The sequence below is a fragment of the Gordionus sp. m RMFG-2023 genome, chromosome 1, assembly GCF_954871325.1.
Source record: "Gordionus sp. m RMFG-2023 chromosome 1, tfGorSpeb1-WG-v2, whole genome shotgun sequence".
Taxonomy (NCBI): Eukaryota; Metazoa; Nematomorpha; class Gordioida; order Chordodea; family Parachordodidae; genus Gordionus; species Gordionus sp. m RMFG-2023.
In genome coordinates, this window is record NC_088775.1 from 37623602 (window position 1) to 37695690 (window position 72089).

At 28.8% G+C, this 72089-nt stretch overlaps 3 protein-coding genes across 3 annotated transcripts; 2 read left to right on the forward strand and 1 right to left on the reverse strand.

The window, feature by feature from the left end:
* Positions 1-22563: 22563 nt before the first annotated feature.
* Positions 22564-23471, reverse strand: LOC135925067 (uncharacterized). The gene is made up of 3 exons (XM_065460227.1): positions 23359-23471; positions 22956-23310; positions 22564-22913 (listed from the first exon to the last, which is right to left on the reverse strand). Exons 1-3 carry the CDS (start codon positions 23365-23367, stop codon positions 22564-22566), a joined length of 714 nt encoding a protein of 237 aa, XP_065316299.1. The 5' UTR covers positions 23368-23471.
* Positions 23472-33741: 10270 nt separating this feature from the next.
* LOC135922404 (uncharacterized) lies at positions 33742-34672 on the forward strand. Its single transcript, XM_065456784.1, has 4 exons — positions 33742-33906; positions 33950-34159; positions 34202-34429; positions 34470-34672. The coding sequence occupies exons 1-4, from the start codon at positions 33781-33783 to the stop codon at positions 34536-34538; spliced, it is 633 nt and encodes a 210-aa protein (XP_065312856.1). The 5' UTR covers positions 33742-33780; the 3' UTR covers positions 34539-34672.
* A 7083-nt stretch (positions 34673-41755) lies between these two features.
* LOC135925075 (uncharacterized) lies at positions 41756-42919 on the forward strand. The gene is made up of 3 exons (XM_065460238.1): positions 41756-42125; positions 42276-42416; positions 42465-42919. Exons 1-3 carry the CDS (start codon positions 41756-41758, stop codon positions 42917-42919), a joined length of 966 nt encoding a protein of 321 aa, XP_065316310.1.
* Positions 42920-72089: the final 29170 nt, after the last annotated feature.

Genomic DNA, 72089 nt, shown 5'->3' on the forward strand with positions numbered 1-72089 from the left:
TTTTATTTTCCTTATTATATTGAATATATTAACAGATAAATAATTTTTATAGAATTAATAAATTTGAAATAATTTGCAATGAATGTTTAAATAGGTCTTCTACAATGACTTCTAGTTTTCTTAATGATTCTTGGTCCTTCAAGTTAGCAGCATATGCATGCTGGATAAAGATATCATATCCATTTATAACTTTACTTTTGTTAGGTAAATAATCAGGTTTGGATATCTCTTTTATAAAAAAATTCAAGTAATCACTTTCTTCACTATGATAAATTTTTAGAAAATTAAATAAATCTTATTTATAAAAAAAAAGAAGCTTTCCAAGATAGGCGATTCATTGCATATTGTGTGAAATTAACATTTTGTCTTTTTTTAAAATCACTTGGTAGAACTATCTCATTAAATATTTTTGCTGTAAATTCTATCTTTTTCTAACAAGAGCTTTCAAGATTAAATTTGGGCTCCGTATCTGTAGCCAAAATTAATAATGCTGACTCTAATCGGAAAGCTAATTTTTTGTGAGATGACAAACTTACGCCAAATGGCCTATTAGCAGCGTCTACATGGCAGAAAATTTGATGGAGGCAAACCCCCGTACAAAATCTACCCTTACATTCTAAAAAAAATTCGCCAAACCACAATGCTATATTGATATTAATAAAAAGAATCTTATAATAAGCTACCATTTATAATCTCACAACAAAATTTTTATCATGCCTATTTAGGCTAGAAAAATCAATTAAATCTCTAAATCTTGCTCATAATCAATGAGCAAGATTTAGAGATTAAAAATCTGTCTGGGCCACTCCATTGGGATTGATCATTGAAATAAGAAAAATAAAATCTGGGAATTTTCAATAACTTTCGATGTTTATTTTAAAATATTAAATGATTTATTATATTCTTGCTAAATTAATCATATATGTTAACCTCTATACTTTTAGAAAATTAACAAATAAGAATAATAATAATATATTTTACGTGCGAAATTGTAAGATATTATGGTAAAAAAATAAGAAGAAAAAATTTCGTTTTTTATTATTTGTTAAGAGGCAGATCAATCGTATCAATTATTGAATTTAAAGTGTATAATTGAAAAAAAAACTACCACCCACCCCACCCAAAAAAAAATGCCAATATATTTTAGAGACTGTCTCCAACACACCCCGGCGATGTAGACACTGCCTAGAAATAAAAACTACATTTTTTTTATTTATACGCATTTTCCGAGTTGATAAAAAGTTTCTAAGTTAAATTACGAAGTTAAATGATTTCTCACTTGATTTGAACATTTGTTTTCCATTATAATTTACTTGTATAAAAGCAAAATTCAACTAAGCCTGGCAAATATAGTGCTATATTGGTAATATTTATTGAATTATATTTTAACAAAATAAATATGTAGACAAAAACCTGGAATAAATTAATATATTTAAAAATTTATGGGAGATTAATTATCAATTTCATATTTAGAATCTTAAATCCCCCCCCCCCCCCCAAAGCCAAAAAATGCAGATGCCTGGTATATTTTTCAAAAAATTATTGTTTGTATTAATTTATATTTGTTAATATTTATTCGTATCTCATATTAAATATATATTTTAATTTTATTACATTTATTATCACATTCATAAGTTATTTTATCAATTAATTTCGATTTCAAGTTTTCCGGAGTAATATTTACTTATTATTTTCAAATTTTTAGTGGCGTATTATTTATCTACCATTTTCAAATTTCTAATCAAATAATAATTATTTCTGAAACTTCTGGTCCAACAGGGAAAAAGAAATTGCAACCTTGTCCAACGAGATAGAGCCTCTTCCATCAAGCACTAACAGCTATTAAGGAGTTAGAAGAGCCAATTATTTGCTATTACTGAAATATCACAATGGCCTGAAAGAAATATTTCGTCAGAAGCAAGAAAATTATTGGATTCAATGCTTATTCCAAATTTTATTTCTCATTAGAATGTATTATTAAATTATACAATTATTTTAAGTATTACATTTCAAAAATATGACATTGACTTGATTAAGAAGATGAGAATGCGGAGAGCATTTTATCAGAACTCAAGGAAATTAGGGCTAATGTTGATGAAGAATTTCATATTTTATATTTTATTGTTGAGTCAAAAGCAGAGCTATACGTGTTTAATATTTGTCTCCCTCGACTTGTAGCAAGGCAAGCTCATCGTTAAAACATGAATATAGGATCAGTAAAAGAGTATATCTTAGATGCAGATACATTTATAACCCAAATAAATGAATTTTTAATTCATCATGCAGCACTTACTAATCTGAAAATATTACTTCCACAAAAGCCTTCCCAACCTTTTTCAGATGGTGATAGAAAAAAAAATACTTGTTAGATTTTTATTATGAAGATGTTAAAGTATCTTATGATGCCTTACTAGCTGAATAACTATGTTTATAAGATTGACTATAGTTGATATAGTCCCAAAAATGCTATGGATGCTCTGCATTATTTCAAACACATTTTAGATTAAATTCCCAATGTATTAAAAGAACTCTTCCCATTAGTAAACTAATAAGAGAACACTCTTTTTTAAGCAGAATAATAGAGGCCTGTAGAAGTATCATTTGCAGGGCACGGCCCGGATTTTTTTTAAAGATTTTTTACGGCTCGGCCTGGGTTTTTTTAAAAAATTTTCAGGCCCGGCCCGGTTTTTTTAAAAAAATTTTAGGCCCGGCTCGGCTTTTTTTTTAAAATTTTCAGGCTCGGCCCGGCTTTTTTTAAAATAAAATTTCCAGGCCCGGCCCGGTTTTTTTAAAATAAATTATATTTATTTTTGATTTTTATAGCTAGTAATAACGATTTTAAATATAGGCTGTTTTAAAAAATACAGCCCGGCCTGGGTGTTTTTTTTAAATAATTCAGGTCCGGCCTGGGGGTTTTTTTAAAAAAAATTCGGGCCGGCCCGGGTATATTTAAAAAATTAAAATACTGTCCGGCCCAGAGGCCGGGCCAGCAGGTCTCTGAAAAATATACCAAGAAGTACAACATGTGGAAGTAGATTGAAAGGTTTGGATTTTTTGAATATTCATAGGCATTTGACGACAAGCAAGGATGAGATAATTGAAAAATTAGCTCAATCCCAACGAAGATTGGATTTTACATTGTAAATATATAACATACAAAATACAATTATTCCTAAGAAACTTTTTGTGTAAAGGCTCAAAAAATTCAAATTTCTATTTTGGGTCATTTAAGTGATTCTTTACATATAAATTTTTTATAATTCACATTAATTTAAAATTGTGTATTAGGAATAGTTTAAATTTATGCTTGATATTTTTAAAAACAATAATATTTCTTAAAAAAATTTATTATCCCCCCCCCCCCCCAGACCAAATTCCTGCGTACGCGCCTGATCTTACTGCATGTCTTATATTTATACAATATCTTCATACTTTTGGATTGTAGAGATTAAATTGATTGAATAATATAGATAAATTAAAAACTACAATGAAATAATATATTTAACAAACTTAATCAAATATAATGAATAATAATGTTTTGGTAACTATATCCCCTTAACCATATCTTGTATATAAGTTATTATTCTTTTATATTAACATTATTATTTTAAGGTCTAAGGATATCTATTACCATCTTTTCAATAGATGTTAATCATTTTTTTAAATTTTGGTCACTCCAATAATAGTTGTTAATTTTTTAAAGATAATTTTTGTTATATAAAATAAAAATAAGATGGCAATAATTATGAAAATTAGAATGATTGAGAAAAAAATAAATATAAAGAATTACATTTTAAATTATAATGTGTCTTATTTTAAAGACTACTTGGATACTTTAAAGCTTTTAACTTGTGATAACTTATTCCATAAAATTGAAATACACAACAATCCGCAAGTTTCAAATTTACAAATAATTGCTCACTTTTTTTATATATTTATTTTTATTGAATTAAATATGTTAAAATTTATAAATTATCTTTTGATATTATTTTTTTTAATAAAATCAGGCCAGGCCAAAGCCCTCATAATTAGTTAGGATCACGGTCCGGTCTTTAATCCGGACTGGATCGATACCCTCGGACCGGACCGGACCGGATTACGGTCCTTAGGAAAAAGATCGATCCAGACCGTGGTCCTAAATAAAAACATATTTTTTTAGCCTAATTTAATTTGTTTTATCATTTTATTAAATATAAGAGTATTATATAAACAATAAAATTTATCCAATGATATTGGAGAAAGTGATTTTGTGCTTGTGGAGGGCATATTAAAATTAAGAGTAGATTATGTTTTTGAGATATTTTCATTTTCATCATTAGAAGTATGTTTTATCAGATGTCTGCTTAAGGTACCTATTTATTTTATTAAGAATAATGTTAAGTTATTTTGACAATGAATTATTCAGACAGTTTCTTAAGAAAAAACTATATAAATAATAACTAAAATATTTTATTAATAATACTGCTTATTTTGATCAATTTATTGCTTAAAAAAATATAAACAATTGTTATATAGAGATAACGGTGGTGAAAGATAACGGTGGTGTTTTTTTATTTATAATAAATTTATTCTAAAACTAAAAATGATACTCAAAATAAATATAAAATAAGGTATATATATATGTATTATAAAAAAACAATTTAAACGAAATACATGGTTAAAGGCTAACATGTTTAAAATAGAAGCAATTTAAGTTAAATAAATTTAAAAAGTCAATCTCGATTAACAACAATTATTTTGTTACTTGTTGCTGACGATACATTAATTTTAGTACTGCAGTGAACACATACTCTATTTTTTTATTGAGAATTTAAGTAAAATGTTTCTTGGACTAACTTATGGGTTTCATATTGTAAAATAAAAATTAACAAAATCTAAAAAAATATCATAAAATAAAATATACAAAAAAATTATATTAATTGAATATTAAAGCAAACTTAAATAATAATATAAGACCGGTCCGGACCGCTGTCTGGATCTTAAAAAATAAAAAGACCGGCCAGACAATCGGTCAGGTCCCGGTCTAAGACCGATAGAACTGGACCGTTGACCTTCACTACCCATAATGTTTAATTCATTTACCAAAATATATATAATTTTAAAAACTTATGAAGCATTTGGAGAATATTTATACCAATTCCTAACATACTTATTAAGATTTTCTTATTATTTTTCAGAGTTTCTAGTTAGGTGGTCCATTCCTTTGTTTGAATCAGACATAGTACTAGATTTGGCTACATTTCTAGATAAAAACTGACTTACACATGTCCCTAATTTTTTTTAAAATTACTACAAACTGGTCAAATTTATGTATTTTGGCAAATTTTTGTCTTTAAATGATATTCATGTTATATACTAAATTTTTAATATAGTCATTTTGGAGTGGATGATTTAAAAAAGGATTAATTCAGATTTCAAAAAAATTTCCAAATTTATTTTTAAAATGTCGGAAAATTTGTATAAGCAATAGAAATTCATCTAAATTAAACATAATAATTGGTATAATTATCTGGTGTTTTAATGAAATGTATATAAAAATGAGCATGATTAAAAAAGATATCTTTATATGTAATTGTTGAATATGTTGATAGATGTTATTATATTATTTATTTTGGCAATTGATTTATTTTTTTATATATCAATTTGTATTTAAATTTAATCGGTCAAAATTTTATATTAACATTTTTTTATATACATCAATTTTTAGTTATTTTTTTATTATTGTTTAAAAAAAAGATATAAAGGGATAAAAAAAAATGTAATTGAAAAGAATGATAAACATAGGATGGAAAATCCTATGAGGTTGGGAAATAGGGTCTCCCTCGACAAATATTGCAGATAGAAATCCTGAAATCATAGGAGCAAAAAGGACAAAATAGTTGGATATTGGATTTCATATAAATATTTCCCAAGAAGAAGAGAAAATGTTAATAAGATTAAATATAATAATTCTTCCCGCCCCTAAAATTATTAAAGGGATTGATAAGTTCCAGTTATAATGAGTGTCTATAAATTCTGAGAGGGGTCTACTTTCCTCAAAATTTATAGACTTTAAAATTCGAAAGGAGTATCCAACTGTTAAAAATACAGATAAAAAAATTATTGTTCATATAAAAAAATGACTACTATGATAGAATCTACTACTAGATTCTATTAACGAGTGTTCCTTAGAGAAAAATCCTATAGAGCAAGGAAAAGCTATTAATGATCAGGAAGATAAAAAGGAAGATTGTGAAGTTAATTTACTAGAATTAATAGGGTTCATTCGAGTTTCTTGAGAATTTATATTAGAATGAAATACTCTTCCTGCTCTTATAAATAAATTACTTTTAAAAATGGCATGAGACATTAAATGAGTTAAGCATAAATAAAAAAGTTTATTTACAGCAAGAATTAATAGAAGTCTTATTTGATTTATAGTTCTAAGAGCAATAATTTTTTTAATATCTTTTTCTTTTCAAGCTGAATTTTAATTAAAATTAATTTGAACTTAATTTATATAAGTTAAACCTAATTAATTTTAATTAAAATTAATTATATTTAATATATAACAAACTACAATACACATTAAAAGATTTTATCTCAATTTTATATTAACATTTTATTTATAATGGTTAACTTTACTTAAAAGAGCTCACCCCTATTAACTTCGGAGATTTACTCACCGCATTCTAAAAGAATTATTATCATTAAGCCAGCTATAAAAGAACAAAATGAATTTCACCTTAATAAAATTTAAGTAAAAATTTGAAACTTTTTACTTAAATTTTATTAACTATCTTCATTATCTGGGTAGTTAACAATAAACTTTTTTATTACCTTATCGTGTTGCAACAGGAAACCCTAATATATCTTTATATTTAATCCCTTTTCAGGACCATTAAAAATTTATTTTATCAAAAATACTATAATTAAAATTTTAAAATTTTTACATAATTCACCTTTTCAGGTAAATGAAACGCTCTATTATAGGATTATTTAAGCTATATGTAATAGGCCTTCTTTCAAGAGGGCCTACTTTGTTACGACTTGTCCCTCTAGGGAATGACGGGCGATATGTGTATAGTTTAGAGCCTTTTCATTAAAACACTCTTATTTTAATTACTTCTAAATCCTGAATTTTAGTGTTAACTATTTTTAAATAGTATTATATTATATAAAGTACCCCACTTAACTCTTAATATCCTAAACTTTGACTTGAAAAAATATTTTATAAAATATTTATTATTAATTTTTAAACAAAAAATATATTAAACAGCAATACATAAAGAAAAATTTAGATAAGGTCAAAAGCGTACTATCAACTCAATAAGCTAGATCCTCTAGTTGGGATAAACCACCGCCAAATTTTTTAAGTTTCAAATTTTATAATACTTAGGTATTTTTCTATTTTTTCTATAATAATAGGGTATCTAATCCTAGTCTTAAAACAAAGCTTATAAAAATCCTGGATTTTGGATTTAATATCTTTAGGGATTCCACCACCTAAAGATATAAAATCCAGACTAATTTTTACCAAATTCAAATTAAATCTGTTTGTATAACCGCTAATGCTGGCACAAACTTTTTAAGACTTATATTTACTAAACCTTAATTAAAAGTTGTTTAATTTATTTCACCTCCCTATTAAAATTTTAGTTTTTAATTCAGAGTATAAATATATAAATAATAATTTAAATTAACTTAAACTAAATTAAAACTATCTGCTGAAACTTATCAGCAATATAAGATTTGCAATCTAATTTTTAAATAGTTTAAAAATTTAAAAGGGGGCATATCATTAAAATTATTTTCTGGCATCCCCCTCCTTTAAGGCCTGGCGTAATTGCCTTCCAAAAATTAAAAATACATATTTTTAATTTTTGGAAGGCAATTAATAATTCCTCTATCTGCTGAGACTTATCAGCAATATAAGATTTGCAATCTAATTTTTAAATAGTTTAAAAATTTAAAAGGGGGTATATCATTAAAATTATTTTCTGGCATCCCCCTCCTTTAAGGCCTGGCGTAATTGCCTTCCAAAAATTAAAAATACGTATTTTTAATTTTTGGAAGGCAATTAATAATTCCTCTATCTGCTGAGACTTATCAGCAATATAAGATTTGCAATCTAATTTTTAAATAGTTTAAAAATTTAAAAGGGGGTATATCATTAAAATTATTTTCTGGCATCCCCCTCCTTTAAGGCCTGGCGTAATTGCCTTCCAAAAATTAAAAACCGGTACTAGTTACTAAATAACAAAAGCTTTCTATCAAAAAGCTTATTATAGTACCTTAACTATCAAACCATTAAAATTCACAATCTTATAATTATAATATAAGGTAGTAACTCCCCCCACGAAAACTTTATTAATTTATCATATCGAACTCGAGGATATGAAGCCCGAATAAACAAAAATATAAGTGAAAATAATCTAGAAAAGCCGATAATCACTATAAATCTTATCACAGCTGTTAGACTCTCACAAGTAGTGAAAATAACATAATTGAAATATACTCAGCTATAAAAATTAGAGCAAAAAATCCTGAATAAAACTCAACATTAGAACCCGACACCAACTCAGATTCACCTTCCATTAAATCAAAAGGAGTTCGATTTATCTCAGCTAATGAACAGATCAAAAAGGAAACTAATAGATAGTTATAAATTCTTCAAACTCATAACTTATTACCACTAATCCTGTTAGTAAAAAAATAAATCTTATAATTAACTCGTAAGAAACAGCTTGTCTTACCGCTCGCATACCCCCTAATATAGAAAATTTCGAATTTCTTAATCAACCCCCTATAATCAAAAAATAAACGCTCACCCCTATTAATATAATAAACACTAATAATGGGTAATCGTTTATTAGAGTGAAGGATCCTTGGGTCAGCACAAATTCGAAAAGGACCAAATAAAGTCCTAGTGATAGGACTGGTGCAGCCATTCATAGATGCCATCAAGTATAAGTATATACAAACATACCCTTAGAAAATAACTTGATGGCATCTATGAATGGCTGCACCAGTCCTATCACTAAGACTTTATTTGGTCCTTTTCGAATTTGTGCTGACCCAAGGATCCTTCGCTCTAATAACGTATAAAAGGACATTCCTACTAATAAGGATCCTTGGGTCAGCACAAATTCGAAAAGGACCAAATCTAAAGACCAAAATAGGTTTATCAAAATCTTAACTTTTGAGCATAATATCTGCCACAATAGATCCTTAAAGGAGGGGGATGCCAGCGTTGCCCTTCCCGCCCCCCGCCCCATTCTTCTCTTCTTCTCTTCTTCTCACCCCCCACCCACCCCTATATATGTTCACTTCGTTCATTTCATTCGTTTCACTTTATCTGGAATTAGGAGAATAGTTATTCTTTAATAATATGGATATTATATATGTTTAGGATCAAGTTATAATTTAACTTGATCCTAAACATATATAATATGCGATGAATTACATCTACCTCACATAAAGATATTGGTATTTTATATTTTATATTTGGATTCTGATCTGTATTTTTAGGGACCGCCTTAAGAATAATTATTCGAACTGAACTATCCCATTCATCTTCATTAATTAATTCTGGGTCTAGTTATAACATAATTGATACATCTCATGTTCCTATTTATAATTTTTTTCGCCATTATACCTATTTTAGTTGGAGGTTTTGGTAATTGATTAATTCCTTTAATACTTTCATCCCCTGATATAGCCTTCCCACGAATAAATAATATATCATTTTGATTACTCCCCCCTAGAATAATTCTATAACAAGAAGCATAACCGTATCCGGTTGCGCAACCGGATGAACTCTTTATCCACCGCTCTCCTCCCTAATTGGTCATCCTTCACCATCTAAAGATTTAGCAATCCTAAGACTGCATATCACAGGAATTAGATCATTACTAGGAGCTATAAATTTTATTACCACAATCATTACTCTTCGCCCAACTGGTATACCTATAGAAAAACTATCATTATTCTTATGATCTTCATTAATTACAGCCTTTTTACTTTTATTAAGTTTACCTGTATTGGCTGGAGCATTAACAATACTAATTTTAGATCGAAATATTAATACTTCTTTTTTTGATCCTGTTGGTGGTGGTGACCCTATTTTATTTCAGCATTTATTTTGATTTTTTGGACATCCAGAAGTCTATATTTTAATTTTACCTGGATTTAGACTTATTTCTCATATTTTGACAGATAACGCCAATAAAAAATTTACCTTTGGTCATCTTAGTATAATTTATGCTATAGCAGGAATTGGCGGATTAGGATTTATTGTATGAGCACACCACATATTTACAGTCGGACTAGATGTTGACACTCGGGCCTTTTTTACATCTGCCACAATAATTATTGCTATTCCCACAGGAATTAAAATTTTTAGTTGATTGGCAACTATATCAGGATCTCCTAATAATTTTTCTATTTCTCAAATTTGGGCATTAGGGTTTTTATTTTTATTTACCGTAGGTGGTTTAACAGGAATTATTTTAAGATCCTCCTCCCTTGATATCACCCTTCACGACACCTATTATGTAGTCGCCCATTTTCACTATGTTCTATCTATAGGAGCTGTATTTTCTATTTTTGCCGGAGTTATACATTTTATACCATTAGTATTAGGGGTTTCAACCCCTATAAAAATTAGTCTACCACAATTTTTCTTAACCTTTATTGGGGTAAATTTAACCTTTTTCCCACACCATTTTTTGGGGTTAGCAGGTATACCTCGACGGTATACAGATTACCCTGATAGATTTACATTTTGAAACAGTGTTTCATCTTTGGGGTCTATTATATCAACTATAGCCCTAATTATATTTATATGAATTTTATGGGACACTCTTTCTTCTGACCGAAAGGTCTCTATTACTTCAGCCTACTCAACTCGTTTAGAATACTCTATAGGATTTCCCCCTTCTACACATACTTTTAATGAAATATCATCAATCTCTCTTTAACAACATTTAACTTATAAATAATATTATAGTTAAAAATGAACCCATGACGTGCTTTATTCTTACAAGATATGCTCTCTTCATCCTCTGAACATTTAATTATTTTGCACCATTTTGCAATAAGATTTATTGTGGGGGTAACTATCATAGTATTTTTTATGTGTGTTGCTGTAACAATCTCAAAAACCTTTGTCATTAAAACTAAGCATATAAATATAACTGAATTTCTATGAACCACCACCCCTATAGTAGTTTTAATAGCTATAGCATTACCCACAGTAAAAGTACTTTACTCTAACGAAGATTCCCATTGACCTGATCTTACTATTAAAGTTATAGGGTCTCAATGATACTGAAATTATGAGTATTCAGACTTTATAAATTTAAATTTTGACTCCTACATAACACAAGAGTAACTCTTAACAGTCACCGACTTTTAGACTCTGACAACCATGTAATTATCCCTTATAAAATTATAACTCGAATAATAATCTCATCTAGAGACGTAATTCACTCATTCTCACTACCACAATTTTCAGTAAAAATAGATGCTGTACCCGGACGTATTAATCAAATTTTTATTATACCCAAAAAGCCTTTAATCACCTAACTTATACATCTAATTATTATTTTTAAAACATGATTGGTTTTTAGAAATAGTAACATATTTTAATTAAAAAAAGAATACTTTAATTAATATAGGGTATAATCATTAAAATTAAGGTAATGAAAGAAACAAAACCATATCCAATAAATATAAGTAAAAAACAATACAACCATAATTTATAAAATAAAATATCAACCATATAATTAGGCGAAATTTTTTATCTTTAAATTACCTGTAAAAACATTTCCCATCTGCTTCAATTTATTGTTTCCAACTGTGATGGAGTATTTAGCACCCTAACTTTTTTAGGGGGATTTTCTTTTATGCTGACACTAAATTTAAGCGAGAAGCATGATATTTCCTCCAAATATTGGTAGTTGGATTGTAAAAATGTTTAAATGTATCTTGAATGATTTTAATGAGTGGGTCATCGATGGGTTTATATATTTTAAAAATTAAATTAATCACGATTTTTAAGAATTAAAAACTGTAAATAATTACAAAATCTTACAATTTTTAAATTTCAAGTCTGAGTATATAAAGTCTATTAGGTCTACTTGAAGATCCTTCAAAAGGCATAAAGAAAGTTTTTTATCATTTAATTAAAAGGGTTTATAAATTTGTCTATATCAACAATTTACCTTTAGTAAGAAATATTTTTGGGTCAACAAAATTTTAAGAATTAAGATCTTGTTCCTGATAGCCAACATTATATGTTGTAGTGTAATCACTGTCTATAAAATATTAACTTTTTATTTATAGGATTTTCTTTGGAATTATATGCCTTTTCTATATATTTTACTATTAACAATAAATAAAGTCTTTTTTGTGAATTCAATACTGTAAGTCCTAATAGTCTACCACTTTTATTTAATTTTTGAGGTAATTGAATTTCTTTCACGATATTAACTATACATCCATTTTCTTGACCAAAAAATATTAGGCGGGAAATTAACTTCATTAATTTAATATATCTTCGTAACTTTTATCGACTCCTAAAATGAGTATATAAATAAGAATAAATATCTTGCTAATAGGCCATTTGGCGTAAGTTTATCATCTTCCAATTTTATTTGTTGCTAGTGGTTTATTTGCAGGCATTGTGATAATATCGATTTTATTCTATAAATTTCATTTTCTAATAGAGGGGGGTGCGGGCCGGTAAATTATGCGTGACATGTTGGGTCACTGCATGAGTCTGAATAAAATTTAAATTACTAGTTTGACTGGGCGTGACGGGCCTTTCGAAAATTTCTGTCATGCGTGATTGGGTATGAAGATTTCCCGCGAATCGTGGAAATTTTAATTTTTTAAATTCTTATTTCATGAAATAAATTTGCAATTTTATAATTATAATATATATTTTCTAATTTAATTTAGTTTTTTTAAAAAAAAAATTATTTTTGGAATTCTGCATTTTATAAACAATAATTTTTTTAGTCTTATGAAATTTCAATTGAATGAAAAAAATAATAGATGTTTCTTTCGTTCAGGCAATGCAAATTTGGTAATAAATAAATTTAATCTAAATGCCTTTTATTTTCATAAATCTTTACTAGAATTTTTTTCAATATTCAAATGCTCGGATAATCTGAGAGCAGATTCTCGTTTCAAAATAAATTAAGTTTATATGTAAACAAAAATTAGTAAAATTTTGTCAACCTTCTGAAGGTGATAATCAAAACCCTAAAAGCAGGAAATCTTTTAAAGTAATATGCAGCCACTACATAAGGTAGTTTATTATAGATCCTAATTTAAGTATTATGTTTTTTACTAGAAGAAGAAAAAGAAGATATATATAAACAATCTTAAAAATGAGAAATGATATAAAATTATAGTTGATATGCATAAGTCAATGCCAACATCGTTTATAACTTTTCTAATTTATCATGCACACATAAAAAACCGTCATAAAAGATTTGTCGCTCATAAAACAAATAACAATGACAATATTTTGAAATTTTGGAAGCAGGAAACATTTCCTGTTTTTTGAGAAAATTAGCTAGCAAAATTTAGTCTTCCCCGTCAAGGCTTCTAGTAAAAGGTTATTTTCTGTAGCCAGTCGCTTATTAGAGAAAAAGTGAACACAATTGAAATATGGACATTCTTCTTTTTTTTAATAAAAATTTTGATTTTAAAATTGTAATTATCTTGTGTTATTAATATGGAATATGAGAAATAAAAACTAAGATGATAAAATAAATTCAAAAAAGTGTAAAAGTATAGCAATAAAATTTTGAAAAATTTAAAAACACCATGAATTTTCAGGTGGGACGGGCGTGATCAAAATTTTATCTTTCTTGAGCAGGCGGGTCGAGCTAATTTTTTTTAATGGTAAGCGTGAATGGGCGTGAATATTTTTTATTGCCTCCGTGAGTTGGTAGGCTTGAATAAAAAATTAGGCCTGCGCCCACATCTATTTTCTAATAACAATTTAAGTAAATAATATCATAGTTCATAGATTTTATATTACACTCTATTTGGATATTATGATAAATATCATATGTTTTTATGATTGACAGATATAACAAATTTTTTGTAATGTGGAATACATGATTACAGTTTACTATACCCATCAAATTAATATCAAAAATTTAAGGGAATGATGCAAATCAAAATTTGTTTAAAATTATTATTGCTTCCAATTCAAAAATCACCGTTACCAATTATTCGATAAAAATAACGTTATTATCATATATATGGACTAAAAAATTTTCGAATTTAACCGATATTTCGTAATTAACCTATTTGCATTTAAAAATATCTTTTAACATTATGCCATTGTAGATTTTAACAAAATGACGGATATTTTTCGCATTTAAAAGTTTTTACACTTTAGCGTTATACAATTAAGCGGTTATGAGTGTATTATGTTTTGGATCTAATTTTTTCATATTTTATTTTACTTGAAAATAAATTGTACATTCTGATATAAAATAAATCTTTCATGATTTTACTCGAAAATAAATATAAAGTCTGTTAATAAAATATATACTTTCTTCATTTTACTTGAAGTTAAATTGTAAGTGATGTTTCGGACTATGACTGTAGATCGGCCCCATATCGTCCCCTAAAATAAATTTAAATGAAAGCTGCACTAATAATGCGATGCGGAGAAATCCGTTCCTTCTTTTTCAAATTTTTTCTGATTAAAATCGACACTAGTACTGCGGTTGGAGTAATCCATTCCTTCTTTTCAAATTTATTTAGAGATAAAATCCTAACTAATACTGCGTCACAGAGAAATATTTATTCTTTTTCAAATTAATTTAGGATTAAAATCCCCATTAATATTTCGGTGTGTATAAATCCGTTTCTTCATTTACAATTTAATCAAGAATGAAATCCGCACTCATACCGTGAAGCGGTGGTTGTTTTCACGGGTATAAAATATGGGACTTAGTAGTATAAGGAATTTAACTGAGAACTTATTTAACCAAGCCCCCGCTGTTACCGGGTTGCGACTATTGTCGTCTTGATTTACTCGTGTGTGGAGTTTCTATTTTTATGTTTAAGATTTTGGTTCGATGACCAAAATTCAAGCAAATCGGGTCCCCCAGCTCCATCCCCGAAATACCTGGACGATCGAACTCAGTCGATCCCTCCCACTCCATGACGTTAGATCCCACTACGGTTATGGTATAGTTTATAACAAATTATCAATTATATATAATCTTTTATGCTAAATATTTATATTCAGCTGGTGATTCATCATCTGCATGAATGGACAAATTTCGAAATAGAATAATTTAGACAAAGATTTAATTACATTATAAGTAATATTCGATATTGCTAAACATCGACCAAATTTATGTATTACATATGATCAGGGTCATAGGCGTATCCAGGATTTTCCTAATGGGGGGGGGAGGTGGGGAATTAAAAAATTACTGTGGGCTTCGCATTTTGGGTGGGTTTTTGACCCAAGAGTCTTGATAATAAATATTGCAATAATTTGCATTTATTATTATTTTAAATTAAAAATTAATCTTCATATTATTCATCCCACAATGTCTTTAAAAGATATTTTCTGATGTCCTTATCAATATTTTATAGTTTTCTGTAAAATATATAATTCGCTATATTGGTAAAAATTACTTGATTGTTATATGATAATTGATAAAATTAGATATAATGGAAATCTACGACATATAATATTCCACTGTTTGTATTGTGCTTTAATTATTTTATTTTATTTATGATTAAATTTTATCAATAGTTTTATAATTATATTTTTCTTTTATTAAGACAAATAAAAACCTGGGATGCTCCTCTGATCGCCCGTTCCGTTGAATACCTTATTTCTAACAGGCCCTTTGAGGACAATCCCAATAATTTATTATATGCAAGCTCAGGTTACGAATGGCTCGAAGCCATCCCCAGTTCCAATCTTGGCCTCCTCTTGACTGGAGAACAGCTACGCATTTCCATAGCCCTCCGCTTTGGCGGTAGTGGTTCCCTCCATTTGCATCGACTGTGGCCATCCTATCGAATCGAAAGCTTACCATCCGTTGCACTGCAAGTTCTCCCATGGACGACAACCTCGTCATAAATCTATTAACAACATCCTACTAGAAAAGTTAATATTCCATCCACCCTCGAACCAGTGGGCCTCTCATATGAAAACTCCATGCGCCCCGATGGCATATCTCTCATTCGCTGGAATAATGGTCTTAGCTTGCGACTATGCCTGTGTCAATTTTGCTGCCAAGTCCAATCTCTCATTTCTGCCATCGAAAAGGCCGAAATACTAAAAAAACAAATATGCTTGCCTCACTTATACCGTGTTTATCCGAATCGTTAGCAATACCCTAGGCATGTCTCAATTACATCAAAACTATAGGAAAAAAATGAGGCAGATCTCAGGGGACCCCAATGAAGGATTTTACCTTCGCCAGCAGATTTATCTGGAAATCTGCCGGTCCATTTTCTTAAGTATTCACTCTTCTCTAGGGTGATTTCTACCCTTTTTTTAAATTTTTTTTTTTAACTCATTTCTCTTTTATACATACATATTTTTTAATTCATTTTTAATATATTATTAGTTTTTTTATATATATTTTTTTAATCGTAAATGAAAAATTTGTGAAATTTGTTATTTAAATAAAAAACTAGTAGAAAGCCCGTCAAAAATGACGGGGAATGAGATTTTTATTCATTTTTTTACGATAGATGTCATGCCAGATCCCTCACAATATTAGGAATCATATAATTATAAAAGTTTCAGCCCAGCTCAACTCTTAATAATTTGTTAAAGATATTCCCATGTCAGGTGCAAGCTAATATAAATTTTGAGGTTCCAAGCTGTCGTATTCAATATAATTATGAAAATTTTTTCCCACCTAGGAGATAGTTAAATTTTTAATTGATTTATCATCACATGAAGGGGAATTATATGATTTACCAATAAGTTTAAGATGTAAAAAAAAAACATGTGAATTTATTAAGGGAAACTGGGAAGGCCTGGGCAAACCACTTATTAAAGAATCATGACAAATAAAATAAAAATAACCGACTCTTATACTTTTTGGTAATATGATCAATTATAATTATATATAAAAAAATAAATTTTTATTTATTATATAGGGTTATTGTAGCTTTTCGGATAAATTTAATGTATGTCTTGCATTTCTCAAATTATTTGTTTATATTTTATTTCAAATTAAAAAAAATTCTATCTATTTATATAAAAGTGCCATTAAACACTAATGACACTTATATTCAAATTATATATATATAAAATATAAGATAAAAAAAATAAATAAACCTCCAGAGCAGTTCATTTCAAGCGTAGTTTTTTATTATTTTGGCTACCAGTAACTCTAGAACTGGCAAGGCGTTTGTTTATTCGTCATTATTTTCTTAGCTTATCTTTAATAGATTCATCAAGTTTTGTAGCAATGTGAGGGATTAAGGTTGGGTTAGCCTAGACAAATAAAGAAATCAGGCAAAAATATAAATAAATATTATTATTGAAATAAAACGAAGATTTTTTGGAATAGATATTAAATCATATATAAAATTATTTATAATAAAAATAATGAACTATGTATATTTTTTGTACGTTATACAAAATAATCAGCAGGGATAATAGAGCAATGGTAGATCCGACAAAATGGTAAGCTTTTAAAAAAGTAGGATCCTTAAAAATTGTTATATTAATTTAGTTAAATTTTAAAAATGTACTTTGTATATTTTTCAATTAGACAAAATATTCATCAGAGATAAAAGGGCATATTGTGCGGCCCGACAAAAGGATGCTTAAATAATATAAAATTGTTTAAATTATAAAATAATATTATACAAAGTGATGTTCATTCTTATTCGTATAAACCGGGATTAATCGGATATAACCTCATGATATACCACATTGGTTGTAGTTCTTGTTTTATAATTGGTTATAATCTTTAATTTATGAGGAGAACAAACTCGAAACATAGCCACATATAGCTGTCCATGTGAAAAAACAGGGTTCACCAAGGATAATAGAGCAGTAGTGGATCAGACAAAATGGTATACTTTTAAAAAAATAGGATCCTTAAAAATTGTTATATTAATTTAGTTAAATATTAAAAATGAACTTTGTATAATTTTTAGTTAGTTAGACAAAATATTCATCGGAGATAAAAGGGCATATTGTGCGGCCCGACAAAAGGATGCTTAAATAATATAAAATTGTTTAAAATATAAAATAATATCATACTAAGTAATGTTCATTCTTATTCGTATAAACCGGGATTAATCGGATATAACCTTATGATATACCACATTGGTTGTAGTTCTTGTTTTATCATTGGTTATAATCTTTAATTTATGAGGAGAACAAACTCGAGACATAGCCACATATAGCTGTCCATGTGAAAAAACAGGATGAGGTAATAGATGCCAACTCATCGTTTGTCCCTGAGCTTTATTAACTGTCATGACAAAAGCAGGTCTCACGGGAAATTGGCGGCGCTTAAAGGAAAATGGCAAGCCAGAATCTGTAGGAATTAAACTTATTCTAGGAATGAGAACTTTAGTACTGAAAAAACTACCAGAAACAAATTCCGCCTCAATTATAGTTGGTAGCAAAGAAGTTATAATCAATTTAATCCTATTATTCAAACCAGAGCAGAATTTAAGTTACTAATTAATATTATAGGTACCCCGACTTTGAGAAAAAGTTTGTGAGTGGTAATCCTGATATACTTAAGAGTTTAAAAATTCAGTGGGATAAAACGTCGCTTCATCCTCGGTTATCATTTCATCAGCACTTATGTATGTAATAATATCCCCCGGAATTTTGTTAATCAATTTAATATTTATAGAATCGACATCTACGTTTTTAGGGGTCAGGATTTCATTTTGAGCAAATGATGTTCGGTTAAAGGACGTATTGTCTTTGTCTATATCGTACGTAAACAAAAGCAATAAAATCCTCCATATCATTGGAAGCTATACAACAATCTTCAGGAATTTTTATTTTATCCCTGGAGCCATCAAATGTTTCATAGCCTTCACCAACTCTTAAAAGAAATTTTGAGTATTTATTATTAATAAAATAATCATTTGCTTCGTGAAATTGTAGAAGTCTCATATTAATAACTAACTTTAATGGCACTATATGCGACCATAAATAGGATCGTTTTAAGGTTGAGTGAGTTAACAATGTTGCATCTTCTACTACGTTTAAAAACAGGTAAAATCTGTCTAAAATCTCCGCCAAAAGTAATAATTTTACCACCAAACGGTTTGTCTAATTTCATTATGTATCCTGAAATGACCTATCCACGACCTCGAATATATGTTTATGAGTCATTGATATTTCGTCCCATATTATAATTACCGATTTATCAATTCAGCTATTTGGCTTTGGTATGGAATATTACATGAGGAACTTTCATGAATACTTAAAGGGATGTTAAAACGTGAATGTGCAGTACGGCCATTATGAAGAAGAGTTGAAGCAATGCCAGAAGATGCAACAGCTATTGCAATTTTATCTTGAGCTCTCAAGTTAAATAATATTGTATTTAATAGAAATGATTTTCCAGTACCACCAGGACCATCTATAAAAAATAAATTATGGGATGGAGTGGAGGGCAAGGACATAATTATGGTATAGATAATATTTTGATCCCGATTAAATAAATTATAGTTAGCCAAATATTTTTTATACATATCATCAGTATCGTAGGAAATTTCCTCCCGAATAAGGTGACACCTAATATTAGCTGTAGCAGATGGAGATTGAGTGGATAATAAAGGGATAGGCATTCTTAAAAAATCCTTAAGAGATTTACCATTTTGAATCAAAATTTGATTGATGTGGCATAGCGCGAGATTTTCGTTGATAAGGTTATCCGGCTCTGATGATATTTTCTTGGAAAAATCTTCACAAAGATGAAATTTAAAAGAATTCCATAGACCGAGGATCTCTCGGCTCACAATGTAATAAAATAACAGAAAATAACTGGCGCAATTGATATGGCATCTTAAATGAAAGACCTTCCTCTAAACAATGGTTCCATTCCGCATCATTTGATAACAGACCACTTCGAAAAGCATCTTTAAAAGTATTATTGACAATTCCATTAAAAGAGCGTAGATCTTCAAAGCATGTTGGCCCAGCTACATAATTAAGTAATAGTCTTAAATAAAAACCTCACCCTCTTTAGGAAAAACTGTGCGTGTACAGCCAATAACCTTATCACCACCCCTTTGTCTTTTTATGCACTGTTTAGATAGAGGTTTCCACACATAATATCTTACAAAATCTGCATAAATATATTGTCTGGCATCTGTGTCAAGATCATTAATTTTAAACCATTCGGTTAATTTTGTACCAAGATTTTTAGTTAAGATATTATTTAAATCAGTATTTGATTGAAAAAGGATCAAATGTTGATTAGGTAGATGAAGGTCTAAACGATAGACTGCAGGAGAATGATCCTGCATTTCAAAATCCAGAGTACGCCATAGCGATTCTATGGCAGATATATATCGGCATCAATGAACTGGGTAGTTTCATTGACATTATTAATGGAAAGAGATGCAGTAGTTCTATCATGGCCTTTGTAACAATACTTATAAAGGTATTTTATGGACTGGACAGAAGAACAAATTTCTACATTTATATGTGCATTATATTTTTTTGATAAATGTTTATTATAAGGAATAATCCAACGGTTGTTAAATATAAATCCGTTTAATTTTTTTTGGAAGGTAACGCCATAATTTCGTCGCCGATATAAAGGATAATCATACTGATCAATAGAAGAGGTATCCACAAATGATTTAGGATATTTTTTGAGCATTTTCCATCAATCATGCAGGGACTATTAAGAAATGTTATACCACATAGCCCATGTGTATTAAAATTGCTAATAATTTGAAAGAGCTTAGGCTCAGTTATTTTGTTAGGAATCTCAGCACAAACTACCTCATCATAAGTATCAGCCGTTGGTAGCCTATGAGATTTATCTAGTATAAGGTACATATGACAATGAGGCAAACCTCTTTTCTGGAATTCTATGACATCTATATGAGCGATTACTCCGCCAAGAACACGATAATAGAGCAAATCCTTTTTTAGACATTTTAATTTTTGACGAAAAAGGCTACAAACTAAATCTGGGCGGTCGCTTGGGGTCTGATGAGGAAATAATTCACGCATTATATCATCCCATTTAGGGTTGCAGGTGAAATTAATGAATAATGATGGCTTACCAAAGCAGCGTACAATATCCATTGCGTCCTGATAAAGCTGATGCATATGCCTTGGGCCACCGGTAAAAGAAGAAGGCAAAATTATTCTTCTGCCAAGATTGTCAGCATTAGTATCTCCCTCTAAAATAGCATCATGTATGCCTTGATAGAGTTCGACGCGTAATTTGGATTGATTATTACGTATAAAATTTAATCGAAGCGTTTCCTGTTTGGCATAACTGTCGACGAAAAATTGGTGAAAAAGACGTTTGGATCTTAAAATAACATTCTCATCATCCTGCCTGACCATAAAGCGATAGGCATAGTACTCTCTGCAGGTAACATATTTATTAAAGAACATATTGCAAGGGATCGTATGAGGAATGGAGCTCTACGTCTTAAAGGAACAGATATAGTTTTTAAGATAATATCTCTATGAGCTATATGATCACTGCCATCACCAGGTAATAATACTGCTATTTCAAATGAGGTAGGTTTATTGCGATAACGTATGTCAAAACTTGGAGTAGATTTTAAGTTTAAGGATATGTTAGGAACGCCATTAGCGATCATAGAAGATACTCTCAAAAATTGAGAAGCAAAGGGGTTGTAGGTGTGAACAATATCCTGCAATTCCATTAAAAGACAACGATCTAAAAACGGAACCTGGTTATGTCTGTTTTCTATCTCATTTATACTATTATGTGATTTGGAGTCACTTTATCACGCGACACTTTATCACGCGACACTTTATCAAGCGACACTTTATCACGCAACACTTTATCACGCGACACTTTATCACGCGACACTTTATCATGCGACACTTTATCACGACGACACTTTATCACGACGACACTTTATCACGACGACACTTTATCACGACGACACTTTATCATGACGACACTTTATCACGACGACACTTTATCACGACGACACTTTATCACGACGACACTTTATCACGACGACACTTTATTACTCAGTCATTTGATAACGCGACACTTTATCACGCGACATTTTATCATGATATACTTAAAACTTAATTTAATATAATTGAAAAGTTAAATTTTGATAATATCTCATTTTTTGACTTTTCCGTCTAAATTCCAATATTTAAAAAATTTAAATTAATTTTTTTTATTGAGAAAAACTCATATTTTAATTTACATAAATATAATTTTTTTTAACTTAATTATCATCTTATATAGGGAAATAGGAGACAAGCAATAATTTTCTATTTATACTTTTTATTAATAAGTAACTATAAATCAATATATCACGAGTAAAAAATATAAATTATTTATAATATATTTAATTGCACGAAATATGGGAAATAGCTTTTAAATATATTAAAGAATCCGACAATCCGTAATTTGAAACACAAATCTGAATTCGTCTTTTTATATCTTCATATTTCTTTGATAAGTACGGTGTTGTTCCCATCACGACTTGAAGATATAGAGCTTTATGTTTCTGCATATCTTTTTGTATCCCATCTAAAAATTTCCATAGTGTTGGATGAGAACATTGGTATAGGGATTGAATTCCATAGTGCCACCCTTCAACACAATTTGTTGTTCGGGCGACACCTACTAACGTGGAATTGTGTTTATTCCATAGTCTTACATTATATAAAGGCGCTGCAAAGTTATTTCGTTGCCCTATAAATATAAAAATTTATAATAAAAAAAATATTTTTTTACTGGGATTTCTACGTCCTCGGATATAGGTTTTCTCAAAGTAGGAAATTAGCTCAGATGAGCCATTCAATTCACCAAATATTTCTGCCAAAGTATCAAATGAGTTTCCAACATCATCCTCTGGGACATATGCAAGAGCCGATAAACACCTACTATACAATCGAAAGTCGTCATTCGACTCATACATCTCTTTTAATCCCAAATCGTTTATTTTTCTATTAACGCTCTCATTTAGATGAAAATAACATCCAAGGATATCTGCGAGTGGATACCCAGCTCTAAACGCATTTATCGGTGCCTGTTCGAAATCCACCAATATTTTCCTCGGAAGCGCCCCTGGTAGTAATTGTTTCAGCTCCTATAATAAAATTTAAATTACATCTCTTAAAATATATAATATGATTACTTTTATCATCCTTGCATATGTATGCGCCGTTTTATTTGGTAATAAGCAATATATACCAACAGGATTCGCGCCCGGTGCAATTTGAAAGTGGATGGTATATAAAGTTGGAAGAATATTTCAGGTACAATTTTAAAGGTACCATCACATATCCATATATCCGATCTTGATAATCCTTCGAGTAGTTCGTCCGTGCTCAACATTATAAATCTTAAATTATCATCTGGCCCAGAATCGTATTTGAGCATATCCCTGTAACATTCCGGATATAAGAAAGTGAGATCCTTAGGGATAGGAGGCAATATAATGGTAGAGATCGATTTTTTATGCCTTTGTAAGGAAGGGCAGACTTATTTGGCATAACCATCAAGGTATTATTATCATAATTTAACAATGTTGTTGCATGGACCAAAGAAGGACTAGAATATTCACTTAATTTGGATTTCATTTCTGATATTGCTTTTCCTACATAAGATTTTGAAATGTTACCCTCATGAGTATGATCAAGAGGACCTTTTAAGATATCATTCAATTTTGTTGTAATAAAAGAATGGCATTTTAGAGATTTATATTTGGCGCATCTCCAGCATATTGATTCATTTTTATTTGTCCTAAATTTAGTATATTCGTAATTTTGATATAAAAGGGTAGGTTTATTTTTCGATGTAAATCTTAATTCAAACATTATAATTAATAAAAAAAATATTCTTTAATATATAATAATATAGAAAATTGAGGTATATATAGAAAAAAAAATATTATTATATTTATGGGTAAATACAAAACCTGAATTTGTACAAATTATAAATCTTTGTGAAAAAACGATTAGCTTAAAAAATATCAATAGATAAACACATTAATTTAAGTGTAGTGTTTTATTGATTTATAGTTACTTATTAATAAAAAGTATAAATAGAAAATTATTGCTTATGTCTCCTGTTTCCCTATATAAGATGATAATTAAGTTTAAAAAAATTATATTTATGTAAATTAAAATATGAAATACAAAAAAAATTAATTTAAATTTTTTAAATATTGAAATTTAGACAGAAAAGTCAAAAAATGAGATATTAACAAAATTTTATTTTTTCAAATATTAAATTAAGTTTTAAGTATATCATGATAAAGTGTGGCGTTAACAAAAAAAAATTAATTTAAATTTTTTAAATATTGAAATTTAGACGGAAAAGTCAAAAAATGAGATATTATCATAATTTTATTTTTTCAAATATATTAAATTAAGTTTTAAGTATATCATGATAAAGTGTCGCGTTAACATAAAAAATTAATTTAAATTTTTAAATATTGGAATTTAGATGGAAAAGTCAAAAAATGAGATATTATCAAAATTTAACTTATCAAATATATAAAATTAAGTTTTAAGTAATGATGAAAGTCAAAAAATGAGATATTATCAAAATTTAACTTTTCAAATATATAAAATTAAGTTTTAAGTATATCATGATGAAAGTCAAAAAATGAGATATTATCAAAATTTAACTTTTCAATTATAATAAATTAAGTTTTAAGTATATCATGATAAAATGTCGCGTGATAAAGTGTCGCGTTATCAAATGGCTGAGTGATAAAGTGTCGTCGTGATAAATTGTCGTCGTGATAAAGTGTCGTCATGATAAAGTGTCGTCGTGATAAAGTGTCGTCGTGATAAAGTGTCGTCATGAAAAAGTGTCGCATGATAAAGTGTCGCATGATAAAGTGTCGTGTGATAAAATGTCGCTAGGCGTATTATGTATATATAATTGGGCAAATTTAGGTGTTTCCCCTAATGTTGGTAGGAGTGAATCAATGCGATGATGAACCTGTCCATTAATTTGAAAGGTATAATTACCTGATCACGAATTGGATAAATTATTATTTATATTAACTACTAGTGAAGTGAATGACAGTGGAGAATTATATGCTCTTATGTTTATTAAAATGTGGGATGATGAACAATGATCCCCGGTAAATAAACGTAATAAATTTGGTGGTAATTGAGAAATTTTAAATAAAATTACCTTCCCATTCAAGCAACATGTAGAAAACTGAATATTTCTACATGAGCTTTTTGATAATTTTTCTCCATTCCACATTTTAGCATTGCAGAAGGCGCATATTTCTGTCATGTTTCCGATATCTAATATAGGTGAGTGGTGGTCATCAAATATATGTCGAAATATGCATGGTAGAGGTGCCATAGGGAAGGTGGTAGTGGTTATAGAAATATCAGTTGAAGGTATCTGGGTGAATATAAAATAAACCTATATATAAAACATTAAAAACCTGCAGGGGAGTTAATATCAGGCGTAGATCCTTATTATCCTGCATACCTGTAATTCTAGAATGTGTAAGGCGTTTGTTGAGTCGCCATTTTTTTCTTTGCTTACCTTTTAGAAATATCATGTTTTGTAGCTATGTAAGGGATCAAGTTTGGGTTAACCTAAAAAAATAAGGAAATCAGGCAAATATATAAAACATTATTATTGAAATAAAACAAACATTAAAATACTGTACTGAACTTGCAAAGGGGTCAATATATGCATATCTCTAGTAGTTGGGAGGCTATCATCAAAAAATAAAATTTATCTAGTTGGAGACTTATCAAGACTATCATGTTTTTCTGAACATTTATTTTGTATGATTATTAATGGTAGATATATCAATATTTAAACAATTATAAGGAGAAAATAAAGCAGGGTTTGTTATCTAAAGTAAAAACAAATAAAAAAATTTAAAAAAATGAATGCGTTAAACTTGCAGAGGAGTCAAGATTAGGATCAACTCCCTAGAAATAGTGCGAATATCAGCAGAAGCTAAAATATATGTATTCTAAAAAATAAAAAAATATAAGAACATTTATGCCTTTTTAGTATATATATATATATACACTAACTTTTTTATGTGTTGTTAGTATATTTTGCTGGTATTCACAATTCCTATAGCTATTCTTTTGTTGATTGACCTGCCATCATTTTCTTTCATTAATGATGGATAAATCACCATCTGTACAATCATTAAATGAGGTTAAGACAGGGTTTGTTATCTAAAATAAAAACAAAAGAATAATTTAAAAAATATAAATGCATTGAACCTGAAGAGGAGTCAATATAAGGTTAAACTCCCTAGAAATAGTGGGAATATCATCAGAAGCTAAAATAGATGTATTCTAAAATATAAAAATATATAAGAACATTTATGCATTTATATATATATATATGGCTAACTTTATTTTGCGTTCTTGGTAGATTTTATAAGGCCTCACGATCCCTAGTCAAGGTTGCCAGGTCAAAATTTTCAAATTGCGGGAGAAATTTGGTATTTTGGAGGAGAAATATAAAAATTGCTAAAAAGAATTTTTTTTCAGCCGGGATTTTGAATTGACTTAACAATCCGCCTATTATTTTTTATAATTGTGTTGTGATGATTTAATGAAACATATTGACGATTAAATTCAAACCCATTCATATAAAATTATAATATTTGCTAAAATATCAAAAGGAATAATAAAAGAAATTTCAATAATTCTTTGTCTATATTTTAATTATTTTTGCAAAGATTTATATGAATGGGTTTTAATTTAATCGTCAATATGTTTCATCAAATCATCACAACACAGTATATAAATACAAAGTCGGTAACTATTTTTCAAAATAAAATAACATCTTGATTTATTAAAATATATTAATTTATTTAAAAAAACCAAAGATATTTTTTAAATATAAAAGAATGTAAACGATAAAATTTTATAAAAAAACAAACGATTTAATTTTACAATGTAAAAATATATTTTAGGCGAATGTCCCGCAAAAGGACCGCAATTGGAAATCTAATCTACCGTGTATGTGTGTGTATAACCTTATAGGGATAGGCTCTTAATTATCACGTATCACGTTTAAATATATAATAAGGTAATATTGTACTCATTTCAATGATAATTATTTTATTTACTAAAGTTCAATGACATTATTATAATCAGTGGGGGGTGTATCAACATCCATTGCAAAACAAAAATATTCTCCAAAAATAAGAAATAATACAGATGCATCTACAGTTGCGGCAATTGTAATCACTTATCTTGTAGTACAACATTCACAGAGCTACTTATCATTGCAATATGGGTAGAATCGTTTCCCCATAATATTTAATGACTCCAAGATAAATGAAAACTTTACCTGTAGAACAAAAATGAGCAGGAATATCATCAATGTTTTAGAACCTGAATCCGGGAGGTCAATTCTTGACGATTTGAAATATGGGCATACATATGCAATTCTAACAGATGCATCTAATAAGGGAAATATTCTTGATCCTCCGCTATTTCAACAAAATTAAGGTCGTTTAAATAAAACTATTAAATTTTTTCCCCTCAAATAGTGAAAATTCCAAAGTCATAGCTAACCATATAATGGTAAATATAGCAGATTCGGGATTATCAATTAATTGCATGTCAGCTTTCTGATCTGATAATGCTTCAGTGAATTTGGGAAAAACCAGAGTGTATTTAAAGAATTGAGTCAGCACAATGTTGGTTGCGATATGTTATAATACCCGCCATAGATAGAATTTTAAAATTTTATAAACCTTTAAAAAAATATTTCTTAAATAAAGATTATAAAAGCTGTCCTAACATTTTGAAAATTTTTTTCAATAATGAATGACAGAGGTATATTTAGGAATGATTTCACATGTAGGAAATCTACTACATGATGTTAATGTGCAGTTGCAATCAGAAGAATCTTAACAAAGATTCACAAAATTACGCTGCAGATGTGTTCATCTTTACAGTTAAAATTGACAATAAATTTTATGGCGCCATTGCTAAAACTATATAAAATGTTCAAATATTTTAAAAATACCGATAGACATTGATGTCTTGTTTGAGGAGATAGGAATGCTCTCTGTTTTTGATTTACAATGTAAAAAATATATTTATTTTATAAAAATATATAAATAAAATTTATTTAATATAAAAAAAATATGGAAAATTAAATATTTATAATGTTAATTATATTTTATTTTAGATATAAATAATAAAACTAAACGTTTACCGTCGTTATTAAGATATTTATAAAATTCCTGGCATGACATATTAGAAATTTGTTTAACCATTACCATTAGCTCGGCCTCTAATGTTGTTAAAGCAATCCGATTTCTCTCCTTTTTCCAGGCAATCCTCATCAGGCTAAAAATGCGCTTGGATGAGGCATTAGAATGAGGTAAGGAGAAGACATACTCGCCTATTTTTTCTAAGGATGGGGATTTTTTGTTATTACGAAAAAGTTCAAGCCATTTCTCCTCTGCTTTTAGACCATCTAATTTAAGTATTTTGGCGAATCATAAAAAATAGAGAGAATTACGATCTCCTCAAACAAGACATCAATGTCTATCGGTATTTTTAATTATTTATTAAATTACAAATGATCCAAGGTCATAATATTTATATATGTGTTATTAAAATCAAATTTTGATTGTAAATATTCTAAAATTGTCTTAATAAAAATATCTGCTTCATTTAAAAATGTATTAATTAGAGTATTATTCATTTTAATATAATATTTTTAGCAATAGCGCCATAAAATTTATTATCAATTTTTAACTGTAGAGATGAACAGAGCTGTAGAATGATTTTGTGAATCTTTATTAATAAAGAATATTCTGATTGCAACTAAATATTAACTGCATGAAGTAGATTTCCAAAATGTGAAACTAATCCTAAATATGCTTCTGCCATTTCATACTCGTAAAAATTTTTTAAAATTTTAGGAGAGCTTTTAAAATCTTTATTTAATAAGTATTTTTTTAAGGGTTTGTAAAATTTTAAAATTAAATCAATGGCAGGTACTAATGACAACCACCTGATAGAAAAGTATCGCAACAACTCACACCATCCCAAGTCAGACCACTCCACCAACACTTTTAATTCATTAACTCTTTAATTGATGAACTAAATTTGTTAAAACATTTCATCACAATTATTTCGACATCCACAGATAGTACATTCATTGCCTTCTTGCAAGAATTATGTAGTATATGGCATATACAGCCAATTGGTATTAATAAGTCATTATTGTGCTGCCTCAATTTGGTAAATACACTTTGGTTTTTGCCAAAATTTACAGAGGCATTATCAGCGCAGCTGACATGCAAATTATTGATAACCCTGAATCAGCTATATTTACCATTATGTGGTTAGTTTCATCGTTAGATTTTCACTATCCGAAGAAAACAATTTTAACAGTTTTATTGAAATGTTTTTATTCTTGTTGAAATAGCGAAAGATCAAGGGAAATATTTTAATATTTTCCTTTTTAGATGCATCTGTTTGTGATAGCCTTGCTCTTGTTCTACCACAAGTAAGGTTTGCACTTATATTGGAGTCGTTAAATATCATGGGAAAAAGATTCGACCCACATTGTGATGATATAGCTCTGTGAATGTTGAACTACATGATAGGTGTATACGATTTCCGCAGCTGTAGTTGCATCTGTATTATTTATTATTTTTGGAGAATATTTTTGTAATGCAATCGATGTTGATATACTCCCCTGTACTGACTTATATGAATGAAATGATGTTGATTTATTATTGGATAAAAATAAAACAGGATAGAAAGAAATTTACAAACTAGACATATTTTTCGAATAAATATTTAAAATTTATTTTAAAATATAAAAATAATCAATTACTGTCTCTCAAAATTATTATTTATATATTAAAAATGTTATATACATTTTTAAAAAAATTGCAGGAGAAATTAAAAAATTGCGGTAGATTTTTGCGGGAGATTTTCAATTGCGGTAGTTTTGTGAGAGAGAGATGTCTGCGTGTAAACTAAAAAATTGGGTGAGTCTCCCGCTGATGGGGGGAGACATGGCAACCCTGTCCCTAGCGCGTTTCATTTTTTAATTGACCTGCCATCTTTTTATTTTATTAATGACGAATAAATCACCACCTGTACAATCATTAAGTGAGGTTAAGACAGGGCTTGTTATCTAAAATATAAACAAAAGAATAATTTTAAAAAATAAATACATTGAACCTGATGAGGAGTCAATATACCACTTGTACAATCAAGTATAAGCATTTTTAGTATATATAGATGAATAACTTTGTATATTTTATTGGGCTTCACATCATATGACCCAGTATAATTTTTTTGCTTGAATATGAGTTGAATTAAGAATTGAATGATATTTATTTTTTGATTAACCCAGCTTTCGGCTGGAGTGTGTATTCTGAGGTAGGGAAATAAGAGAAATTTTAATGGAAAGAAAATAGGGAAATTAAAAGGGAAAGGAAGGTAAAGATAAAGAAAAAGAAAATTAAAAAGTGAAGATAGGAAAGGGAAATTTTGAGAAAGGGGAAGATAATAAAAGAAATTAAAAGGGAAAGAAAGGAAAAGAGAATTTTAGTATTTTTTAAATTTTGATTTTTACCATATTATTTGAGACTGTTGTTAAAATAATGAATGTTAGTGATATCTTTAGTAGGGATACATATGTTGTAAGCATAGCATAATCAGTATACATTTTGTATGTTACTGAAAACTATTCTTTGAGTTAAAATATATATCTTTATAAAAATATTAACATAAGACTAACATTTAACATTAAAAAATCCCAATATAGGTTCAAGCCTACAATAACTGGGAAAAATATCCAAGCATCCAAGATCTTAATATTTAAAAAGATTTTCTCAAGCCCACCTCAATCCCTAATAATTTTGAAACCAAGCCCAGAGATATTAAATTTATAATTAATGAAGGGGAAATATCTGATTTACCAATTAGTCTACGGGTAAAATATATTACTTTATAAAAATAATAACATAAGACTACCATTTAACATTAAAAAATTCCAATATAGGTTTAATTTTGAGAAATATTTTTTAAGCCCAGTCCAACCCATATAAAGAGAATCATGACAAAATAATGTCTGCCCTTATATGTGAAGAGAAATTCAGTTTAATTTAACTTAATTTAATAGACTTATAATATTTAAAATTTTCAAAACAGGGAAATGTGATTGAATAAGACAATTTATATGAAGTAGTTTCTTGAAATTTTGTGATATTTAGTGATGCAGTGAAAGTAAGTGTTAAAGAGTAACCCAGTTTACATTGGTAATAATGTTTTTGAACCACATAAGATCAACCTGCATTCAAATTTCCTATTTTTTTAATTAACACTTTCTTGATTAAATTTACACAACGCTTTAACTTAATTAAAGATTCTTATTCTTAATTTATAAAGTAGATAAAATAATTAGTATAATTAACTTAATTTAATATTCTTATTTAAATATTTAAACTTCAGAAAACAAACAGATATAAGTAAATAAGGCAATTATAAGGATTAGATGCCTGAAAATGAAGAGTATGGAGTGAAAAGTGTAAGTGATATGTAAGTATTAAAAGAGTATATATCTTTTCTTTTTTTTAAAAGAATTTAGCTTAATTTAATAATCTCTTCTTCTAATATTTAACTTATGAAATCTGTGAAAAGGAAACTTTGATTAAGTGTGTTTTAGAGTGCCCTTATTTAGAGAATTTTTTTAAATAACTGGCCGATTTCAGGAATTCAATTAAAATGATGAACTTGTTGAACCGTCCAAGCAGTATTATTTATAGTTCTAAATCGCTAAAAGTAATAATCGCTAAAAGTAATAATCGCTAAAAGTAATAATCGCTAAAAGTAATAATCGCTAAAAGTAATAATCGCTAAAAATAATAAAAAATATAATATATTTAAAAATAAATTCAAGGAAAATAATTAACTTGTTGAACCATCGTCCAAGCAGTATTTTTTATAGTTCTAAATTGCTAAAAGTAATAATGTCGAAAAATTGGCAGGATCATTTGTTTGTATAAAATAAATAAATAAAATCAACAAATAAAAAAAATAAAAATAAATACGTACCGATGACATGACGTAGCGATGAGATAACGTCACGATGTATAGTGAGGACATCGGAAAATTATAATATAGATTATAAATTAAAAAAAAAAATACTCACTTTATAAAAAATTATATTTGATAATTTATATTATTTAGTAATTTTATGGATATATTATTAATAATTATAATACATTCACTTTTGTCTTAAGACTACTCTTTGGCTTATATTCCATTTCTTAAAAAGCATTTTTGGTTCATTTTTTGATATATAAATGCTTTTATCCAAAAATGTATAAATTATGATGAATAGTTTTATAAAATAATATCAATTTTAACATTCTTTCTTTAAAATTATTGTTAGTGGGGGGGGGGAGGACTATGGGGGTTATTTTTTATTATATTCACAAAAAGTGATAAATTTCTGAAGGGAAGGAGAATTTCCCCTTGCCTCCCCCTTCTGGCTACGCCTATGATCAGGGTCTACGTGTCAGAATTTTTATTGGAAGCAAATCCCCCTCACTTAAAAAACTTCTGCCCACCCCTTTAAAAATTTTTTGTCACCCTTGATGGCGATATTTCCACGTAATTATATATTTTTAATTATAATGGTACTTCTTTCATAGATTTAAACAAGAATAACTTAAATTATTTTAGCATAACTACTAACTATCAAAATATTGTGAATTTAAATGAGTTAATTTTTAAAATATGGATTCTATTTAAAAATCCCCTCATTTACTATGAATTCATTATTATAGTTTTTTGGCATGAATATGAGTTTGCTGAGAATGTACAACCCTTTTAAAGAAGAAAGATTTATTTGAAAATAATGTCTATGATTGTGTGCAATATATTGATTTGATATATGTTTAGCAATATTATTCTATTATTATAAGAGTATAATAAATATATTAATACAACAATATATTTTGCTCTATTTTATTTAAAAATTTAATAGATAAGCCCCCAATAAATTTACCCTCCCCCCCACCCCATAATAATGTCTACCCACCTCAAAAAAATTGAATGCAAAAAAGGGTCAAAGGCCACCAAATTGGGGGGTATGGGGGCGAAGCCCTCCATAATTTTTTTTTTAGCTGAGCCCCCTGAGATGGTAAAGGCTAGCGACGTCCCTGCCTAAGTTATCAGAGCCTTGTCTGATTGAGAGTCATAATATGAAAACAGAATTCGCGTTAGAGAACACCACTCTTGAGGAAATAATCAATATTGACATAATTTATGATGAAAAATATTAATATTATTGTAATCATAACAACATTAATTACGCTAAAATTTAAGAATCATGTAAAATTAAATTTTTTATCAAGAAAAAAACGTAAATATCTATTACTCTGAACATTTTATTTAGGTGTAAAATTATATACAACATTCTTTAACATTTCTAATTATAATATTTATTTTATGTTATACTAATTTGAACAAACAATTATTTTTTAAAATAAATATTTTTTAATTCAAATAAACAAATTTCATTACTACCTATCATTTCCTTCGAGTGCATCTGAAATATGTCTGATGAATGGGCAGAAGAAATTGTTCAAGTGAACCCTCTTCCTACAACAGAACTTCCAGAAATAAAGTTGTTTGGTAAATGGAATCCATATGATGTACAAGTATCTGATTTAGGACTTGTTGTTAGTTTATAAATAATACAATTTAAATTTTTTTTGTTTTTAGGATTATATTGCTATTAAAGATAAGCATGCCAAATATTTACCACATACAAGTGGAAGATATGCTGCTAAAAAATTTAGAAAAGCTCAGTGCCATATAGTTGAGCGTCTTGTTAACTCGTTAATGATGCATGGGAGAAATAATGGTAAAAAATTAATGGCAGTCAGAATTGTGGAACATACATTTGAAATTGTTTTCTTATTGACGGGTCAAGTAATTAAACACTATTAGTGCATTGAAAAAAACTATTTATAGAATCCAATCCAAATATTAGTTGATGCAATAATCAATAGTGGACCTCGAGAAGATTCCACTAGAATAGGTAGAGCTGGAACTGTTAGACGACAAGCTGTAGATGTTTCACCTTTGAGACGTGTTAATTTAGCAATTTACCTGATAGTGACAGGTTCTAGAGAGTCAGCTTTTCGTAATATTAAAACAATTGCAGAGTGCTTAGCCGATGAACTTATAAATGCTGCCAAAGTAATATTTTATTTATAGATTTTTTATTAAATATTTATAGGGATCATCAAATTCGTATGCTATTAAGAAAAAAGATGAATTAGAAAGAGTTGCTAAATCTAATCGTTAATAATCTTATTTGGTTTATTTTATAAAATTATATCTGTTGTTATTTTTACATCAATAAATTATTGTTAAATCAGCTCAGAATCTGATCAATATTTTGTTTTGTCATCAATAAGTAACATTTTTAAATTTTATATGGCTACATTTTATTTAATTATAAGAGATTTTTTAGTTAACAATTTTAAAGTAATCAAATTTTGTATTCATTAAAAATATTTAAACACTAACCAACTAGTAAATAATAATTCATTGCATTATAAAAGAAGTAATTGATATAATAAATCTACACATGCAATATACTTATTGTCAGGCAAAGTCTAAAAATATATTTTTTTTTTCCAGAGATTATTATGAAAGCATTTTAAGATGGGCATAGCTACAGTAAAATATAAATTGGCTACAGCTTGAATTAGTCTTATACATTATAAAAGGAAAAGTTTTATTTTTTAAGTCACAATTTTATAATCACCAAAATTATGTTGTGAATCGTAGAAGCAAGTTATCTTGGTACAGCATAAAATTAAGACCTCACTGGTTTTTCTAAAAATTTGGGGGAGATTAAAAGTAGTCATCTAAATATATGCAATAAAATAAAAATTTCTTATATTGATTTAAATTGTTAAAAATTAAAACTAGAAATAAGAACATAGCTGAGAACCAACTCAAATATTTTAATCTAGGAATTTATTAAGTGGCATGATAAAAAATTTTGATTTAATCATAAATTTTTTGTATCCAAATAAAAAAGTTATGGGTCATTCCATGTCAAATCAATCACTTTTCGGCCGACCCCTTTCGATATTGATAAAAAATCGTAGGCTGGTTATATATGTTCCCATTAGATTATAAACAAAATTTTAGCGCATTAGCAACTATATTAGTGGAGATATTCGGGGTTAAAGGTCCAAAAAACGTCTTTTTTTGCTTTTTACTGATGTTAAATAATTAGTTTTTAATTTAAAACTAAATATGATCAAATATTGAATCTAATATCAATAGCTAAGGTAATAATTGATGATTATGGTGAAAACATCAAAATTAATTTTTGATAAAATATGGGTCATCTTATGGTCAGTTGAAAACTTGAAATTAATATTTAGAAATGTATATGATCTCTGATTTTTAATTTTTTTAAGAAATATTATCCGTTTACTATTTTTTTAATAATTTCTTCAACAATTGGCATGGCTGAAAATTTATTTAAAAATATATTGCGATTTTTATACTTTAAAAAAATAGATGGCGCTATATATAATAGTTTTAATATGTTAAAATTCATTTTTTTTATTGATTAAAAATATTTTAATGTATATATATCATACTAAATCGATTACAATGTGCATTATATATATTTATTTGTAATTCAGATTATAAATTTTTAAAATCTTCACAAATTTTGCCTAATTAAGATAGTTTATAAATTAATTAAATCTTACTTAATCTAAAGGAATACAAAGCCTGGCTAGCTTGTGAGATTTCTTCAGGCGATAATATATATGTTCGACTAGTGGTCGTAGAAGGATTGACCTGCGAGAGAATATGTGATTTAGGCAACACTAAAATATCATCTTTCAGATGAAATTTAAAAGAGGCTGAAGGTCCACAAGGGTGTAAAATTTTTACTTCTTCATTTGTATCATTTTTATCGATTATATATCCTAACCACCATTTATCTTCATATACACATGTTATATATCCATTAATATTTTAAAATATAATTTTTTCATTTAAAAACGAAACTTGTTTTATATTATATTTTTTGGAATTAGAATATATTTTGGTTTTTAGTCTATTTTGATCAATGAAATAACCCCGTGAATATTTTGGGTACCATGAATGGGCAGTGCAGAATCAAATCTTTTACGAAGGGCTAATTCCTCTTCGATATATTCTTGATTAGATACATATTCAAATTGAATTCCATTAATATTTTCTTTAGCATAAATATATAATTCTAATGGGGTTAGGATTTGATTTTTATTTGGCCTTTGAAGACTAGCTCTTGCAACTAATCTTTTGACAGTTCCTCCGATACCGTCACATGCATTTTGCCATGAGCAGTGGCAAAGAAATGCCATTCGGCAGGAATATTAAAATCGTATTTATGAAGGCATATGTTCAGAAAATTTTTGCAATTCTTGTATTGAGACGCGGCTTCATCTGAAAAATATATTATTTTTTCTGGTTTAGAATTAAATTTGGCTGTTAAGAATTTAATAAATTTTTTTTGGTAAAGGTGGACTGCACTAGTATTGGCTTAATGATTCGGACAAAATAACAAAATTTATATTTTTTAATTCTTCTCAAGATTTATAATATGCTACAAATGGATGTATAGTGGCCTGCCCGTTGTTCCAATGAAATCCCTAAACTTCATCTAGTAAATTGAAGGAATAATTCTCTTAATAATCTAGAATTGTTAAAAATTCCCCATCTTTTAAATTTTCTTTGGAATTCTTCAAAAATAAACTTTGTGTTTATCTATAAATGAGTGACGCAGTAAAATTTGAACTTTTTCTAATAGATATTCGATGAAATCATCAATGGACTTTATAATAGTTTCAAGATTTGCTCTATCCACAGTGATCCATTGTTTAAACGTGACATATTCTATACGATTTCTCTGAAACAACAGGTATAATTGGCCCTTAAAAGATTCTATACCAGGGCATTGATCACAATTTGTTAAATAACATTTTGGCTGAGATGGATTACAAATAATTTGCGCCAAAAGATAGTTATAAGAATTTATACAGTTATCTTCTCCTGCTGTAATTTCAGCTATTACATTTGTCATTAATTTCACATTCTGATGAATGGCGCACACAAACAGTGTGTGTGCCACTAGCTCCAACTAATATACAGTTTTTTGGTCTAAGTTCGGCAAATTTAGAGAATCTAATTGATATATTTGGGTATTCTTCCTTAAACATCTTGAATATTTCTTTAAGATTATTTAATATAAGTCTTTGGACTGATTCTTTCTCGCCTTTAACAGATACACAACCTTTTATTCCAGTCATGAGTCGGCTTTTATCAGAACTATAATTTTGTATTTGTATTGCTTAAAAAAATTTTCAAAATCTTTGAAATTTTCTTTATCACTGGTTATTTTAATAATGTAAGATAATGAGAATTTCATAACATTCTTGGTCTTGATGGGTATGACTTTGTCTGGGGAAGGGGGGTGGAGGGTTGGGGGTAGGCCTGGTAATTAATGTGATTTTCGATTTTTCCCTTAATAATTTTCCAGCAATCCTTTAATCCTGCTTTTTTTGTTCGTGTGCTAGTCCCATTTTATAATTATTTTTAATTTATATTGAAATATTAAAAAAATTTTTTATCCTGCGAATATCTCAGGGGAATAAGGTTTACAAAATTATATAATCGAATTTTATGATATATTATACATTAAAATATTTTTAATCGATAAAAAAATGAATTTTAACATATTAAAACTATTATATATAGCGCCATCTATTTTTTTTAAAGTATAAAAATAGCGATATTTTTTTAAATAAATATCCAGCCATGATTGTTGAAGAAATTATTAAAAAAATAGTAAAAGGATAACATTTCTTAAAAAAATTAAAAATTGGAGATCATATTCATTTCGAAATATTAATTTTGATGTTTTTGCCATAATTATCAATTATTAACTTATTGATATTAGATTCAATATTTGATCATATTTAGTTTTAAATTAAAAACTAATTATTTAACATCAGTAAAAAGCAAAAAAAGGCGTTTTTTGGACCTTTAACCCCGATTATCTCCGCTAATATAGTTGCTAATGCGCTAAAATTTTCTTTATAATCTAATGGGAACATATATAACCACTCTACAACTTTTTATCGAAATTGAAAGGGGTCGGCCGAAAATCTTGATTTTTTTGCTCATTTCACATGGAATGACCCTTATAAGAATTATCCTATATGTGCATCCACGTTTTAGACCTAAGCAAGCTAGGATAGCATCTAGTGAACAATGTTGATCCATTATAACATACTTATGAAAATGCCGTTTCAGAGGTGGCACAAGATAATCTGGTAATTATTAGATACCTTGATTTTATCATTAAATTGTGGCTTCATCTATACTTTTTTTTTTAAAAAATTCTTTTTTCCACACTCACATTTAATGTATAAGACAGAATACAAATTAATATCTCTTCCCTATACTTAAAGTAAGTTATTCACGTTTTGCACTCCCTGAACCCAACTTAGACAAAATATCTGAGTGGTTCTCTTTTCCTTTACTATATCTAAATTTTAAAACTTCTCATAAGTAACAACCAATGTTGAAGTATTTGAGACAAATGGCTTGTAATTGGTATAAATTACAAATTTTTTTCCAATTCAAGTTTAAATCTTGTGAAAAAAATTATAGGTCTCTTAAAACTATCAATCAAATGTGTAATAGAAACAATAGCCTCAAAGGCAATTAAATATATGATGAATTTTAAATATATTTATTATTAATCGTTTGTTTTGTTAAAGATATATATACTACGGTACAAAATATAAAAAATAGTTAAAATTATAATAAAATTTGGTATCACTATAATGGCGCAGTCGTTTCAAATGGAGAATTATAATATGAAGGAGTGCAATATGGAAGTTTATTTATCAAAGATGGAATTCATATTTAAAATCGCAAAAATAGAAGACAAAAAATCATTTTTATTAGCGAATATTGGATTAGAGGTTTATTCTAAATTATTTAATTTGTGTTTGCCAAAGACATTAGAGGAAATATCATATGATGACATAATTAAACTTTTAAAAAATTATTATATGAAGAAGACAAACTTCCTATTAGAAAGATATTATTTTTTTAAAATGGAACAAGAAAAAGATGAAACCATCGTAGAGTATATTAATAAATTAAAGATAAAGGCAAAGACGTGTGAATTTAAAGATATGTATAATACAGTATTGCGGGACAAATTAGTGTCAGGAATTAATAATGGAAAAATATTAATGAAATTAATTAACACGCAGGACTTGACATGGGAAAGTGCAATACAAATCGCGACCGAAGTGGAGACTACAGAAATAATGTCGTATGAAAAATTATCTGCAGGGAAGGAGATAAATAAAATCTCAAAAACAGTAACAAGGGAGCAGTATGACAAGTACAAACCAGTATCAAAAATTATTTGCTATTGTGGATTAGGAGATCACATAAAACCTAAGTGCCCTAATTTGAATGCCATCTGCCATAATTGTGGGATAAAAGGACATTTACAAAAAGTATGCAGAAGGAATCGTGGGAAGAAAGAATATATTCGAACGATAGATGTTCCAGAAAATGAGCGAGAAAGTTTTGAGGATTGGGAATTTCCAGAAGAGTCTCGAGAAAAATTTAAGGTGAAATAATTGATAGATAAAATTTATATTAAATTTTTAATTGACACAGGATCGGCAGTCTCCATTTTGAATATAGAAGATGTTTACCGTTTAAAAATACCAGTAACAAAAACGGATATTATTTTAAAATCTAATAATGTAATGATCAATATTAAAGGTAAATATATATTACCCGTTATAAAAATAAATCAATGTACTATAGTTAATGAGGTTTGGGAGGATAATATTGTACATAAATTTTCATTATTATTTACTAAAAAATTAGGTTTACTAAAAGGGTTTAAGGCCAGTTTAACGGTAAGATCCAACCCTCAGTTTCAATGTATGAAAAGTAGACCGATACCATTTGCGTGGATGGCAAAACGGAATTACAACGACTGGAATCCATGGGAGTTTTAGAAAGACTAAAATATTCGAATATCGCTTCTCCGATTGTGCCTGTATTGAAGAAAGATGGATCTTTACGAATTTGCTGTGATTTCAGACAAACGGTTAATGCAAATATTTTGATAGATATCCTTTACCCAGAATTAATGAATTATTAGCCACACTAGGTAATGGGTGTAAATATACAGTATTAGATTTATCCGAAGCATATTTTCAAATTGAGCTAGATGAGGAGGCAAAAAAGCTGTTAGTAATCAACACGCCTAGTGGATTGTATCGTTTCACACGACTTCCGTTTGGGGTAGCCTCAGCGCCAGCGATTTTTCAACAAACAATGGATTCATTATTAAAGGAATTACCTGGAGTAGCGGTATATTTGGACGATATAATAATTACGAGGGAATCAATTGAGAGTCATAAAAAAAATTTGATAAATGTATTAAAGATGTTAGAAATAAACGGTATGAAATTAAATCTAAAAAAATGTGATTTTTTTAAAGAAAAGATTGAATTCTTAGGTCATACCGTTAGCGAAGAGGGAATTACGACAACAAATAAGAATGTCAATGCAATTTTAGACGCACCGTTACCTAAAAACGTTAAAGAATTACAAGCTTTTATCGGTATAATAAATTATTATCAAAAATTTATAAACAATTTTTCGACTATTGCGGCTTCATTATATAGGCTTTTAAGGAAAGATGTGCCATGGAAATGGACAAATAATGAAACAATTGTAATTAATAAATTTAAAAAATTAATATCAGAAGCACCAATTTTAACACATTATAATCCGGAAAAACCGATAATTCTAGTTGCTGATGCGTCTCAACATGGAATAGGATCAGTTATATCTCATATCATTAACAACGAGGAAAAATCGATTGGATACGCGTCTCGAACATTAAATGCTGCCGAACGAAATTACAGTCAGATAGAGCTGGAGGCTTTAGCAATTATATTTGGATTAATTAAATTTAAACAATATTTAATTGGCAGACATTTCATTATCACTACTGACCATAAACCCCTAATATCGTTACTTAATCCACATAAAAGAATAACAGATATGTCATCAAGATTAGTAAGATGGTCATTACTACTAGCAAATTATGATTATGAATTGCAACTTCGAGGGACAAAAAAAATAGTAATGCGGATATGCTTTCCCGGTTTCCAATTGACGGTAAACCATCTGCTTGGGAAGAGTTAGATATTAATTTAATACTATCGGATGCTCCACAATTTATTTCAGCGTTAGATATAAAAGCACACAAGAAATGACCCGGTATTAGCAAAGGTTTCACGTTACCTTACAACTGGATGGCCAAAGATAATAGAGGAAAATCTAAAACCGTTTTTTCAGCGCCGAAATGAACTCACGATGGAGACAGGGTGTATATTGGGATTAAGAACCATAATTACAAAAAAATTACAAGTAAATATTTTGTCTTTTTTACATATGGGGCATCAGGGTTATACTAAAACAAAATTATTGGCACAAGAGAACGTTTGGTGGCCTAATATTAACGAAGATATCGAATTACACGGTAAGAATTGTGAATTATGTCAAACAAATAATCCTGGCAATAAAACGATCATAGGGAAATGGCCCTCCACAAATAAACCATGGGGAAGAATTCATTTAGATTTTGCCGGACCAATTAATGGAGATATATATCTAGTAATAATAGATAGTTTTAGTAAATGGTCTGAAATACAAAAAATGACGACGAATAATTTTACTGAAGTAAGAAAATTGTTGTTAAGACATTTTGCTATTTTCGATTACCCCAATACGATTGTTACGGATAATGGCCCCCCATTTCAAAGTAGAGAATTTAGTTTATTTTGCAAACAATTATCAATTAAAAATGTATATAGTGCCCCATACCACCCTAGAACCAACGGAGAAGCGGAGTGGTTAGTACAAATTTTTAAAATTTTTTTAAAAAAACATAATGATTATAATAAAATCCAAGATTTTTTGTTTAATTATCGAAATACGCCACAAATAACCACAAAACAATCACCAAGTTCAATTATCCTTAAATTTCAACCCATAGGACCTTTACAATTAATAAAACCAAATTATCCTCATCCATATATACCTCAGTTACCAGGTTTTTTTAATATAAATGAAAAAATATATGCAAAAGATTTTTAAAAAGAGAATTGGATACCAGGTATAATCGTTAAAAGAACAGGACCAATGGCGTTTTTAGTTGAAACTAAATTAGGGGTATGGAGAAGACATATTAATCAGTTAAAACATAGGTTCGACAACACCGATTTAAAAAATAGAGAGGAGGGAAGAGAAGAAGAAACGATGCAAACTACACCACAAATGAATGAAAATTATCATATACAAAATTCGATAGCAAAAGACATTGAGCCTACACAAAACTCAATGACCAAAGACATTGACCCTATACACGAATTGGTGACCAAAGACATTGACCCAATACAAGACTCAATAAACAAAGACACCATCATAAATGATAAGATGAAAATCGACAATAATGAGCAAACGGTGGTAGAGAACGAAATTACAAGCAGCCCTTCAAAACGGATAAGAAAACAATTTATACCGTTTCAAATCGAGAGCCCAAAAAGGAGAGAATAGATGTAATAGAAACAATTAGCCTCAAAGGCAATTAAATATATTATGAATTTTAAATATATATATATTATTAATTGTGTACGACGATTAATTGTTTGTTTTGTAAAAGATATATATACTGCGGTACAAAATATAAAAAATAGTTAAAATTATAATAAAATTTGGTATCACTATAAAATGAAATATGGCATTGCCTACACTTTACTTGATGCATCAATGGCCAAGTTTCTTAATTGATAAAACAAAATAAATTGGCTCTTTTTCAAGTTTTTTTTTTAACATTTCAAAAGCAATTTGCTCACTTTTCCATTCAAAATGAACATATTTCTTCATTGGTTAATATAGTGGAATATCAATTTTTGCCAAATCCTCCAAAAATCGATGGAAATAATTTTCCAATCTAAAAACAATTTTATCTCAGCTTGGTTTCTCTTTAACCCTATTATTTTGGTGCTGTAGATATAAAATTTTTGGTGCACCCAGTACTGGTTTTCTTTTAAGTTTATGTCAATAATTTCTTTAATAACTTACACTAAATGTTTATTCTGTTTAGGTGTTATACTTATGATCAAAACATCTATATAATATAATACACCCTATATCCCTTGGGAAATGGTAATCACATGCAGATGCTTCAAGGCAAATAAATTTGGATATTATCAATAAACGATGTATTTCCTCCTTAAGAGGAAAAAATGATAACTAAAAAGTGACAGTATTAATGAATGTTTAGATGCTAATCTTACACAACATATGATGGTGTAATATACAGTCCTATTATGTGATCTAAGAAACAAACTGAATACTGGCTTATATTCATCCAAATGTATCAACCAAGTCTTGTTATGGAACAATAATCACTAAAATATTCCAGATCAGAACCATTGGTTAGATGAGCAATGAAATTCTTTCTTGACAATTATGGATACTCATACTTAGAAATAGTGTTAATTAGTTAACTTCTCAAAAACTGCAGGACATAGTTTGGGTATTCATTAAACCTGCCACACACTCCTTCAGTATAGATGGCCTTGCATAAACATCCTCAAATTCAAATGAACTATATGCCTGGAATGCCATTATCCGTGGCACTTTTCATACTTCAAAAACAATTGATTTAGTAATAGAGGAGTTATATTTAATTTTGATAATTTGAATTTTTAAAAATTATACATATGTAGTTATATATAACTGTGTATGCATACATACAATTTTTGAACTCAATTAATTTCCTGAACATGCTCTTGACCTGTTAAGGACAGGCATGTTGCAGACTCTATATTTTTGTGATAATTTTTTTTTATTTTTTGTAGATTTTTGTTGTTATTATATTTTTTTCCCTACAAAAGATACCAAATTACTTTTATATAAATTTTTATCCATTCAAAGAAGAAATATTTTTATATACAAAATGGATAATTTGTCACATCTAATTTTTTTAAATAAAGAACAATCTATTATCTTAAATAAATGTTAGCCTGGTTCCAAGAATAATCGAAATATTATTCTCATTACTTGTATAAGGAGTCACTTTTTTATAGTGGAAATTATTCTTTTAACAAAAATCTAGTGAATAAAAAAAATTATCTCTTTATTTAAAATATCTACAATAATGCACAAAGGTATGTCCAGGATTTTGCTAAGGGGGATGGGAAAGCACTATTAGATGAATTTTATTGGAGATCTTTAGGTCCACTTATTGTAAGCCTTTGGATATATTAGATTTTTATAAAAATAAATTTTGGTTTTGACTTTTTTTAAAATTAAAATCCTGTTTTAAAAATTTTTTGAATTATAGTCGTTTTTTAAAAAATTTATTTTTACTATATTTCCTTTCAAACTTATAATGATAAATTGTGTTTATTCTTTGGGGAGTGAAGGGCGTGTAGGAGGAAATTTTTATTAGCTTAAAATGATATAAAGTGATGAATGAAATTCCTCCCCTTGGATACGCGTCTGATAATGATTTTTTTTTATTTATAAAAACATAAATTTTATTGATTACCATAAAAATAGAAAATCTGCAACTCTCCTATAAAAGATTATTTTTTATAATTTATGAAATTCAATTAGGCAAAAAAAGGAAATATAAAATTAATATTTTTTGTCCAATCAGCTGGTCCTATATTTTATTGATGATGTTACTGATAGACTGCTCTGTCGGATTTTAATTGCAGTTTTGTAAAAGTAGCGCGCTACTTTTTTCATTAGCGGTAGTCTTAGTGTGCTACTTTAAATAATAGAATCCTAGTAGCTCGTTACTAATTTAGAAAGTAGCGCACTACTTCGCCACTTTCAATTTTATATAATAAAAATTATTTTTATTTATTGATAATAAAATAAGATCATAAATCTTTTAATTTAATATTGAAATTTATATTTGAAAATCTGCATTATAAACCTAGTTTTTAAAATAAACATTTATAAAGTTTTTACAACAGAACTTTATTAATTAACATAAATTTAAATATTAAATCATTATCAAAATATTAATTACTATATATAATTAAATGTTAAATTTTAATCAAAAACATTGCTTTTTAGTAAAAAGCATTACCTTATTGATGGGTTTAAAAAAAATATTATTTCCTTTCTATTTTTCTTTCTCCTTTTAATTGTTTTCCTTTCAACCGCCTGAAAATTGGGCAACAAACTTGCAACTACAAATAATAATTTTTAAAAAAAATTCGAGGAGAAACAAAGCTTTTATTACTTTTTTTCTTCCATTTTATATTAATTATAAAAATAAATATACATTTATTAAATAAATCATTAATCTAAAGATAACAATTTTTATATAAATCTCTTTTAAAATAATATATTACAAGAATGATTGGGCAAAAAATTATAAAAAAATATTAACAAAATAAAAATGGCTTTGCTTATCATAAAAAATGACTCCACACTTTACATAAAAAACGATACACATAACACGCCTCCATTAATTGAAAATCAAACTTCGCACTTCACCTCACACCTGGCATAATTATCGTCCCTTTATGGTTTGTTCACGAATTTAAGCGGTGGTTAGCTTCTTGGGTATCCTTCCTTTAAGTGCTGCTATTGTCTATTCCTTGTAGAAATCATCTTAGTTCAGCCTGGTTTTATTTATCATTTGTACATTCCATTAACCATTTTGTCCCATTAACCCTTATATGGTTGATACCCTTTTTATTATTATTATCAATCACCCCGATATTGAGTTAGCATACCTCTGGTTTAATTGTCCCCTTCAATTTTCCTCGGATATATTGAGCACTATACTAAGATGAATATTTTTCCACCATGAATTTTTGATCACTTATTTCCTCCTATTCATACTCCCGATCGCAACCTCTCAGGTTCCACGCCCCTTTTCAATTGATCTCGATGCCGTATTCCCTCTCTTCTGTCGGCAAATTTTACTCGCACCAATTTGTGACCAATGTTATCTATAATCACTCCAGATTTTCACTTTCGGGTATCTCCAAAACTGAGCCCAAACTGTCTGACCAATTACATATTCGCATCTCGAATCCACCCCTTTGGCTCTTGTCTTAAGAAATCTAATTGAATACGAGTTCTACGGCCCAAAAATTTTTCTACTGGGAACAATTCTTCTCCCATTCGGCTATTATAATATGCAACCGTTATCCAAATCTCTTCACCGTAATATTTCGACTTTCTCAACCAACTCTTAACAACCACCACCATTCTTTCAGCTTGCCCATTTGAGCTCGGGTGGTGCGGAGACGCCAAAATGTGTCTCGCACCGGTTTCAGCACTAAATAACTTGAACTGTCCACTTGTGAAGGCTGGACCTCCGTCCGATACTATACTCCGAACCGAGCCCAAAGATTTTTAAACATCTTTACCATAAACTGAGTTGTCAATCCCCTCACTTCTTCGTACTCAACCCTAAGCATCCACCACAAGTATATAAATCTTATTGTCAATGTCCATGTGTATACGCTCCCACGGCTGAGTAGCCTTTGGTCAAACATTTTTTTGTCCTTATGGGGCATCTTGGCCCACGTATTGCACATCAAACAACTCTTACTGATATTTTCGATATCTCTATTCATCCCTAGCCACCACACATACTCTCGGCCCCATTTCTTCATCCTCTCCACACCTTGATGCCCCGCATGAATCACTGTCAACACAGCATCTTTTAATTTGAGCGGCACTACACCTCTATTCCCTCGTACCACATATTCATCTACTATGGCCAAATATTTTTCTATATTTTTGAAAGTTTTATCTCCATCTCGCCATGTCTTCCGCCCCTTTATGCATGCTTTGATACGAGTTAATTCGCGATCCTTTATTGTGACATTCTTGAGCTGTTCACACCTTACCGGTCCTCCTTTAGATATTCCTACCATAGCCCTAATCAATCCGTGCTCATCCTCTTCCTCCATATTTTTTGATTCACGATCCTCAAAATTCTCTCCCTCTCCACATCTTAATATCCGGATAATTTTCTCTTCCTCGCCGATATTTTAATTGTAAGTCAAAACTGCCCACAAGTAATAGCCATCTCTGTAGTCTAGGCGATAACATTAGCTCTTTATTATCCTTCTTAAAAAGATGCACCAGCGGTTTGTGGACTGTATATACCATGAATCTACGCCTTATTAAGTACTCTCGGCATTTTGTCAATCCAAAAATAACGGCCAACGCTTCTTGCTCGATAATTGAATATTTAGTTTCTGCCGCCCTAAAAATTCATGAGAAAAACAAAACAGGTCTCTCCAGGCAGTCTTCACAATGTAAAAACGCTCCTCCTACACCTTTACTGGATGCATCTACGGCTAACACCACTTCTAAATCATTATTAAAACACACTAGAACTAGTTTCTCCCGATTCTAGATTTCAAACCCTCAAGAGCCTCCTCCTGTTCATTCTTCCATTCAAATTTTTCTCCTTTCTTTAACAATTTATACAACGACGCTGCTATCTGAGCAAATTCATCCACGAACCGATGGTAATAGTTGACCATTCCCAAAAAGGCCTGCACTTCAACTTTATTGTTAGGTCTCATCATTTATTAATTCCTGTCATTTTCTTGTCCAAAGGTCGTACCTTCTTTCCAGTAATTTTGTGTCCAAGATACATCACCTCCATAACACCTAACACACTTTTTTCAGCGCTTGCCCGCAAACCCTTTTCCTTTATTTTCCTAAACACCTCCAATCTCCGATCATGCTGTTCGGGAGTTTTTCCAGTCACCAACACATCGTCCATATAGTAGAAAACTCCCTCCATTCCTTGAAAAATGGCCGCCATTATTCGTTGAAAAATCGGAGTTGATACACTAAGTCCAAACGGCAATTTACAAAACGCAAACAATCTCTTCCGTGCAGTAAAAGTCAATATATTTTGCACTTCTGGCTTCACCCGCAATTGTAAGTAGGTATTTTAAAAATCCACGTTTGAAAAATAAACACTCCCCTTTAGACTGGCCAATATCTCTTCAATTCGCTGCAAGGGATATTTCACTTCTACAACCCACGGGTTTAGCGTAACCCGGAAATCTGCGCACAAAAGGAGCTTTCCGTTAGCCTTCTTTAAAGGCACCAGCAGTTTTGCCCACTTACTATATTCCAAGGACATACAATTCTTTCTTTACCCATTAATCCTATTCTATTTCCACTTTTCTTCGCCATTCGAACGGTACTAGCCGCATTCCACAAAATTTTGGCACACAGCCCTCCCTCATTTTAATATCTACCTCATAATCTCTCAGACACCCCAACTCTTCATCGAAAATATCTTGATAATTATCCACTAATTTACGCACTCCTTCTTGCACTTTGATCGTTCCCAATTCTATCTCTTTGTTCCGCAATTCCGCATCATTACGCAAATTCATTTCCACCTCCCCTCCTCGAATACTCCCTTTTTCTCCACCTTTTCATTCCATTTCCTTTTTGATATCTATCGTCCATTCTTTCCCTATTTCTCCTTTAGAATTATTCTCCCCGATTTTTCCCTTATAACTATTCGCCCTATTACCCCCCTAGAACTATTTCCCCCAATTCCTCTCCTAATATTCTCCAATAAATTCCCCGATTACTCCCCAATGAGTCCTCACTATTACTCTTCAATGAGCCCCCCTATTACTCCCCATTGAGTCCCTCCTATTACTCCCCAATGAGCCCCCCTCCCCGATTACTCCCCAATGAGTCCCCCGATTACTCCCAAATGAGTTCCCCCGATTTCTCTCCTAGAATCATTCTCCTTTAGTTTTCCATTAAACATGGTCTCAACTCCCAGCAACACATTCTACTCAACGCCATAACGGTATATTCCTCACTAGTTATAGGCACAAATACACCCCACCATGAAAATACTCCCCAAAATCTATACCATGGATCAATTCGGGTGATCCAATCCCACCCCTTCACCGCTCAACCCTCCGAGTAAAAATCCATAAATCTAATATTTCCACTCTTTCTCCCAACACTGCTTCCAACTCTCCCCATTACAGATACTTGAGATCCATCGAATTGTATTCTCAATCCTTCATTTTCAATTATCTCCTCGGGCCAAATACTCTTATATTTATCGTATCCAATTAGCGAAATAGGCGCTCCCGTGTCAAACAACATTGGTATCAAACTTCCATTAATATTTATCATTACTCTCGGACATGGGTCATGTACTATTCCTTCTTGTATCATATTTACACATCCCATTATTTTTATTTCTTTATGAGAATCCACTTTGCCCGTCTCTTCTAATCTCCTTGCCCGGACCCGTGTATTTCTATTGCTATCATATAGTCACCAATTTCCACATTCCCTAGCCACATGCCCTCTTTTACGGCCTAAAGCACTCCACATTTTGTTCCTCGTTTTCTTTTACATTAAGTACCATAATTCCTTTGCTTCTCTCACTCTCAATAGTCCGCACATTCGAAGTATTTTGTCCCATTCCTCTTTGTGGGAAACCCCCTCTGGTATCACAAGTTCCAGTATTACACTCCTCTTTATTGTGTCTAAATCTTCCACAACCCGCACAATGCAATTTTTCTCGTTTACCCAGACAATATGGGGCTATATGTCCATATTTTCCACATTCAAACATTTAGTTTTCAGACAATCCCGAACCACATGTCCTTGTCTTCCACAATTATAACAATTCAAATTCATTTTGGACCACTTCCGTGAAAAGGTTAAAACAAAACAAATTCGGACAAATTTTTGTAACAATTTTAGATTTGACAAATTTTGGGCAGCCCTTCCGTGTACCAGGCGCGTAACCAATGGGGGGGAAAGGGGGAAATTCCCCCCCCCATCGCAAATTTGGCTATTTTCATAAATATCATTTTAAGCTAATAAAAATTTTACCCCCCCCCCCCCCCTTCCCCCCACCAATCAAAATTTTACAAATATTTGAATATCAATTTTCCAACATATTATTCAAAAATATTAATAAAATGGAAAAATATTTAGTCAAAGAGATTGAAATTAAACGATAATTTATAAATAAGGCTGAGCATGAAAAAAAGTAATGTGTCGTCAGCAGCGATATCATTATTGAATTCAATTGATCAATCAGAGTTTATCATTGCTGCTAGTTGCATCAATAAATTATTTTTAGCTCACTACTTTGTAGAAATTTACAAAAACCAAATTTAGATTTGGTTCAGGTTATTGATTTGGCGGAAAATATACATGAACAGGTAGATACAATAAGAATGAATGTAGATAAATATTTTCATAATATTTATCTAGACGTTGAATCGAAGGTTAAATTTTATGATATAACACTAATTAAACCTCGTCTAGCACCTAGGCCATTATTGAGATGAAAATAAATATTGGCTCAACTGAAGAATATTATAAAATATTCATTTTCATCCCATTCTTAGATACTTTTTTATCGCAAATAAAAGTACGGGTTTTAGATAAAAAACAAGTCTTTAGCAATCTTCAAGTTTTATTACCCAAAGATCCTTCTTAATTTTCTAATGCCACTATTGGTAAAATTAAATATTTAGAAAAATTTTATTCCTATGAGATTGATACTGAAATAAATTTAATCAGTGAAATTGAATTGTGATATAAATATTTATACGTTTAGCTATTTTACCTGAGCATGTTATTGATGCGCTCAATCGGTGTAAAGAAACCTTGGCTAAATTTCTTAATATTTCGAAGTTGTTTTATATTCTTGCATGTTTGCCTATTACAACATGTACGAATGAAAGGACTTTTTCCAACTTGAGAAGGTTGAAAACATATTTACGAAGTACTGAATCTCGGCTAAATGGGTTAGCTCTGTTAAGTATACACAGAGATTTGGTTCCAACGACAAACGAAATAATTAAAAATCTTGTATTTGATAAGAAGTTAAAAAAACTTGTTAATTTAATTATTTTCTAGTCAATATTTTAAACACACTACTATTAGTATTTTCAATAAAAAAATTATATTCTACTTATATGAGAATTTAAGCTGAGGCTAGTTTTTAAGCAAATTTTATAAAAAAAATGACATTACACTTTATTTCAACTTTACATTTAAAAAAACCTTTACATTTAAAAAAACTTTATTAAATATAATAAACCTAACTTGAAATAATAAAAAAGAGGCTTGTAATATCCTATCCATAAGCACGAATTAGTAAATAATAGTTAAAAATAGAAATATAATTATTATTAAATTATGAATAATTTAATAGAATAGCTAAATAAGACCCGGGGGAAAGCTGGCCGAAGGCCAGGTAAAAGGGGTTTGGGGGTGAAGCCCCCAAAATTTTTTTCCCCCCCTATAAGAAAATCCTGGATACGCCACTGCCGTGTACTAAGTATAAATGAAAAATTTGGGCAGCACTTCCGAGTAACAGGTGTTTTGGAGAGACAAAATATTGTGCAGTACTACATAAATTCCTCGGATTTGCTCTGATGCAAACCTGCCCTTATGGCCTTTATATTAATCCTCCTATTTGAGCTTATGCAAACCTGCCATTAAGGCTATTATATTAACCCCTGGAATTTGCGCAGATGCAAACCTGCCCTTATGGCCTTTGTATTAATCCTCCTATTTACGCTTATGCAAACCTGCCCTTAAGGCTACTATATTAACCCCTGGAATTTGCTCTGATGCAAACCTGTCCTTATGGCCTTTATATTAATCCTCCTATTTGCGCTTATGCAAACCTGCCCTTAAAATTTTCTCTGATGCAAAAAGATACTTTTTAAATATATTTTATGTCCAGCCCTTATGACCATTATATTAATTCTCCTATTTGCGCTTATGCAAACCTGTAAGGCTATTATATTAATCCATGGAATTTTCTCTGATGCAAACCTGCCCTTATGGCCTTTATATTAATCCCTGTATCACAAACTTTATTCAAAAACGAGAATTGTAGATCAGTCTTGGCCACCAGTATAAAGTTTTTACAACAGAACTTTATTAATATTATAAATTTAAATATTAAATCTTTAACAAAATATTAATTACTATATATAATTAAATGTTAAATTTTAATCAAAAAACATATTGGTTTTTACCTTATTGATGGGTTTAAAAAAATATAATTCCTTTCCTTCTCCTTTTAATTGTTTTCCTTTCAACAGCCCGAAACTTGCAACTACAAATAATAATTTCTAAAAAAAATTCGAGAAGAAATGTAATGCTTTTATTTCTTTATTTCTTCCTTTTTATATTCATTATAAAAATAAATATATATTTATTAAATAAATCATTGATCTAAAAATATCAATTTTTATATAAATCCCTTTTAAATTATAATATATTACAAGAATGATTGCATAAAAAATCAAAAAAATATTAATCACAAAATAAAAATGACTTTGCTTATCATAAAAAATGACCACACTTTATATAAAAAAAACGATACATAACAACATTGAAGATAATTTTTCTACAGATCATATAGACAAAGTAATTTATGGAATTTCCTTTCCCTGAATTCTCAAAATATTTTAATCTCTATAATAAAATTAATTCAGGGTATAAATTTTATTGTTAAGATGTACCGGAAGGTTTTATCATTAAACAAGACTAGTGGCTTCAACGAAGAGACATTTAAAAGTAATATATCAAACAAATTTGATTCCCATTAAATCATTAAAAACAAATAAAAATAGGGAATCTATATCTCCTAGAAAACTTTTAAAGTAAATTTGAAATAACTATTAAAGGATGCTAGGGAAGTAAATACTTGTATTTAAATTGAGCCTTTTAAAACATTGATGAAAATGAGGGAAATATCAATATTCCCAAGTTGTTCTCAATTCTAGGAAAAATGATAATATTTCTTCCATTTTTAGTGATTTTTTAAAAATTCAATTTAAATACAAGTGTTATTCCTAGCATCTATTTTATTTACAATATTACTCTTAAAATTTTCTAGAAGATATTAGCGAGATTCCCAATTTAATTAGAATGTGTAACTTAATCCCTAATCTTTAAAAAAAAAATTGAATTAAAGTTGTTACTATAATAGTTTTTGAGCTAGCCGAGTATGTGCAAGTAGATTTTCTAATCCAGTCCGAACAGGATGTTTTAACTGGCCCTAAGATATTATTTAAGAATTATATAATTTATAAATTACAATAAATAATTAACATTTCATTTTATCATCAGACTATCTATTTAATGATAATATTTTATAAATTCTTTCTTTCTTTCTTTCTTTCTTTCTTTCTTATCTAGATGTTAAACATGCTTAAAATTAACCACTCATCTATTTATAAATTTTATCAAAACTGCTAAAAAAAATTTATTTCAATCCTTTCACATTTTAACCAATTTTGAGAGAAATTCGTTAAATAGATAAAAAGTTGACCTGTCCAGTTAGCAAACATGGCAATCCACTTCTCCCCTGCATAATTTTTATTTTAACTATTACTAATATAATTTTAGACTGACCCTAACAGATCAAAAACGCTACCTACTTATAGATGATTTTTTGAAATAATAATTTTAGACTCATTTTTTTAAATCTAAAAAACTCAAATGAACATTTGATTTTTCTTATATAAAAAATATATATTTAATTTACTGCATTGCGTGCTAGGTTGAACAATATTTAGTCATAGCTTATGCTTTCTGATCGTTGCTATAGACTTGGAGATGAAGTATAGAAATGTTATTATTATTGAGATACAATAAAAAACAAATAAATAATATATATTTGAAATTTTAGTCATATTTTTTATTTGTGGAAACAGAGATACGTAAAAAATATTTTAAAAAAAATTCTAAAGAGGCTAATAGCATGCTACTTTTTTGAAAGATGTAGTAATAGCGCGTTACATATTTTGTAAAGTAGCGATAGAGCGCTCCTTTTAAAAATAGCTTTTAACAACACTGTTTAATTGTAATGAGGAGATATATTAACATTTTCTTTATTGATTTCAATCTACATTTATTTAAATAAATATACATTTTGATAGTAAGAAGATTAATTTATCCGATTTATATAAAAAGTAAAATTATCAATATTGTTAATCAATGTCATTAAAATTGGAATTAATTTATACTTTTAGTTCTTCATTGCAGAGGTGGGAGTATGCAGACCCCAGTCATTTAAAAATATGATTACTTAAAATTCTTTCGATATTTTTGCCTGAATCTTTTAGTAGCTTCACATTTTTAAGTAAGTGTGCAAAATTAATTTTTTTTTTTTCAGTATTTCAAAAGTTATAAATAAGCAGAGTTGTTAAAAGATACTTTTTAAATGGATCTAGATACAGATACATCGTCTAAAAACTTATTTTGATACAGATACAATTTTTATTATACTCTTATATAAGCTTTGCATAAACCTAAATTAGGATTCTATTGTGAAAATGCATGAAATGAGTTAAAAATTTATTGACTCGATATCACATTTATCAAAATATAACTAAAATAATGATTTTTAGATTTTATTATTATTGTTGTTAAATAATATTATATTTTAATGTTACAATAATTTTTTTGTCGATTGGTATTTTAATGTTTACTGTTTAAGGCTATATTTGTAGATTGTGATATGTAAATTGTACATTTTGTTTGATATTCAATTTATGTTAAAAGGAAATTTAATTTTGTAAATCTATATATATATGTAGGAAATGAAAAAAAATATATATAAAATTTTGATTAAATAAATAAATTGATTTTTATACAAGTTCTTTTTTTATAAAGAAATTCAAAGATATATAATAAAAATACAATTTAAATTTTCACAAATAAAGACTTTAGTTGAATCATCATAAAATCTAAACTGTTCTCACATTCATATTAAATCTCAGTGCAAGACAACCCTAATTGCATCATAGTGGAGGATAGGGGCACCAGCATATTGGAAGCTGGTGGGAAAGAAGCCTGGATACATTTGCGCTCCCAGTATGGGACTGAAGATGAAGAGACATTTGTTAAAAGAAAGATTCATTATTCTCGATATAAAATAAAGTTTTTTTTTGTTCTTCCTTTAATTTGAATGATATTTTAGACAAGAAAACATGTATGGAGAATTTTGTATTCGCATATATATGTATAATATTGTAATCACATTTTTTTTAGTCAAAAAGGCTTTTAAAGACTTTCGAATATTTTTTGGTTGTTGAACTTTATAATTAACCTTAATTTTTAATAACAATAATTAGTATTGTAAAGTAATATATACCAGGCATATGGTAATATAATATAATTTTAAACCATTATAGGATATTATTATATTATATCAATTAGCCCATATATAGTGTAATTATACCTTTCTAAGTTAAGGGTATAATTAGGGAAAAAAAACTATTATTAATAGCTATTTTGACCCTCCTCATTAGCCCATATATAGTGTAATGTATACAGAGTTGGGCAGTACCGCGAATACTTGTATCTAAGATACAAGATCCTTTTGTATCTTGTACTCAGTATCTTATTGATATTTTTAATAAGATACTAGTATCTGTATCTAAGATCCTTTATTTTAAAAAGAATCTTGTATCTTTTTCATTTTCTTTAAAAAGATACAGATACAGATTCTTTTTAATATTCATGTTTTAAACATTTAAATATCACACAAGGTAACTTTATTTTCTTCGTGAAATCTTGTATTATTTTCTTTATTTTTTCCTGCTATATTTTAAATATAAAGATAACCAAAATTAGTTGGAAATTTTACAGATCACAAAGATAGATAGATTTAAAATAGCAACACCAAAACTAAATAAGTAAAGGTTATATTTTATATTTAATATTTTTTAATTTGTAGAATGTTTAACATTTATAGTAGTGAAGATGAAATTATGGAGATAGGTTCTCCTGAGTCAAATCTGAATCTTGAAATTCTAGATGGAAAATTTTATATAGTAATTCATGTGAAAAAGGACAGGGTGCAAGCCGAATGTCAAAAATACACAAGTAAAAAAGTTATTAAAGATTGAACATACTCCTCACAAACCTTGTTAAACATATTAAAGTATAATATACATTTTTATTTTATAATTATTAACATAATAATACCTATAATACTTAAGTCCTTCTTAGATAATTTTTATTATAATTTTTTATAGAAGATAGTTGATCAAATTAAAATCATTTTGGATATAATTTTTTTAGGGGTATACCGATACTACTTTTTAGAGATCGATCCGATCCGATATTCCGGATATTAAATTGATATCGGCCGATTACCCGATATCATATCTAATTTTGTATTCTGTAAAGATAACAATGGTTTTAAATATTTAAAATAATATTTAACATTAATATAGGGAAGATTTCTTATATTTCCGATTTATCAGAGGTCAGCTTGCAGCGTAGTAACTGTCAATATCACCAGCTTCACTAAAAACAGAATCTGTAGTGATTATCGCACACTTTTATAAACAGAATGCGCAAAAAAATAACAAGATAGAATGTTTATTAATTAATTGTTATTACTAAAAAAATATACATAAAAATGGATTTCGATTTTATTTATAAAAATAAATGATTTTAGATATAACTATTTTTTTTCATTTTATAACATTTTATTTTTGTTAAAGAAGCCATTTCTATATCGGATCAAATTTTATAATATTGACCTATAACCGATATTTTAAAATGGGTGAAATATCAGCCCGATCCGATCCGAGTAAAAATATCGGCACATCCCTAATAATATTTAATTATTTTAGCAAGTTCTTATTAAAGGAAATATTTAAGCTACAATTGATATATAATATTAGATAATTTTAAAAGGCTCTTAATAAAATAATTATAATAAGGTAGAATTTAACTTTATTAGTTACTTTTATTTATTTATGATATAAATAAAATTACATTTCAGTATTTATTTACAAAATTTAATTAATTTAAAATGCATTAAAGAAAATTGCTATGTAATTAACAATTAAATAATATAATGTTGTACATTATTTTCATATTTTTTATATATAATTTAATAATTTTGCAAGAAATATATAAAAAAAATATGAAAAAAGATTTAAATGATATTTATATACTATATATGATATTACAAATGCAAGAATTAATAAGTCATATTAGAAAATAAATAAAAAATACATATTTAAAAAATTAGGCAGGTATTTATTAACTCCTAACCTCACTAGATGGAACTTAGCATACTACGCAATCAAATTAATAACATTTTTTTCTGGATGAAAGAGGATTAGAAAGAATTTTCTCAGTGATCATGTTGGAATTCAATATATTAACGATGAAGAGCATACTTTTATAAAAGAGTATACAGAAGTAATTCTAATTAATAATTATTAAATTTAATATCCTTTTAATTTTTTAGGTTATGCAATATGTGGCTCTTTCCCTTGAAATTTTGGAAGGTGAGGATAATATTGAGATGGGGTATTATGTTACCACTTTAAGTATCCTAGTTACAAAATTACAGAGATTTAATAATCTAATCTTATGCCAGCCTCTAGTAGACTCTATGTAAAAAGGCATTGAGAGGGTAAATAAAATTATATTGTTTTGATTTTGACTGAGTACTTTATTCTAACTTAGAGTTAAAAATTTTTATGATATAGATACATTTAGACCTGTGCGCCGACGAAATATCGGCGGCCGGCGCAATTTTTAAAAAACATAATTGACGGCCGTCGGCGCGCCGTTTTTATTTTTATAAGATAAATTTTTTTAATTGCTTATTAATTTTTTTTTAAAAAAAAAAAATAAATATACACTATTCTACAGATATCTCGGCATATTTTTTAATATTCATTTAATAGAAAACTTATTATATCCAAAATCGATTTCATAATTTTATAATTATCATGTATAAAAATTATTTTATTTAAATTTTTTGGGACATAATGATGATCTCCTTGAATTTAACTTCAATCCAGCCGTAGAGAAAATTCTTTCACTAGGTGTGCTAGTCGCCAGAATGCAAAGAATTATTTTGGCGAGCCTGGAAAGATTGGGAAGTTCACTCTTCTTTTCTCTCCAAAAATTTAGAACGTCCATATCTTGAGAGTGTCGTTTTCCAAGAAAACTGTGGCATTCTTGTTCTAAGTAACCTAACTTGAAATCATAATTTATATTTGTTGAATGTTTATTTGCCAATTTTGTCAAATAACTTGAATTTAATAATTCATCTTCATTAGCTATATTTACTACCTGATTATCATCATTCTCTATAAGTTTAAGATGTTTTTTTATAAATTCTGAAGCTGAGCAATTTTGCTCTATTAAATACTTTGACACAATTGTCAATTTTTAAAATCTTGAATCTAAAAGAGAAGCCATAGATAATTTTAAATAAAAAATAAAAGAATATACTTATATAATATTACTTGCAGATTACAAACCGGAAATCGTAACGCAAGTTTTTTTAGCATATTTTCCTTAAGTGAAATAATTTCAGAACTATCACTATCATTTACTATTAAATGTGTTTCAATTTCACTTCTAAAAAGTAACGCCAAGTTTAAAGTAGGCCCTATTTGTACTGAAAGAAATTTGACAGTTTCTTTAAATGCTAATAGTTCTTCTACCAGATCAGATTCATAATTTGATAATTTGAGAAAGTGCTTCCCAATTCTTTTCAAAACATTATTGTTGCATAATATAATTTAATATCATAATATACAAAGTTAATTGAAGCTTTAAACTATGACTATTTACATATACAAAAACATTCACTAAATAATATATTATTTTATTTCTACATACGAAGCCTCAAACCATCAATTGATTTACCTTAAATTGATTTACTAGATATATAAATATATTTAAAGTTTTTGACTTAGGATGCACGCTATAATTTTGTTAATAAATTTAATGACATGATATATATGTCGTATTGGGATATGAAATCATGTGGGATTCGGAATCCCAACGTGGGGATTCAAGATCTTAAATCCCCACGTTTTATTCGGGATCTTTTTTTTTAAATATTCCAAATCCCCATGAAAAAATAAAATAAATATAATTACTTTTTCTTCTCTTTTTTTTGCGGCTGGCACCATATAATTAAAAGGCCAAAATAAGGGATTTAAAAAGAGAATTTAAAAAAAAGTAAATAGTATAAAATTAAGGCATATAATAAATGAAAAAGGGATGAGGTTAAGACATGTTTTAAAAAATATTAAAATCCAGTACTATAAGAGCACATTTATATAATTCTGGATATTCAAATTATTTCCATTTCTAAAATATAAAAACTGAACCGGTTTAACCGTTTTTTATAAAGGTTCTTTTTACTCCTTCAAAAAATAATTATATCGGTTCGGTTACGGTTATGGTTCAGATATTTATAACAAAAATAAATTTTTAAAAAATGTTTAAGGGGATTTGGAATCTTTTTTTAAAAAAACAATTAAATTATATTTGCCGCCTGGCTGGCACCAGAAAATTTTATTTTTTAGAGATATTTATTATGTATTACTTTTATGCTTTAAATCATTAAATATTCGAAAAAATGGTTTTAATATAAATTAAATGTAAAAAATAAATATTATTTTTAAATTAATAATTTAGACAAATTAGAGGAAAAGAAAGCGAAAAGAGGTGCGGGCCTAATTTTTTATTCATGGCCCGCCCGCTCACGGTGGCAATAATCACGCCCATTCACGCTTACCACTAACAATATTTTGATTCACGTCCGAAAATTCAACGGTGTTTTTAAATTTTTCTAAATTTTAATACTATAGTTTTTTACACTTTTTTGAATTTATTCTATTTATTTCTCATAATCCATAATAACAAAAAATAAATACATATTATAAATCCAAATTTTTACTTAGAAAAAGAAGAATGTCTATTTTTAAAATTTCAATTATGTACGCCTTTCCTCTAATAGGCGATTGGCTACAAAAAATAACCTTTCACTAGAAGCCGAATTTGCCAGGGCTGACAAAATTTTACTCTCTAATTTTCTCAAATAAGGAAATAAATTTTCCTGCTTCCAAAACTTCAAAATATTGCAATTGTTATTTGTTTTATTTTTTTTAAATTTATTTTGATAATATTGATATTGGTATAATTATAAAAAAAAATCAGATCCGATGCTTAACTTGCACCCCCTGGTCCAATGGGAAATCTCTTATTTGAGATGCAATCTGCGTATCATCCTTTTCAATTAATACAAAACCCTCTTACTTGTGGGGAAAATAAAAAAATTAATAAATATCAAAATTAAATAACTTTATATTTCGCCAATAGTCATTTCAACTAACGGCAATTTTTCACAGTCTACATATATTTTTTAAAAAACTTTATTACGAAATTTTTTAGCATAACAAACGAAAATCGCGAATCCTTATTTCTTAAACAATAACTTCAAATGGAAATTTTTAAACACAATTATACTTGCTTTTTAGGTATATTTTCATTATTAAATTAAGTTCTTTTAGAGCCTTCGATGCTATTAATATATATTTTTATTCAGTAATTTTATATATTTTTACATATTTTTCTATAGTTGTTTTAATATTTTAGTGTTTTATCATTTTTTTTTATAAACGTGCTCTTATAGTACTAGCTGTTCCCGCAACACATATTTCTGTAGAAAGGGCTTTTTCGGGGCTAAAATTTGTGTTATCGTCACAACGAACAAAAAGGAATCCATTTATAATTGAAAATATATTATAAGTTCAAATAATATATTTAAAAATGAGTTATTTTGAATCTTATATATTTTTTTATATATATAATTCATAGATGCTTATAATAAAAATAAATTAGAAGATGAAGTTGCTTCAATAAAATAAAAATTTATAACCGTAATGAACCTTTATAAACCTTTATAATTAGCTGAACCGAACCGAACCTTTATAAATTTCTTCTCAAGAACCGTAACCATTAAAATTTTTTACATACTGAACCGTAACCAAACTGAACCGTTATATAAATAACGGTTCGGGTCCCTGCTTAAATGTTCAACGAAATGCTTATTGCATTGAATAATTGTTGCAATAATTCGGATATTTTATAAATATATTTTTTAAAACAAAAAAGTCTTAACCTCATCCCTTTTCATTCATTATATGCCTTAATTTAATACTATTTACTTTTTTTTAAATTCTCTTTTTAAATCCCTTATTTTGGCCTTTTAATTATATGGTGCCAGCCGCAAAAAAAAGAAAAGAAAAAGTAATTATATTTATTATTTTTTTCATGGGGATTCGGAATATTTTTTAAATATTTAAAAAAAAAGATCCCGAATAAAACGTGGGGATTTAAGATCTTGAATTCCCACGTTGGGATTCCGAATCCCACATGATTCCATATCCCAATACGACATATATATATTTGCGTTTTATTTAAACACTAATAAAAGAATAAATTTAATCGTATTTTTATTATTATTTAGAGATATCGTTATTATTTATTCTAAAGCAAACGCAACCAGACTTACATATTCTTATTCTACTACCGATTCTTTTTAGCGCAATTATTCTTTATTTGCATTAATTATTAATTAAATTCTTATTTAATTTAGATATGCTTTCTAGCATAATTAATATACTATGCCAACGTGTTGGAATATTTAATTTTAAGGTATATGCATGGAATTATTGTTATTATTATCATTGGAATTGCCAATTTGAAAACGGGGATCCGGGTATGGATATATGCTGTCAAGATCACATGTCTGATGTTAAATCTATTGTACTTAGGCATTTTTTTTGATATTCCTCGAATTCAAATTCAACCTCTCAGTTTTATATCTTAGAGCTGTAAATTTCTCTAATTCTTTTGCAAAAAATTTCCAGACTATGGATTTTTTATTATCCAGAGTTAAGATACTAAAATTATTTAAATTATTAAAGTAGATGCATCCATTTTAAAAATATGTAAAATTATGGTAACTTTTGGAATTTTAGATTTTTGATTGATTGAATTCTATAATGACATCAATATAATTAAGATTTTAAAATAGTAGAAAATAAAAATTCATCAAAATCCTGATTGACATTAAAAAATTACAAGAATGGTGTTGACCAATTATTAGAATAAAAAGGTAGAAAGAAATTTCTGCGCCGGCCATATCGGCGACGCGCCGGCGTGATTTTCTTAAACGGCGGCTTTTTCAGCGTAACCAAAAAATGTCGGCGGCCGGCCAACGGCCAGCCGGCGCACAGGTCTAGATATATTTTAAATACACTATTTTTGTAACTTTTAGATTCCTCAACCTAATGATGATAGTGTATTAGCTGCAATGATTTATCCCAATTTTAAACCAAACTAGCCATATATCAATTCGGTTCCATGTCAATTCAGCGAAACTTTTATCGCGAAACACTTTTTCGCGAAACTTTTATCGCGAATGTCGTTTATCGCGAATGGATTTTATAGCGAAACTTTTATCGCGAATCTATAATAGCGAATACTATTCCGCGAATGCAATATCGCGAAACAAATATCGCGAAACCTTTATAGCGAATACATTACCGCGAATACAATATAGCGAAACAAATATCGCGAATTTTTTATAGCGAAACCTTTATCGCGAAACCTTTAATGCGAATACATTACCGCGAAACTTTTATCGCGAATCAATAATCGCGAAAATTTTATAGCGAAACATTTATCGCGAAACATTTAAAGCGAATACATTACCGCGAAACTTTTATCGCGAATCAATAATCGCTAAAATTTTATAGCGAAACCTTTATCGCGAAACCTTTAAAACGAATACATTACCGTGAAACTTTAATCGCGAATCAATAATCGCGAAAATTTTATAGCGAAGTTATTATCGCGAAACCCAAATCGCGAAGACAATGTAGCGACAATTATTTCGCGAAACATATATCGCGAAGATATTATAGAGAATTTAATATCGCGATAATTGCTAATAATGACTAATTTATTTTGAATCATTTTTTTAAATTATATTATTTGAATAATATTTTTTTAATTCACATAGTTTGTAATTTTCTTATAACCTTAAAAAATTTTTACAATGATTAATTAACTTAGATCTGGTTTATGAAATTTGTTATTGAAATACACTTTTTTCGCTATCCTATCCTTTCCTTCGAAGTTCTTATTTTATAATAATCGCGCACAAGGAACTCAGCTTTATCAATATATTAATCATTGAGTTTATTAGTTAAATCTTGATATTTATTGGCGAAATTGATATCTGGGTAGCATTTCTATTTATTGTCTGATGACTTAATATTTATAAATTTATCAATCAATTTTGGCCAGGGTTAGCAAGTCAGTCAAATGACTAGATTTTACGGGTCAATTGAACGGGAGAATATTTGACCTGGTCAAGTGGTCATATATTCTATAAGATCTGAATATAAAAATATGTTTGAAAAAGAAAAAACGATATAAATGTGAAATGTGATGACAATGCTTATTGAGTTCCTAATATTAAGGAGAGCATTTTAATCATAGTGAATTTAATGAAGTATGTAATATAATAAAAGCATACAAGGTGGTGATCAAAATATTTCAAGTTATATCATAAATTTCAGAAATAAAAGACGCTTGTTTAATAGAAAATCATGGGGATAGCAGTAACTTCCATAAGAAACAATCAGATTTCAAACTCAAGCGGTGGAATTAGCTTTGACCACCATGGCCATTAAGAGAAGTGACATTACTAACAATTTCTAGATCTACTTCTTCTTCAGAAAGAAATTGGTCGATTTGTGTCATTAATCTTACTAAAACAGAAATCGATTGAAGATTTAGACAAAAAGAAAATTGATTAAAAATATTAAAGAAAATGATGATATTCAATATAAAATAATATTTATTTGATTTTAACTATATTTGACCGGTCAAATGCACAACCTTGGTTTTGGCAGTCACTATTCTTAAACAGTGTAGATGAATAAAGTCTATAACTACTGTTTAGAATATCAATTTTGAATGGCAATTCAAAAATAAATTACATCTAAGTGAAATAAGGATCCTCAATTTAAAATATTTATTAATTTATTATTTTACGATCTTTATAGATATCTTTTTATCTTTTCTGTTTATTTGAAGGGGGGGAGGGGGGGGCGTGATAAAATTTTTAGTATAATAACTCGGCATTAATTTCAATTAATTTAAATATAATATTTTGATATGGGTTCTTATTGAATCTTAAATAATTTTAAAATATAATAAAAAAAATAGCTACACTTAAAATTAACAAATAATTAATGACATATTTGATAAATTATAACTATTTAAAAAAAAAAAGTATTGTCGAAATTTAAAAAAAAAAATTTTCTCGTCTGGCTGGTGCCATTCCTTTGGTTATAAATTATAAATATTTTCGCCATTCTTTCCTCTTTATTTCGGAGTCTTATAAAATATGTTATCAAGCAAAAATAAGGAGATCCTAACCTTTAAAAATTATTTGTTCCGCCTGGATAAAGTAGTCTCAGATATTAATTATTATAGATGTATCAATCAGGATATTTTTAAATGTCCCATACGACTTACAAAAAAAAATGGTAAGATAAAAGATAATAAAGAAATACACAATCATCCAGAAAATCCAATTGAAATGGAAACCAAGAAAATAATCAATTCAATTAAGAATGAAGCTTTGAATAATACTATGGAAACTCCAAACTTTATTGTGGCGAAACACGTATCTCGATTAAGTGATTCTATATCAATGGCACTACCATCACCGAATCTTATGAAACGTATAATTCACCGAACGCGGAGTTCAAACAGTTTTGCACCTCCGAATCCTAGCAGCCTTATTGAGCTGGTAATTCCGCATGAATATTCAATTACAGATAAATATGAGGATTTCATACTTCATGATGATGGTCCGGTAAGATTTTCAATAAATTTTTTGAACAAATATAACTAAATCCTTCATTTTTATTGCGATAAGCTGCCCGATAAGAAACACTTTATTATAATTGCTTATTTATTTATCATGTGTGTCAGGTTCCCGACCGTGTTATCATATTTGGAACAAGAAAAAATTTGGACTTCTTAGCTTCATGCGAACATTGGTTTTCTGATGGTACATTTAAATCGTCGCCACCTTTATTTATGCAAATTTATACAATTCATGGGATTAGAAATAATAATGTTTTACCTCTCATATATATATTGACCAATAGAAAGGATTATGAAACTTATAAAAGAATATTTACTATTATAGGTGACAACTTAATATTAACTCCAAAAAAAATTATGACGGATTTTGAAATGGCCAGTGTAAAAGTTTTCAATGAAGTGTTTCCCAGTTCGCAACACAAATGTTGCTATTTCCATTTTGGCCAATCCTTTTGGCGAAACATTCAAAAATATCCAGAAATATAAAACAGATGTAGAATTTAATATACAACTTAAATGATGGTTTGTTTGGCGTTTGTGCCACCCTTAAATGTAGTTGAAACATTTGAATTACTAATAAACTCCGAATTTTATTCTAATAGTCAATTGTTACTTCAGCCTCTAATTGAAACTTTTGAAAAAGCTTATATTGGTAAAACGTTTGGAAGAGGCAGACTACCTGCTTTGTTTAATATTGAACTCTGGAATTGTTACCAATCAACACTGAACGGGGAAGCGAAAACCAACAATATTTTAAAATGATTTAAAAAGTATAAAGATTTACTAATAAACTATATAATTTATTTTAGGCTTAAAAAAACAACAAGGGGTGACAGAGTTAAAAATTGCTCAATATAATTCTGGTGAAACATCCTCCACCCCGAGAAAAAAATATCGAAATCTACATGCGAGAATAGTAACAATTGTTTCTGACTTCGAAAATCGATCAAGATTAGATTATCTTAAAGGAATCGCTATTAATATAACATTGAATGTTTAATTTTTTTAAATTCTTATCTACAATAATAAAAATTTTGTTTGTTTTTATATAATAGTCTCAAATTTTTATATTTTCATTATTTTTTTGTGACAATAATATAGGATACTTTGGTATAAAATTTAGCTGGTTACATAAGACTCATTCATCAAGATACAGATTTTATGAGGGTATTTACAAATTCTTTTATATGTGTGTGACACAGTCTTTCTCTACCACATCAATCCCACGATTAATATTTCAAAAATAAATACCTTTCGTCATGCATTATAAAATTATTTTAAAAATTCATATTCCTAGCCCTTGAGTCATATAGTTGTTTCCCCTTACAAATATGATCATTTTTGATGAGCAACATTATTAGAAAAGTACTATTATAAAATAATACTCAAGTATTACACTAAAGGGCAAAGTTTAAAACGAGGATTACATTTTCCTTTTATTTATTAAAGCATATAAATTTATATCGGGGTGTTTTTGTCAGATTTTTTTCCCATGGTTATTTTTAACCAGTCTTTGTTCAAATCAGTGATTCTTTTAAAAATTTACACTTCAGTTATATATTTAACAAACAAACCTATTGGTTTAGACGATATGTTATGGCAATGCTCTACTTTTTCCTTCACATATTCAATAAAAAAAAAATCATTTTTTAAAAAACTTTTTATAATGAAATTTATTATTTAAGGATATTTATTCTATATGTAAATTAGATATAAAAAAATATGACCTAAAGGGATCTATTAAAATAAGATAATACTTGCTAAACCATTTCCTATTTTAACTTAAGAAAAGGACTGCGGAGAATATAATCAGGGGCTTGTATACATATCTATAAATGATATCAACCCTCTCAAAACTTTTAACCTCCTGCCAAATATAAATAATTTTTAAAAAAAATACCTTTCATCCCTTTCCAATTTTTCAAATAATGATAATTGTTTCATAACTAACTATCCCCCCTCTAATTTCAATGATGCTCCTCTAATGAGTTCGCAGTTCAAGTTACGATATTGACCTGCTATAAAAATTTGGAAAAAAATTGGTTGTATTAATTTTGTTATATAGCTTTAAAATTCCTTAAGGTTATTAATTATTTAAATTTTGGAATTTGGTTAACTTTTTTTAATATACTATATTCTCATTTGATTTGATAACAATGTAAATGAGCTTGGGTATCTTCATGTCATGTCATGAATAATAAAATTAAAATACATCATTTTTTTGGTTATATTTTTTTAAAATCTTTGTTCAATCTAAATTTGATAATTTTTGAAATTCTAATAACTTTTGGTTCATACTCAGGGTTGCCAGGTCAAAATTTTCAAATTGAGGGAGATGTAGGAGAAACATGAAAATTGCAGTAGAAATATAAAAATTGCTAAAAAAATTTTTTTGGCGGGCGGCCTTCGGCCTGGATTTTGAATTGATTTAATTATCCGCCTATTATTTTTTATAATTAGTTATATAAATACAAAGTCGGTAATTCCATAATATTTAACGACTCTAATATAAATGAAAATTATACTTGTAGAACAAATGAGCATGACTATCATTAATGTTTTAAGACCTAAATCCAGGAGGTCAATTTTTGACGATTTGAAAGATGGGCATATATATGCAATTCTAACAGATGCATCTAATAAGGGATTTCCCTTGATCTTCCGCTATTTCAACAAAATTAAGGTCATTTCAATAAAACTATTAAATTTTTTCCCCTCAAATAGTGAAAAATCCAAAGACATAGCTAACCATATAATATCAGATTCGAGATGATCAATAAATTGCATGTCAGCTTTCTGATCTGATAATGCCTCAGTGAATTTGGAAAAAACAGCGTGTATTTACAGAAGTGAGTCAGCACAATGTTGGTTGAGATATGTTCCTAATAGCGGCCATCGATAGATTTTTAAAATTTTATAAACCTTTAAAAAATATTTCTTATAATGAATGGCAGAGGTATATTTAAGAATAATTTCACATGTAGAATGTGCAGTTGCAATCAGAAGAATCTTAACAAAGATTCACAAAATTATGCTGCAGATGTGTCCATCTTTACAGTTAAAAATTGACAATAAATTTTATGGCGCCCTTGCTAAAACATAATTATATTTTATTTGAGATTTAAATAATAGAACTAAATGTTTACCGTCGTTATTGAGATTATAAAATTTCTGGCATGACATATTATACATTATTTAACCATTAGCTCGTTCTCTAATGTTGTTAAATCCGATTTCTCTCCTTTTTTCCAGGCAGTCCTCTTCAGGCTAAAAATGCGCTCAGATGAGGCATTAGAATAAGGTAAGGAGAAGTTTTGGCGAATAATAAAAAATAGAGAGAATCAAAATCTTTTCAAACAAGACATCAATGTCTTTCGGTATTTTTAATATATTTATTAAATTTCAAAAACCTTAATTGATGGTTTCTGTTCCAAGGTCATAATATTTATACAATTGTAAATAGAGTTATTAAAATCAAATTTTGATTGTAAATATTCTAAAATTGTCTTAATAAAAATATCTGCTTTATTTAAATATGTATTAATTAGAGTATTATTTGAACATTTTAATATAATATTTTTAGCAATAGCGCCATAAAATTTATTTTCAATTTTTAAATATAGAGATGAACAGAGCTGTAGCATAATTTTGTGAATCATTTTTAATAAAGAATATTCTGATTGCAACTGAATATTAACTGCATGCAGTAGATTTCCTACATGTGAAAAGAATCCCAAATTACTTCTGTCATTTCATATTAGAAAAATTTTTTCAAATTTTAGGACAGCCTTTAAAATCTTTATTTAAGAAGTATTTTTTTAAGGGTTTGTAAAATTTTAAAATTCTATCGATGGCAGGTATTAATGACAACCACCTGATAGGTATATATCGCAACAACTCACACCATTCCAAGTCAGACCACTTCACCAACTCTTTTAATTCATTAACTCTTTTAGTTGAACTAAATTCGTTAAAATATTTTATCACAATTATTTCGACATCCACAGACAGTACATTCATTGCCTTCTTGCAAGAACTATGTAGTATATATGGCATATACAGCCAATGGTAATAATTCATTTGTGCTGCCTCAATTCGGTAACTTTAGTTTTTGCCAAAATTTACAGAGGCATTATCAGTGCAGAAAGCTGGCATGCAAATCATTGATAACCTTGAATCAGCTATATTTACCCATATATGGCTAGCTACATCGTTGGATTTTTCACTATGAGGAAATTTTTTTAACAGTTTTATTGAAATGTTCTTATTCTTGTTGAAATTGCAAAGGATCGAGGGAAATGTTTTAATATTTCCCTTATTAGATACATTTGTTAGAATTGCATATGGATCAAATCGTCTAGAATTGACCTCTAGGATTCAGGTCCTTGCTCATTTTTATTGCCACAAGTAAGGTTTGCACTTATATTGGAGTCGTTAAATATCATGAGAAAAAGATTCTACCCACATTGTAATGATATATATAGAGCTCTGTGAATGTTGAACTACATAATAGATGTATACGATTTCCGCAAATATAGTTTCATTTTGATAAATTTGTATTGCAATCGATGTTGATATACTCCCCTGTACTGACTAATATTAATGAAATAATGTTGATTTATTATTGGATAAAAATAAAAGAGGATAGAAAGAAATCTACAAACTAGACATGTTTTTCGAATAAATATTAATAAAATAAATTCTAGAAAATTTTAAAATTTTTTAATAATTAATCCTTTTTTTATTTGAAACCTCTCATATTGAGCATCTTTCTCGCTCGTTGCTCGATTTTTCTGACATACATATTCATCATTCCTTCGCTATTTTTGCACATCAATCAACAGACCTCTCACAGGTGCTTTTGCTTTATTATTGGCAGCATTTTTTTTATTTTTTATACCTATGGCCATTCCCCACGAACGCAGAATCTGCCCATCCTGCATGAAACCAATACATTTAACAAATGATGGAGAATTTTTTGTTCATGGACCAATCTCTAACAGGTGTCCGCATTCAAAACACACGCCTCTTTCTCAGATCACTTACTCGCTTCCCCCCCCTCTCATAGATTATCCCTTAAACCAAGTAATTGGTGCCTCATTCTCAGATATTTTTCTTAACTACACAAAACCAAGTATCATAACGAGAATACCCAAAGGAGCGAGAATACAAGTAGCTAAATCTCTCAGCAACTGCATATCTTCTCTTTTGCAAAATTTTAACAAAGAAGAAGAATGGTTAAAATTTTTAAACTTTGGGTACAATACTTTCAAAATACCTGACATATCACTCCAAAAATCATTAACTCAACAAATAAAAGATGCCTGTTTAAACATCAACACTCATCTTCATGAGTCCCAAATCTTCAGACATCCCATAAACAAAAAAAAAATAACCCCACTTCAACAAAAAGCCTCATTGATTTCGAAGAAAATTGACAGTCTTAATATCAATGGGGCCCTCAAACTCATTTCAACCAATGACACTCTGGCGGAATCCAATTTAGAAACCTTAATTAAGCTTCGATCAAAGCATCCCACAACAACATTTATGCCAATATTGCCCCAACCCTTCTCCCATTGTGCAGCAGATTTCACACAGGAAGAAGTAAGGAAAGCAATCCTATCTTTTCATCGGGATTCGGCTCATGGTCTAGATGGGATTAGACCAATTTTTTTACAGGACATTACCTCTCCTGTGATCTGTACACAGGTTTCAATTCTCACTAAAATCACAAACTTAGTCAACAAAATCCTAAATGGAGACGTACCCAGCTTTATTACCCCCTTACTATTCGGTGCCAGACTCATCGCACTCCAAAAACCAAACAAGGACATTCGGCCCATCGCCATTGGTTCAACTTACCGTAGATTGGTCGCTAAATTAATCGCATCTAGAATCAAACACGATGCCGCACACATTCTAAGCCCCTATCAACTTGGTGTAGGGATACCTGGTGGGTGTGAAGCCGCTGTGCACTTAACAAGAATTCACCTTGAAAATAACCCAAAAAACGAATCCCTAGTAAAAATTGACTTCTCTAACGCCTACAACACTCTTTCGCGCAACACGTTCCTACATTCAACTTGCTTCCATTTCCCCGCTTATACCAAATTTCTTTTCTCTTGCTACAAATCACCAACAATCTTACAATTCAACAAAGAAAAGATACTTTCTGTCGAGGGTATACAACAAGGTGACCCTCTCGGATCCCTTCTCTTTAGTCTTGGAATCAATGACATGATAAAATCAATAAACTCTTCATGTACTCTATCGCTCCACGCTTGGTATATTGATGATGGAATCTTGAGTGGTCCCAGTAGTGAAATTGCCAAAGCAGTCACCATAATTAAAGAAATGCAGCCATTGGACTTTCGCTTAACCAGAGCAAATCTGAATTCTCACTTTTAAATTCCAATGCTCCCAACACTCACGATTTCAAATTCACATCAAGCGTTGAATTAACACATCTAGGATCGCCTGTTGGAGGACACGAGGCAATAAGCACCTTTCTTCATTCCACACTTGACATACTCCTTAAACTGGAGGACATCTTTACACTTCTTCCATCACACAAGTCCTTTTTTTTGCTAAAAAATTTCTTTTTTATACCAAGGATTCTTTACGCACTTCGGTCAACACCAATTTTTAAATATCCTATTCCTCTCCACACTTACGAAAAAGGAATAAAGGACTTAACCGAAAAAATAGTAAATATCAGATTCAACGAAACCGCTTGGGCCCAAGCAACTCTTCCAACCAAATTTGGTGGTCTCGGCATCAGATCTCCACTTGACTTAGCAACAACTACTTTCATATCGAGTAGTCTCTTGACAAAGCCAATAACCACCGCCCATAATTCTAAAGAAGACCTTTCCTTAATCGTGGCTATGGATATTTGGAAAACAAGGATCAATGCTGATTCTCATCCCCCCACAACCCA

Bases quoted from the DNA above. Each gene is read 5' to 3' on its own strand.
- LOC135925075 (XM_065460238.1), top strand. From the start codon at position 41,756: ATGGGGCATCAGGGTTATACTAAAACAAAATTATTGGCACAAGAGAAC. The intron at 42,126-42,275 runs GTAGAGAATTTA...ATAAAATCCAAG, and splicing joins TAATGGCCCCCCATTTCAAA to ATTTTTTGTTTAATTATCGA. The intron at 42,417-42,464 runs GTTTTTTTAATA...ATTTTTAAAAAG, and splicing joins ATATATACCTCAGTTACCAG to AGAATTGGATACCAGGTATA.
- LOC135922404 (XM_065456784.1), top strand. From the start codon at position 33,781: ATGTCTGATGAATGGGCAGAAGAAATTGTTCAAGTGAACCCTCTTCCT. The intron at 33,907-33,949 runs GTTAGTTTATAA...TTTTGTTTTTAG, and splicing joins TATCTGATTTAGGACTTGTT to GATTATATTGCTATTAAAGA. The intron at 34,160-34,201 runs GTAATTAAACAC...AACTATTTATAG, and splicing joins TTTTCTTATTGACGGGTCAA to AATCCAATCCAAATATTAGT.
- LOC135925067 (XM_065460227.1), bottom strand. The intron at 22,914-22,955 runs GTAAAAAAATAT...TTATATTTATAG, and splicing joins CCGAGGACGTAGAAATCCCA to GGCAACGAAATAACTTTGCA.